Source organism: Alligator mississippiensis, chromosome 1 (genome assembly GCF_030867095.1).
Source record: "Alligator mississippiensis isolate rAllMis1 chromosome 1, rAllMis1, whole genome shotgun sequence".
NCBI lineage: Eukaryota > Metazoa > Chordata > Crocodylia > Alligatoridae > Alligator > Alligator mississippiensis.
The window spans coordinates 473,323,464-473,394,883 of record NC_081824.1 but is presented as its reverse complement, the minus strand read 5'-3'; the positions used below and the strand labels follow the sequence as shown (position 1 = coordinate 473,394,883).

The following is a 71,420-nucleotide window of genomic DNA, read 5'->3' as shown; positions in this document are numbered from 1 at the left end:
AATATTGCCGTGAGAGAAAAAGGTGGGAGCAACTTGTGAGAGTAGGCAAAAGCCCGTAGGGGTTACAGACCCCCCAGAGTGTTTTTTAAAATGGAAATTTGGCTTTGAATCTCCTTCTTTATGGATGGTTGTTTTTTTTAAAAATAAGAATGATCTTTTAAAGAGTTTTCTTTTTAATTGACCGATACATATTTACAGCTGTAACTCTGATACCTGTTTTCTGAGAATAAAACGTCCTATTTTTATAATGCGTGTTTGTGAATCACCTGATAACATTTTTAGTTGCCTTATTCAGTTTGACGTGAAGTCCATTTATCCCAACATTTGTCAAGGATGAATGTGTTGTGAGTCTCCACAAAAAGCGAAGCAATTTCTGTCATTTTATCACTTGAAAACAAAGTGCCAAAGCGCTCCAGACTGGATTCCCTGTCCTGTTCCCATTCGGACCCTGCATGTCTTCGTACCTGAAAGGTGGATCCACACGTCCCAACTTTTTGAGTCGCCTTGCCTGTTTGTGCAAGTTCTGTAAAGGGCAATGTGCATGTACAGAGTTGGGTACATAGACACAAGTGTACTTAAACATCATTCGGATCAACGCTCAAAATCTTTAAGGAATTTCCTTAAAGGAAAAGGAAGTTTGGAGATGCAACTGGTGCCACCTTAGTCAGGGGGAGCACATGCCCCGACAGTGACCAGTCAGTGGCCGATCTCGCTGCCTGGGGGCAGACCCCCCATGGCCGATTGTGCTGACTGGAAAGTGGGCGCAGCACTCTCAGAAGTGGCTGCGGTGCTCCCAGAAGTGCCAGTGGCGCTTCAGCTGGCTCCCCCGCTCCCCGGATGGCCCTCGCAGGGCAGTCACGGGCACTCCCAGCTGCCTCCTCTTGTCCATCACCAAAGCGGGGAGCATCTTTTATTGATCTCGAACTTTCCACCCCGGCTCTCGTAGCACACAAGTCACTGAATCACTCCCAGGGACCATTTCCCACTAATAACATATATTTGCCTCTCAAGTAATAATGATGGCTTGTTCCCATTAACTTGCCTGGGCTTGGATCAGGCTCCAGCCAGTGCAAGGGCACGTCTAAAAGTGACAAGAAATATTGTATCTAGATGTAAAACTGGAAGTGGGACAATGGGAGACAAAATACATTGCTACCTCTGGGATATGCCTGGACTCGTGGGATGAACACCCTTCCTTCACAAGACGAGTTTGATTCCCCTTGGTCAAGCCTTAGTTTCTGTCTCCTCTACCGACATGCACTTCTGATAAGAGAGCTCCCCGCTCCAGCGCTGGGTGGACGTGGGGTTTGGCACCGGTTCAAAGGAGGCCACTGTGGACTCGTGCTGGTTCCTCTGTCCTGGATGTGTGTCTCCCCGCTAGCGCGTCCCAGCGCTGGTCTGGTTGGGAGAGGAGAGATGTGCTTGTCTCTGGGGTGCAGTTAGCTACGGAGATGGGGAGGGAGGATGTCAAGGTAATACTGTCCAATAGGAGAGCCGGTTGTTCACCCTTGGTGCCATCTCTAGACCGGCCATCAAAATAACGACACTTCTGTAATTTGTGCTCTCCGATCATCTGTGTTCTCAAACGGCCAAACTGAATTAGAGTTTCAGAGTGGGGACTCTCCTTGTTTTCTGATTCATGTCAAGCTTTTGGTCTTTTGTTTCACAGGCTGCGGGGGACTGCAGAGCTAGCCTGGAGAAGGACATCTTTCTCATCCTCAGGGATTTGACCCATGCTGGAGCGTTTTTAAAATCCTACCGGGCCTTCCTGCCACCAGGCCAAGTCCTGGACCTTCTCCTCAGCAGGTAAGAGCCAAGAGCTGTGGAGGAAGCTGTAATAGCCTTGAGAGGTGGGGCATTGCGAGCAATGATGTCAGATAGTTTTGAAGAAGGCGTAATTAAGAAGCCAAATGATATGCATGTTTTTCTAACAAGCCTGACAAATTCAGTGTTTCAGTTGAAACTGGGTTGAAAATGCCTCCCCCATCCAAGCACTTTATCAAAGAAGGAGACCGAGAAGTAAAATGGACGGTTTGGTTCTTTAGCGGACAGGTAGGACAGCTGGAGGCAAGCAGTCCTCCGAACAGGTGGACTCACCGCTGGAAAAACCAGGCAGTCACCAATGCAGGCGGTCACTGTCCCTCCGCAGAACTCTTTGCTCCATGAATCGGGCTCTGCTGGATCAGGAGAGGGATTTCACAGGGCTAAAGGCACAAAGCATCGCTGTCCCTTCCTCCCCCTGCGCCACAATGCTCCCCCAGCTCTGCTCTCGTGGAGAGACAGCAGACCGACAGCTTTGGTTTTCAGGGAAAACCCTGGCTGAGCCGGACGAAGGGGATGAAAGACAATGATGTTCTTCATCTTTTTTCTCTAACATAGTTTGACTAGAGAAATCTTCATGTTTCATTGTCTGGGCAAGGTTCTGACGTAGACCGTCTTACTCTTCTGACAGAGACCGTTTTTTAAATAAATGTTGAAAGTATCCATTTTGATATTTAGGCATGGGCACCTGGAGATCCCACGAGCAGCGGGAGATGCCAGCCAGGCCAGAAAAGAACTTGGGAAGTAAGTGTGGCTTTCTGCTGTACAGCAAAACCTCAGTCAGGATGCAGAGGATGTGGTAAACTTAATCAGCTCTATCTATCTATCTATCTATCTATCTATCTATCTATCTATCTATCTACATAGGCTGTCTCTCTCTATCTGGCTCTATCTATCTATCTAGAAATCTATCTATCTAGATAAAGAGAGAGAGAGAGAGAGAGAGAGAGAGACAGCCAGCCTTATTTGTATAAAGAAAGAATTAACTGTATGATGCCTACACGAATTGCCAGAGACTGGGATGCTGCCCCAAAACTGAACAGATGTAGTCTTTTATTTGTGGATCCATCATTTCTGGGAGAGCTAACAAAGCATTCAACACTAATAAACGTGGCCCAAATGTAGCAAGAAAAAAGAAAGCAAGAAAAGTAGGAAGCGAGAATAGCCAGGCGATTTGTGTTGTGTAAAGGTTGGGTTTGGGGCAGGATGTTTGTGTTTTGCCTGTGTCTCCTCTACTTGTTTGCCATAATACTGGACCAAATTGGAGGATGCTGCTATAGCTAAACAAAGTTATAATTGTCCTATATTTTGCGTCTTGAGGATACAATTCAGTATTCATTCCCTAGTTTGGATCAGTAATTAGGAGTGGTAAAACGGGTGTCAGTGAGATCAGACCATGATTAGGTAAAACGGCGCCCAGATCACAATTCCTTGCTGGCTCACAGCAGAAGGGATATATTCATCTACTTGATACAGGTTTGAATGACAAATATCACTGTGATAAAGCCTGACTATGACGGGATTTTGTCAATGTATTTGTTTTCAGCCCACTAGCCCTGCTGTTTTCCATGTGGCTGCACAACTTTGCGGAGGATTTTAGGGAGCCACCAAGTTTTAATACCTTGAACAAAGTTGTGGCATACCTGGAAAGGAACATGCCTGCCTCCGAGCCATTAAAAGAGGCAGAACAACTGCTGGTTACGTTTCAGCGAGAACAAGTTGAAAATGAGAGTAAGTTATATTTTTGCTCAAGCTATCACTACCTAATCTCCCAAACCTCACTAAAGAATTGCATTTTGGGGGGTTAATGTTACCAACATTCAGATGGCCAAGGTTGCTAATAGGTGTCTAATGAGGTTGTGTCCTGGGTTTGGTTTCAGTGGGCCAAGAAAATGTTCAGGTCTACGTTGAGATCCAACTGTTGCTCAAAGTGAGCACAAGTTTCCAGCTGGGTTCTTCTTGCATTTATTTCTTGTAGTCATATTTGAAAAAGGTCCTTAAACTTTGAGCGACAGACACCTCACTTGAATGAGAATGAAATGATCCAAATCTTGAAATAACGGAGAGTAATTACATTAAATTGTCTGTGTGCCAGGGAGTGCGGAGAGGGCAGGTCAGTGTCTCATTTGCGAGTGCGATAGGAACAGTTTGATAGCGATCACTTATTTTATGTGTTCATCAGGTTTGCTTGTGTTTATACAAAGCTGAACAATTTATTCTTTCAAAAGTTCATCATGCTTCTCCGTGAGCACATGTAAAGACTCGGTGCCGAGTCATTGTTGTAAGGGATTTATTTAGTGAGAAACATGTAGACGGAGCTTTCTATATGCAGCCTGAACTCTACAGACCCCCTCGACGACTCTATGCAGCCTCCACCCATGTGGATTAGACTGCAAGGCAGGGACAAGAGATATCCCAAAGGGCTCTGACAGATGTGATTTGACTCCATAAAGTTAAGATAAAGAGAGCGAGAGGAGAGATTCCAGTTGTCGGGGAGAAGATTTTTGTAAACAATTGTTATAAAATTTCATTTCTGTGGCTTCTTTTCATCAAATATCCACACTTAACTAAGGCTGGTCCAGCCATTTTCACTCGCCTCATTTAGCTCCAAATAATTGGTGTATCTAGGCCAGCCCAGGGACCAGCTCGAGGACCAGCCCGGGGAGCAGGCCAAGGCCCAGCCTGGGGAGCAGCCCAAGGACCAGCCCAAGTCCCAACCCAGGGACCAGCCCGGGGACTTGCCAGAGGGCTATCCCAGGGACCTGCCAGAGGGCCAGCCCAGGCACCTGCCCAAGGACCAGCCCAAGTACCAACCCAGGGACCAGCCCAGGGACCTGCCGGAGGGCCAGCCCAGGGACCAGCCTGAGGACCAGCCTGGGGACCTGCCTGAGGACCAGCCCAGAGTCCAGCCTCAGAAAAAGGTATGGTCTGGAAGCTTTTGTTCCAAGTATTCAATATGAAAAGGGTATGCGGAACTGCCGATATTTGTATTCTATGTGAAAATAGACTTTCCACATCCAGTATTCACTCCTGTCCCCGAGAAAGCTGTTCAGAGCTGTGACCAAACACAAGTGCATGGCTGCAAACAGCACAAGTGGCCCACTGGGTGAAAATCTGACCCCTCATTGCATGTGGTGTCAGATAAAGATGTTTCAAAATGAGGCATCTTCTGTAACGTGCGTGTGCTGGGGCTCCCAGCCTGTGGGTGTTTTCAGAGTGGGAGGGGACAAGGGAGCAGAAGGAGCTGAGTCTTGGGGTTTTTCAGCCCCCCTCTGCAGCCTGGGCCCAGTGTATTGCAGGCCTCCCAAGGTGGGGGGCTCCAGTTCCCCCACTCCACCCCTCAGCACCAGCTGAGGAGCCCCAAGAACGAGCTCCCTGCGCTTCCTTTCCCCCCTGCCATGCTGAAACAGCCAACACTGCACAGAGCCTGGCCCTTGCTGTAGGAACCTGCTTGCAGGCTCCCAGAGGGCAGCTAGATCCCCACCCCCCGGACCAACAGTGACTTTCTGTTTGGTCTCGGGTAACGCTGTCACTCAGACCGCTTTGCAAACATTGCTCTGAGTTACAGCTGGGAGCTCCACTTCTCTCTGCACCCTTAGGACACGTCCACACACGCAGGCACTATTCCTAGGGCTGTGTGAAGCTTCGGTAGCTGATTCAATTTGGAGGAGATCCTTCCCGATTCAGCGGCAGAATCTCCGAATCCAAATCGAAACAGGAGACCAATTAAAAGGTCCAGATAAGCGGGGTTGTTACTCAAATTTGATCTTATGGTGACGGAACAGTCAAGATTTTGGAGCGTGCTGGCTGCTACGCCACAGCCAATCTTTGAATGAAGGTCCTCACTCAGCACATCCAGGCAGCGTCGGCTGCCACGACTTTGTGTAAGAAGAAAGAAAAAAGAGGGAGGCTTGCTGTTTTCGATGGTTGTTGACATTTGGCCTGTTTTGGATTTTTTTACCATGCTTAGCTCCACTTTGTGGGCATGGCCCTGTTAACGTGAGGCTACTGGCTTTCTATCTCCATTTTACTCCTGACTTATTATATTATTCTTATCATTAATTTTGGTGGGCTGCAGAAGTATGGCTCCCTGGTTTCTTCCAGGTGCCCTTGTCCTGCACCACAGCCACTCACGGTTGGTTTTGTGCCCCTGCAGGTCTGTGCGCGGCGGAGGCAACCGGCTTTCCGTCGCATCTTCTCAAGAATTTTTTCTTGTTTCCAGGTCCCGGTAAGTACGGAGACTCCTCGGCGCCTCAGAAGGAGAGAGCTTCCTGCTCTCATCCTTTTCCCCTCCGGGGCATCGTCCCTGTTTTCTTTTCTCAACCCACTTCCTTTGAGCTCTCTCCGCGCCTCTCTCTCTCCTCCTCCTTCTTCCTTCCGGTTGTTGCTGGGGGCGGCTTGTCACTGCTCTCCGTCCCGCACCAGCCACCCCGAACTGACGGGAACTGATGAATCTGGGCGTCTTTCATCCTCCCGCATCCCAAGCTCTCACTCCTGGTTCGTCAGGCGAGAAGTGGTTGTGCTTGGAGCGCCTGCTCCGGCACTCCTTCGTGTCTTCGGGGTACTTCTCCTGGGTCCCTGTAATCTCCTCTGAGCAGGCAGCGTGATCTTCGCTGCCAGAGACCAAATCAAATAGGAAGCCTCCAAATCGATTTGGAAAAAATTCGGCCCAATTTGGAGATTCGGCCATAAACTAAAGAGGCAGCAGTCCTCAAGGATGCTGGGCACATCTGCCTCCAGCTGGTGAGTCTGTTGTGGTGGGATGAGTGGTTAGGGAAAGGGCACGGGGGGGGGCAGATCAATGCCCCCACTGTGCGGGAGGGATTGGGGCTGGGGCTTGGACAAGCTGCCCAGCCAGGGCGTGAGGACGTGGGAGTCTGAGATGGGGGTGAAGGGTGATATGGCTTGCTCCGGTCAGACGGGGGCAAGCAGCAGCAGGGCATAACCCCACATCTATTACTACCATGCCCACATCCTGTGCCCGCACCACCCCGGCTGGGCAAGCAGCAGCAGCGCCCATATCCGGTGCTCCCCACACTCTGCCTGGGCAAGAGGCAGCAGTGCCTGCATCCCACGGCCCCCACACCCTGTATGTGCATGGCCCTCTGTCTAGGACCTCTGGAGGTTTCTAGATGCCAGAGACTGGCAGGTGGGGGTGGGAGGTCTATGTTGTGTCAGGGCTGACCGTTTTCTTATGTAGAGCTGAGAGGAGAGTTGCACGGGATGGTTTAGATAGAGCTGCTCATGCTTCAGGCGGGGGGTGGATTAGATGGTCTCTGGAGGTCCCTTCCAGCCCTGCTTCTCTAGGACTCTGTCTGTGACTCTGCGGTACCAGCTCACACCTTCCAATGAAGTGAGCCGCGCTCTGTATGGGCAAGGCTCAGAGTGGAAACTAGAGGAAATTTAAAGGGCAACCAACAGGAAAAATAGCAAAAGACAGAGGAGTCTGCAAACACAAAGGAGTGGAGGAGATGGAAGCAGAGCGTCCAGTGGTTTGGAATATTGGCTTGACTTTTCAGATCACGAGACAGCCCATTTCCTTGGGTGAAGAGCCTTGCCCAATATGTAATAATAGAGGAAGGTCAGCAGGCACATCCGCTCTGCAGGAGCTCCTTCCTGAGCAAAGCACATTGTGGAGCCTGGAAAGCCACTCTTTTGTTCAGCAGACGAGGCTCTTTGGGTACAAGTGGTATCTTTTATGACACCAACTAAATATCCATTGCAAACAGGAAAATTCGGCATCCTCCAAGTTTCAGGGGTGTTAGTTGTAAGTGGATGTCTTGATATGAATACTTCATTGCAAAGACCAAGTTCCTCCTGTAGGTAGGACACCACCACTTACAACATCGCAGAACCAGGTATAGACCCCGAAATGCCTGCTTGTGTTTGTGCTGTTTTGTTCCTACTGCTTGCATCATGTTTCTGACTTTTTCTCTTCATTTATTTTTTATTCTTTACCTCTCTCACTGCTCATCACCGTGTTCATCTGTACCTCCATGGACACACCTTGTGCACCGTGACATCAACTCCATCTGCATTTTACTACCAGCAAAACAAAGACACCCGCATTGTGCGGTGCATTATAAATGACAGCGAAGGCGCTGAAAGCAAAATCATGGTAAGTGATGTGGAAGAGTTGTGTAGATTTATTACTGGATGTATTTTCACTCTGGATGACAATGTAGATGTGAAAGCGCACACCACTGGTAGGAATGGGCGTGTGTGCACAGGTAGGCAGACAGATACACTGCAGACCAGCTTGAAGGCAAGTCACTGAAAGATGCTGTATAGCAATAGATAGTATGTAGTTATACAAGGATCCTCAAGGGCATGAACTTCTAGATATCCTCATGTATTCTCCTTCAGTTTCTCTTCTAGAAAAGGAGAGCTGGAAGGGACCTCAGGGGGTCATCTAGTCTAACCCCCTGCTGAAGGCAGGACCACTTCTGCCTCAACCTTCCCACTCAAGTTATGTCTAAGCTAGTCTTAATCCTGCACAAACCAACCTCCCACACAACCACTATTCCCAGTGCCCCAAACACCAAGGGTAGCTGTAACCTGCTACATAAATGACATACAGGAACAGTTGTAGTTCGCAGTATTTTTTGGCTGCAGTTTTAAAGACCTGAATCCCTGCAAGTGAACTATGGGTCTGACCCAAATCCTGTTGAAGGTGGGAAGAATCTTTCTGCTGATTTCAAAAGGGATTGCATTGAGCCCTGTGCTTTTTCACAACCCATTGCACTTCCACAGGAGCGTGGAAGCAAGAAACAAGGCCAAAAAACTTCACAGGTGTCAAAGAAAGTATTTGCCACCTCAGACTGTAACTCAGTTGATGCCTGTGAGCAACATATAGGACAAGGATTTACGTGGAAGGGGTGGCTAGGAAGACGGGCACGTCACGTCTCCAAATGTTTGGTCGAGGGAATGACTCTGAGTTGCTGGTGCCCCAGCTAGTGCATGCCCTGTCTTTTTGAATGCAAACATACTGCACTGTCAGGTGTAGCGCAGTTTTCTGCTCAGCGGCAGCTAGAAAGTCATTCCAAAAACATGACCTTTTCTCACTACTCTGAAACTTAGGGCCAGATCCAAAGGTCAACTGAAAACAGACTTCCATACACAAAGAAGCAAAATCATTCACTGCAAAATCCCTTTTCCAGCTGACTTGCCAGGACAGGACGGCAGACGTAATTAAAAAAATCTTGGAGGCGAACAACCGAGGAATGGAGGACTTGGCCAACTACGAACTTGTGCAGGTGCTGTCAAAGGACAAAGGTAAGAAAGGAAAACTTTTTACCAGTGAAAATAACCTGCTTGTGCTTGCAGAAGAACATGCATATGACTCCATTTCAGAAAGAGTGGGCTGTTTTCACCTCCAAGCCAGGTGGAGGAGACCTCCCTCTTGATTACCTGGAGGAGTCAGCACACCTCTACTCCCCTTTGGGATGGCATGGGTGCAGGTGGGGAAGACTTGCAATGGGAGATCCAGCGCTGACATGTGTCCAGCTGTCTGAAGTCAGGGCCAAATGACAAAGAAGAGAGAGCTGGGAGCATCACCCGTACACTGACTGGTGCCCAGAAAGCCACAGGGACGACACAGGCCAGATCCACTCCCTGAAATCCATCCTGCTTCGAAACTCGACGCCCTCTGCACCAGGACTTTGGGATGACTTGTGTCATCTCAGCATCGCAGCATTCATTGTGGTGCAGCACAGTACAGCCTCCCTCTCCTCCACTTAGTTTAGTATTGGCAGAAGCCAATTTTGGTCCTGATATGTCCAGTGCCCTTGTGAGTTATTCCGTCCTTGACTTCAACAACTTCCTGGACAAGACTGAAGTTTCCTAGATGTTTGCCATGGGCATGGCTTCTTTCTTGCCCGTGCAGGTGACCTGGGTCACAGGGCTATATCCCACTTCACCTCGTGTGCCTGAACATGCTCATCGGGGCAGGCTCTCCCTCTTGCTAGTACACTGTTTGGCACGCAGAGCTCCCTGGTTGCTTTCCAGCTCATTTTCTCCATGAAGTAACTTCTTAGGGGCTCAGTCTAGAAAGCGCTGGCAGCATCCTTGGCGCTGAAGATGGGGCAGTGCTTGTCATGAGAAACAGTCCTTGTGGCTAGTCAAAGCTACCCAAGAAGAGACCCGTCAGGGTTTCATTTAGGCCTGGATTTTCCAGACAAACATTGACTGATAGAAAACCAGGGCTGGAAGGGACCTCAGGAGGTTATTAGCCCAAATTTCCTGCTCAAGGCAGGATCATCTCTACTAACACATCACAGACAAATGGTTGTCTGATTGGCACTTAAACACTACCTGTCCTTACTGGGGACAAAGGTTGCACAAGCTCTCTCAGTCATCTGTGTCGGGACTTCACCACCTGCGAGTTCGGAAGTATTTCCTCGTTTCCAGCTTCAATGTCCCCTGTTGGAAAGTAAGCCCGTTACTGTACCCGCTACAATCACAGAAGACTAGAGATCCTCTTTACAAGTAACAACCCTTTTGGAAGATTTCTAACACCCGCTCCATTTTCTCAGGATGACATAATCCAGGTCTTCCAACTTTTCCTGTCTAGGAAAATATTAGACCTTTCCTCGTTGTTGTTGCTCTTCTCCGGACTCCTTCTAGGTTGTCGGTTTCTCAGGAAGCATGATGCCTCGAACTGGCCCCAGTTCTCCAGCTAAGGCCTCCCCGATGCTGAACATAATTGAAAACCGGCTCCCCTCCTTTGCATACAACATGCATATTAACACAGCCCCACACGCTCTTGTTCTTGTTTGGGTTTTGTAACAATATTACAGGGATGACTGAGATTTAGCTTGTGCTCGACTCCTGTAACTACTATATTATTCTTTCATTACTGTAAGACCATTTTCCTTAATATTCCCTCGAAGGTACAACCAATTTCCCCGATTCCTTTTTCCTTTAAACTTACGTTCCATGGGACCCTGGCCACCAGTTGTTTGAGGTTGTGCATGCCCCTGCTAATCTTTACTATTTATTTGAACTCTTGTCATGCCAAAAGCCATACTTATGGTCAAAGACCCTACTGGGGAAAGCACTGTATCAATCCAGAGCATTACCCACAGAACAGCTTCACCTTCACAGAGGGCTACTGGATTGTAGGCATTGCACTTGCAGTGTTTGGCAAGCCCTAAGCCTGCTGGGTATCTTGAGTGGCAGGAGGAGAGTCTACCATCAATCCCTGACCATTGCGAGGTCAAACTATCATCACCATCAAATCAGCAGCAGTATCAGGCCCTGCCCTGGGTTTACCGGCCCTCTTTCAGAGCCAGTGAAGAGAGGGAGGATGCAAAGGGAGGGGAGAAAGCCAGGCTGAGCAGGCTTCTTTCTGCTCACCTCTGGCACCCAGCAACCCAGCGCCCCAGTGTGCCCCTCCCCACACACACCCCTCTCCAGAAAACAGCTGTCTCCCATTGCTAGCAGACAGGGACCTGTGAGCTCCGGGAGCAGCAATCTCCTCTGCTGCCAAAAGGCACGGTGCAAGCCCTGCTCTTGGTGCATGAGGAGGTAAAGGTGTTGTCTCAGCTGAATGGAAAAGAATTTGTCTTCCCCTAGTTGTTGAATAAAGAACCCAACACGTGCAAGCTGTAGACAACCACACATGGAAATGATGCTTTAAGGAAGCAAATCAAACGGTTGTCTTTCAACCTACACGTACAGCCCTGTGTGTATACATCGTGCTACTGTCTGTAGTCAGTGATCTCCGAGCCAGAAAACGGTTTCATTTAGTGCACAGGTAAGTTTGGTGTTCTCAGACTTCCAGACGCATGACTTTGGATGGTCCAACATCTTCTCATACTTTTGCTGCTGGTGGGAAAGGAGGTGTTATAACTAGTAAAAACTCAATTAAAGAACCTCATTTAGACTTCCAAGTGGCACGTGCCCAGCCAGAATGCACCTCTGAACGCTCCCCCATTTTTGCTTGTAGTGTTACTATCCAGAGTAAATCACTCGATGCTTCTTTGCTTTTCTCTTTCTGCAGAGCTCGTCTTCCCAGAAAGAGCCAATGTATTTTATGGAATGAGCAGCAAATGCCCTGCAGCCCTTTCACTCAAAAAAAAGGCACGTTTCAGTTTGTACCATGCCCAACAAAAAAGAGGCAGCACCTACAGAGATGATTCAGAGTCAGAATCCGATGAAGAACTGCCATAAATCCTGCTGTCAGGCTGGGGGACCCTGGGAACCTGCGGGGGGTTGGGGTGCAGGCATGGGAGGGATAGGGGGAAATGGGAGGGAGGTTTGTTTGAAGCGGGGGATGGAGGTAGGGTTTGCAATTGCAAAGAAGCAGACACCCGGGTGGGGGAAGGGGTATATTCCCTTCCCTCTGCCCCCCCAGCCCTGCCGGTGCCCCTCACTCCCAACCCACAGCCCCTTTCTCACCCCCACATACCTCCTGGTGCTCCTCCCTTGTCCTGCAGAGAATGAAAGAGGACATCAATCTCTTCTGCCATTGCCCCGATCCCCTGCCGCCTGCTCACCTCTGCCTGGAGCCCCCTCTCCTGCCCCTCTAGGGCCTCAATCCGGGCACGGGTGGGACAGGTAAGGGACCCCCGGCCCCCACGCTACTCCCAGTCCTGAGAGGTCCCTCCAGGCACCTCCCGCAGACAGGGGTCTGGGCACTGTTGACCCACCCAAGGGGCCTATCTGGGTGGACGCCTCCCAGGAGCTGCTGGCTGGAGGCAGCAGCAGGGCAGGGGCCTTGGCTGCGCTCCGTGTCACCCCATAATAGCACCCCTCCTCCTTCACTTACCTGAAGTCTCTGTCATAAGCCCCCACGTGCTCCTGCCCACGACTGGCCTGGGAACTGCCGCAAACTGCTCCCCTGTTGCAGTCCCTGTTCGCTGGCTGCCAGCTTCCATTGGCGTGCTTGTTTTCAAAATGATTTAGGAACGCTTCTGGGGTATCTCCGTGTTGGTTGTGAGAGAAGATTGGGGTGTTCGGGCTGAGGGGAGCAGCTGGGGCTGGCTAAGCTCCTGCGACTCCAGTGTTTGACTGCATGCTGAGTCCGGCGAGACCGTGTTTGCACTTGAACCTGGCCTCTCAGGCATCATGCTCACGTTGGCGCTGGGCCTCGTTGTGCTGGCACTGGGCCTCCTTCTCCACCATCTCCATTCGCTTCAGCTCTAGCTCTTGCTTGGGCTTGCACTCCTCAGCTTCCAGCTGCAGCTGGGATTTGCAGAAGTCCCACTCAGAGGATGGCCCCTCGGGTTCTGCATGGACACGTGGAGGTGAACTTGCGGCCCGATCATCATCACACAGGATCTGAATCAGGTCTTCTCTCATTGGCTCCTTTCCCTCTCTTTCATCACCTCTTTCAAGTTGAGCACAGTCATGTGGTCATACTTGTCAGCCATTCCAGCTATCTACACTGCCCACTTGACCCAATGCCAAATTAGAGATTGTTTGCTCCAGGGTTTCCAGCGACTCTGTTCCCTTCCCCAAATGATGACTTCAAGACATCAGGATGTCAGATCCCACAACTTTCATGACACATGGGCCAGTAGATGCTGCTTCGCATTGAGCCATCCACCTCACTGCGCCCAACCACCTTCCAGGCTGCAAGTGCCTCCGTGGGGGCACCTCACGTCCAGCCGACCCCACTCCTGGAGCACACCTGCAAGCCTGGGGGTCATGAAGCCACCATCCATGATCTAGACTGATCTTGGCCCTGCTCCCCATGGAAAAAACAGGCCTAGTAGTCCTTGACGGTATTTGATCCACTGCAAGAACTCAGGGTGCTTCCCTGTCTGAAGCAGAAATAGTGGGTTCCCTTATTCCCCTGAACCAAGGGGATCCCAAGGCATAAAGTACACCCTCTCCCAACGAGTCTCCCACGCTTGGTACACAGGAGAAATGTATTGGTTACAAGGAGTAGGCTTGGAATAAGGCACAGGATAGCACAGTATCAGAGAAATCCCTTCGAGCATTCGGTGGCATGGTAGCCTTTGATCACACATCTGGGTTAATGCAGGCTATATATTTCGTTAGGGCTGTGCACATTTTTCCCAGGTCTTTCATTTCAAAGCTGTTTCAATGCGTTTTGAGCTCAAAAGAGTGACATTGAAACAAAACAAAAGGATTTGAAACAGCTTCAAAAGGAAACGAGGGAACTCAAAACATTTAGACAGTTTTAAAGTCGTTTGAGTTTCGAAGCTGGGCTTACTTGGCTTCAGCACCGGTCTCAGGTGACAGGGCAGCCTCCTTTCATGTGGCTCACAGATCTGGGGCTGGCATCCCTGGAAGGAGTCCGGCACAGCGTGGCAGCCTTCCCGGGGGTACAGGCTGCACCCAGCATTGGAGATAAATGCTGCTGCCTCCTGTCCCAGGCAGCAGCTGCAGCCTCCCCTCATCCAGCACAGATACAGGAGCTTGCACCCCCAGGAGTAGTGTGGCACAGCCCAGCAGTACTCCCAGGGGTGCAAGCCCCTGGATCTCCACCCTGGACGAGAGGCTCCTTCTTTCATTTGGAATCCTTTTGTCTTGTTTCAATCTCACTCTTTTCAGCTTGAAATACTTTGAAACAGCTTTGAAATGAAACACCCCATGACATTTCTCACAGCCCTATTAACTAAATACGTTGCGTGCAGTGACTCAGATGTGTGATTAAAGGCTACCATGTCACAGTTTGCTTTAAGGGCTTTCTCTGATATTGCTCTATCCTGTTCCCTATCTAAATCCTGCTCCTTGTAACCAATAAAGTTCTCCTCTGCACCTAGCATGGGAGACACATTGGGAGAGGGTGTACTTTATGCCTTGGGATCCCCTTGGTTTGGTTGAGTAAGGGGGACCACAATTTCTGCTTCAGACAGGGAAGCACCCCAAGTTCTTGCAGTGGATCAAATACCATCAAGGACTACTAGGCCTGTGTTTCCCATGGGGCACAGGGCAAACATCAGTCCAGATCGTGGATGGTGGCTTCATGACCCCCAGGCTTGCAGGTGTGCACCAGGAGTGGGGTCGGCTGGACGTGAGGTGCCCCCATTGAGGCACTTGGAGCCTGGAAGGTGGTTGGGCGCAGTGAGGCAGATGGCTCAACACAGGAATACCTGCTACCGGCCCACCACGTGTCATGGTAGCTGTGGGATCTGACAACCTGCTGTCTTGAAGGCATCATTTGGGGAAGGGAACAGAGTCGCTGGAAACCCTGGAGCAAACACTCTCTAATTTGGCATTGGGTCAAGTGGGCAGTGTAGATAGCTGGAATGGCTGACGAGTATGACCACATGACTGGTCAACTTGAAAGAGGTGATGAAAGAGAGGAAGGAGCAGAGGAGAGAAGACCTGATTCAGATCCTGTGTGATGATAACCAGGCCACAAGATCACCTCCGCGCGTCCATGCAGAACCCGAGGGGCCGTCCTCTGAGTGGGACTTGTGCAAATCCCAGCTGCAGCTGGAAGCTGAGGAGCGCAAGCTCAAGCATGAGCTGGAGCTGACGCAGATGGGGATGGTGGACAAGGAGGCCCAGTGCTAGCGCCAGCATGAGTATGATGCCCAAGATGCCAGGCACAAGTGCAAACATAATCTCTTAGGAGTCCAGCAAAGCTCGGTAGCCCTCCCGGTGGTGTGATCCCCTGGATCTGTGCGCTGGACGAGAGGAGGCTGTCCTGTCACCTGGGACCAGCACTGGGCATGGGGCGCAGCGAGCACCAGCGATAATTGCTGCTGCCGCCTGTCCCAGGCAGCACCTGCAGCCTCCCCTCTGCGATCCCTGCCAGGTCATATTGCCCACTAGGAGCTGGCGGGCTAGCTCCTCCTGCTTGTTCCCCATGCTCCTGGCACTGGCGTCCAGGCAGCTGAGGCCCCAGCTGACCCCCTCGATGTCCTGAGACGCTGTGAGAGAACCAGGCCGTTAGCATTTCGCAAAGAAGTTTTGTTCGTGTCCTGCACAAGGGAGCTTTCCTGGGTGCAAGTCCCCGGGCAGACCTCTCGGGCTAAGGGGTCCGGACGGCAGATAGGTCCCTCCGTGCCCCTCAGGAGAGATTTCCCCCCACCCAGCGTGCCCTCCTCTGGGTGGGAATACTTACCCCCTGAGCACTTACCTCCTCCTCCGGTGTCTCTGTTGGAGTCTCCTGCTTGGGGCGGGGAGCTACCTGTAGTGCAGTGCCAGGGAGGAGTGGCCCAGCTCTGCGTGCGCTGGACCTGGAGACGACTGTTTTCCAGGTAGCTCCAGGGGGGTTTTGTGGCCAGTCTTCTTCGTGGCCACCTCCTCCCCCTTCTCCTCCCCATCCTTATTCTCTGTGCCGTTTCCCTGGAGTAGGGCCCGGCGGTAGTTGTCCATGTGGTCTTCATAGGCCCCGATGTGCACAGCTGGCGTCCCTCCTGCTCAGGCTCCCGCACTCGGTCCTCCAGGGACTCCAGCAAGGAGCACATCCCACAAGTGGGGGAGCGCCGCTGCCACCCCAGGCACCCCCGCCGTGCAGGGCCAGGGCTGCACGCTCTGTCTGCCTGGGGTCTGGGTGCGGGGAAGCTGAAGCTGACAGGCACGGTGAGCCACTGCCACGGCTGCGAACTACGTCTTGTACTTACCTGGTCTCAGCAGCTGCTCTTCAGGCCCGTGGGCTCAGGCCGCTTGCTTGGAGCAGCCCTCTGGGCGCCCTGTACGTGCCCTTCTGCACGAGCTCCTGTGCAAACCGCTGCTTCCCAGTTGGGCTGCACCTGTTCGTGCGCTCTGTTCCCGGGGCTCCCGGGGGGGGCTCAGCTAAGTAGGGACTTGCGGGGGGGTTCCCTCCCGGGCTCCACTCAGCTGACATGTCCTGCCCAGCATGGCCCCAAACACACACGTGCACACACTCACTGACGCACACACTCACACTTCCTCATGCTGTACAAGCACCCCTGGGCTCACTTGCCCCCTCTCACGGCCGAGCTCCTACCTCCTGGCTCTTCGCTGGGGCGCCCGCGTGTTCGGCTCCCAGGGACACAACAGGCATGAACCCATGTGTCCCACTGGGGAGCAGACCCAATAGCAATATTGACTAATGGAGGCCACTGGATGTTCCCCACCTCCCGTGTCTGGGACAGCACCGCACCTACTGCCGCGTTGGAGGCATCCGTATGCAATAGAAATGGTTTGGGGAAGTCATGTGTGTACGCCCCTGGCGGGGTGCACAGAGCCTGTTTAACTGAGAAATGCCTGCTCCAGCTCAGGTGTCTCAGGTGTGCAGCCCCCCGCTCTCTCCCAGCCCTACCGGCATCCCTCACTCCTGACCTCCCCCAGCCCTGCTGGTGCTCCTCATTCCCAACCCACGTTTCCCTGCTCCCCCCGGTAACCCTAGATAGGGGGGCATCGGCAGAGGGGCAGGGGGCAGGGGATGTCTGCAGGGGAAGGGGGTGGGGGGGTGCAATGCATGGGGGGGTTGGGTGGGGAATGGGTAGGCACAATCTGGGAGTGTGGAGGGTAAGCACAATCCACGGGAGGGATTATGGGTATGCAGGATCTGCAGGGGATTTCTGGGCTCCGGGAAGGTTTGGCAGGATCAGGTTTTTAGCCCCCAGCCTGGGTCAGTTCTGGTTTTCATCTACATGTGGCAAAAGCACGGACGTGCATCCAGACAGGGTCTGCAGAATGGCTGCGCAACCTCCATTCCTGAGATGGCCAACTGTATATAGTTAAAACATTTCTGTTTCTATTATTTAATGCAATAAAATATTTATCAGTTAAACAGTCTGGTTAAAGGTCATCTTTTTCAACAGTTGCACTCTCATGAACAAGATGTCTTTTCAAAGGTCAGAGTGCTTCTTAACAAGATGTACTTGCAACTCTACTGCTCCTCTTTCTTCCTCCTCCCTTTGATTAAGCATTCATTAATATTGTACTGAAATTATGATAACATTAGGAGTTAGCTGGTGTTTTGTGCGTGGCTGGCCCTGGGATGTTCAGGCAGCCACCAGGTGTTCAGACATCCCTCGGGGAAGTGAAAGTCATTGGAGTGAAAGCAGACACTTGGCTCTTGGACGGCTCCGGCGTCAGGACCCCAGCCTGCTGCTCAGAGCATGGCAGTAGGAAATGAAGAAAACCGAGAACCGTTTTCACAATTTGTTCCTCATCACATTTTTCAGAGATAACACTTGGTATTTGGGAAACAAGTACAGCAGAAAGCAGCATGGAGAAAGAGCAGCCTCCTTCTCAGATTCTTGAGGGAAACCAATACCCAACGATTTCCAATTAGTTCGAGTTTTCTCCATTATTCTTCGGGCCATTATGGACGAGATAGATCTAGATACAGATATAATCAAGGATTGAGAAGGGTACGACTCCCAGCAGGAACACAGCTTTACAAAGTAAGACCTCGTTTTGGATTGTGTACAACCGCCACCTCCCCTTTCTTCTGTCCCCACCACCCCGTGGCCCTTTCTCATCTCTGAAGTGTCTGGAGTGGACATGTTGAACTCTTAAGTCACCTCAAAGTTCAGCTTACCTCTGAAGTGTGGCCTGGTAGCTGCACCCACCCACAATTTCCACATCCATGTACTCTTACCTGCAAAAAGGCTCATCCTTGATGAACTGCGGTGCTTACACGAAGGTCTCTAATGACCAGAACCACAGGTCCAGGCCCCAAAGACTTGCACACCATCTTGATGCATTAAGCAGATGTCTGAACACAGTGCCCTGTGCCTCAGCACAGCTATAGACCCAGGTCCGTTTGAGCTAGTTGCAGCCAGCTCAGGTCTGAGTTATGACCTATGAGTGCAGCCAACAGGAAAGTGCCGTTTTCTCCTCTCACACATGGACACAAAACCAGGGGAGCTAAACTCACTGACCATTTCCAGGAACAGTATTTATTTGTTGGTGAGATGAAGCATGAGCACTTTTAATCTGGAAAGAAAAAGTGTTCCAAAGTTAGGAGGAAGTGAAAAAGGGACGGTGAAAGAAGTGGTTATACCAGATACTGCAGGGCGATATCTTCTATTAGACCAAGTATAGTTGCAAAAAAAGTTATTATTTGCAAGCTTTCGGGCTCCCTCACCCTTCCTCAGGCAAAGGAGAAGGCACCGATTGTCCCACTTCTCCCAGGTAGAAATGTCCCTGTCCTGGATCCTGGCACTTCACCACCACTGGAGATGTCCCTGTTCCCACTCAGCTAGTAGATGAACGGGGGAGAATTGCATGAGGTTTGCTGAGGTTTGCCTGGGCTACGAGGGTTATGTGACAGTCTTAGATGCTGCAAGTGAGGCCCTGATCATCACTTTCTCAGCTACTTTCCTCCTCTCGTGGGTCTGGGGCCTGGGCACTGCGCTGTGCTGAGCAGGGCTTGGGACATGCGTGGCTGCTCTGGCACCAGTGCATGCAGGGTTGGAAGCAGCACAGGGCCAGGACAGTCCAGCTCAGCCATGTGATGCTGGTGCCTGGGGACGTGCACTGCAGACTTGTGCCTGTGGGGGCTGCAGGGAGCCCTGCACAAGCCCATGTAGCCCAGGGTTGGCAGTGCTGGGCTCTGCCCTTTCCTCCTCTGCTGGGAATCGCCCCCTGGACGTAAGGGCATCAGCAGGGCTGTGGTGGGTTAGACCAGTGGTCAGTCTTCCCCAAGCTCCTGCCTCCCACAGTGGCAAGCAGCGTATGCTTTAGAGCGGGGGTGGGCCCACTGACCACCTCGGGGTGGGGCTGCAGGTGGGTGGGAGCTGGCATGGGCACGGGCAGCAGCTTCAGCAGGAGCAGCTCAGCCACGGGGGTCCACCCCCACCAGCCCTGCCTCTGGGCCACTACCCCGAAGAGCGGGTTGGGCAGACGCCCCGATCCCCAGCAGAAACCTGCCAGTTGCATCCACAGGTGATGCCAGCGCCCGCCCAGCGCTGTTTCTGGCACACGGGCTGGGAGCTGGTGGAAGCTGTGGAGACGCGCTGTAGGTGCTTCATGGTTCAGGTGCAGCGGGGAGGGGGAGACAGAGGCAGCCCTGCCCACCCCCTGCCCATGAAGAGCTGGGGCTGTCCTGTGTCTCCTCCCCACCACCACTGCCCCAGGGGCCCAGGGTGGTCTGGAGGTGGTGCTGGCGGCAGCGGTGGGGAGGAGCTGCAGGGCAGCCTCAGTGTGGGCTCTGGGCAGCCACAGTCAAGCATGCCTGATGCCAGGTCCTGCTTTTTCCCAGCACCAGTTGCCACTGTGCCTCGTGGGCAGGGCCGCCTGCCTCTGTCTCTGCCTCCTTCCACCTCCCTCCCCCCAACAAAGTGTCCCGCACCTACAATACGTCCCCACAGCTTACACCAGCACTGGGAGTGTGTTGGCATCAGCTGTTCCCGCTGGGGATCAGGACATCTGCCCAGGTCTGCAGCTTTTACTGCTGCATCAGGGCATCAGCTGCAGCCCCGGGCAGCAGCCCTGATCCGCACCCAGCACCTGCCAGCAGCATCTAAAGCTGATGCTGGTGCAAGCCCAGTGCTGATTCTGGGGCATGGGGCAGGAGCTGGCGTAAGCTGCTGACAGGTCTGGCACATGCCCGCCTGCCTGGCACAATGCAATAACCAGAGCTGCTGGCTTCCTGTGGGTCAAATCCCATGACTTCGCAGCTGCCCACCAGCGGGCCAGATGCAGCCCACGGGCCATATTTTGCCCACCCCTGCATTAGAAAGAGAACACATGGACGGGGCATGTCTCGAGTGACTCACCCCCTGGCAGACCTTCCATGACGCAGGGAGGTCACCCGCCTGACGGGAGCCACGGGCTTGGGCAGTGTGACCCTGGAGCCAAGCACACACTTGAGGAAAGGAGAGTTGCCCCATGAGAAGTTAGGGCTGTCCTGTCAGGGCTGGTCTGTTTAGGAAAACCTTGTCCACTTTCCCCGCAGCCCTGGACCCATTCCTGGACCCAGTGGCAGCCCCGGGGCCTGAAGCAGGGAGCCGAGCAGCCCAGAGCTGGGTCAGAATACAAGGGGGTCGGGGGGAAGGGGTCTAACGGTGGGGGTCTGCTACAGACCACCTAACCCGGGAGAAGAGCTGGACCAGGAATTTGCAGCTCAGCTCACGGAGGAAGTTAAGTCAAGGGATGTGGTCATCATGGGTGACCTAAACTACCCAGACATTTGCTGGGAAGAGCAGTCAGCCAGGTCTGACCGCTCGCATAGGTTCCTAGCCGAATTGGCTGGAGGGCCGCACCCAGAGAGTGGTGGTGGACGGGTCATTTTCGACCTGGAGGGATGTGGGCAGTGGGGTCCCCCAGGGCTCGGTCCTCGAGTCAACACCATTCAATATCTTTATTGGCGATTTGGACGAGGGGGTGCAAAGCACCTTGTTCAAGTTTGCAGATGACACTAAGATGTAGGGAGAAGTGAGCACGCTAGAAGGGAGGAATAGGCTGCAATTGGACCTAGACAGGTTACAGGGGTGGGCGGATGAGAACAGGATGGGTTTCAGCACTGACAAGTGCAAGGTGCTGCACCTGGGGAGGAAGAACCAGCAGCAGACCTACAGGTTGAGGAACTCCCTTCTCGCCAGTGCAGAGGCAGAAAAGGATCTTGGAGTCATTATTGATGCCAAAATGAACATGGGCCGACAGTGTGGGGACACGGTCAGGAAGGCCAGCTACACCTTGTCATGCATCCACAGATGCATCACGAGCAGGTCTGAGGAGGTGATCCTCCCCCTCTACGCGGCACTGGTCAGGCCGCAGTTGGAGTACTGCGTCCAGTTCTGGGCGCCGCACTTCAGGAGGGATGTGGACAACATGGAGAGGGTCCAGAGGAGGGCCACCTGCATGATTAGGGGGCAGCAGGGCAGGCCCTACAAGGAGAGGCTACAAGACCTGAACCTGTTCAGCCTCCACAAGAGAAGGCTGAGAGGGGACCTGGTGATCTTCTATAAACTGGCCAAGGGAGACCAGCAGGCAATGGGAGAGTCCCTGTTGCCCTGAGCACTACCAGGAGTGACAAGGAACAACAGCCATAAGTTGACTGAAAGTAGATTCAGGCTACACAAGAGGAGGCGCTACTTCACTGTCAGGGTGGCTAGGAGCTGGAACCAACTTCCAAGGGAAGTGGTGCTTGGCCCTACCCTGGGGGTCTTCAAAAGGAGGCTAGATAGCCACCTAGCTGGGGTCATTTGACCCCAGCATCCTTTCCTGCCCAGGGCAGGGGGTCAGACTAGATGATCTGCTTAGGTCCGTTCCAACCCGACCAACTATGAAACTATACCCGAGCAGTGCTCTTTTAGTTCTCCCTAGTTTTTGTCCAAACTTCCACTTCTTGTAAGCTTCCTTTTAGTGTTTAAGTTCACTGAAGAGTTCCCTGCTAAGCCCGACTGGTCACCTGCCAGTCTTGCTAGTCTTCCTGCACATCGGGGTGGTTTGTTTCTGTACCTTCAGTAAGGTTTCTTTAAAATACAACCAGATCTCCTGGAGTCCTCTCCCCCTCAGACGGGCCTCCCAGGGGATCCTGCCCATCAGTTCCCAGAGGGAGTCCAAGTCTGCTTTTCTGAAGTCCGGGGTCCTTACTCTGCTGCTCTCCTTCCTTCCTTCCTTTCCTTTCACGATCCTGAACTCAGTCGTCTCATGCTCACTGCTGCCCAACTTGCCATCCACTTCCACCAGTTCTTCCTTGTTTGTGAATAGTATATCAAGAAGAGCTCAACCTCTAGTTGGTCTCTCCAACACTTGCATCAGGTAAGTTGTCTTCAACGCTCTTCAAAAGCTTCCTCTGTGCATTATCTGAAGTGACTAGCTGTCCACCAGTGGATTGAGCTCCTCCTCCTCTGTTGCTAGAGCTCCGTATCTGTTCTCCAGGCAAACCACAGCACACGAGGATGACGACATTTTCTTGCTGCCAGAAGATACAAGCTTCCAGCTTCCACCTTCCTGGGAGTGGATGTCCTCTTCCTTTTCTAGCACCACCTCTGGCAGTCCTTCCTCCACAGTCCTAGAGGTTTCCTCCAACACCGAATCGATGAAGTCCTCATGGCGGAGGATGCTTCATAGCCTTTCTTACCTCCTCCTGTAGCTCTCCTGCCTTCTCCCTGAGGGACACCACCAGAAGGCACTGCTCACATTGCAGGCACTTCCCTACTTGGTTGACACTGGAAGGAGTTTGCAAGCCGCAGTTTGCACAGCACCAAGCCAGGACCCGTGTGGGAGTCTCGACAGCGTGCGGTCCTGTTTGGACAGACACCTTGCAGGTGGAAGTAGAGGAAGAGCTGGACGTGGCGGTGGCTCTGGGAGCGCAACATCCTCCAGCCATGTCTCTGGGTCTTCATTCTGCTGCCTCTACTTTGTGCCTCTCTTTCCAAGCAGAGAAACCAAACCCTACCAAACTCCTCTGTAGCTGGCCTGTTTGCTGTTCCTTGATCTGAAGGGTTCCCTTTTCCCTGTCCTGTTTGCTTCCCTCTGTTTGCTGCTCCCCTGGTCGGTTGGACTGCCTCCTTACATACCTCTCCTGGGTCTGATGGCAAGTATATGGGTGAAATTAGAAAGCAAGTACACACCAGCACGAGCTATCTCAGAAAAAAATACGAAGGACAGGGATACACGGACACAATTAGGAGCACGTTCCTCACTGTCTTCGTGCTCAAGGAAACTCTGCCTAACACCTTTAAAAGGCCAACTTGGGAGCAACAATTCATAAGCTGGCTGGACACTAGGAACCAAGACTTAGCACCTCTATTGGTTTTATGGCACATTATAACCCACCTGCTTCCCTGGGAATTTCTGTTTCCCCTCACCTTTCACAACTCTACAGACAGCTTTTTACTATTGCTGGGCTTGCTTTTCTCCTCAGACCTGAAGAAGGATGTCTTGCATTCAGAAACGTGTCTAACTATCCTAACTATGCAGTTGGTCCAATAAAAAAATATCACCCAAAGAAATGATGTCCTCTGCTACAAGAACTTTAAGTTAGTGTAGCTATCAGTATATATGTGTGTACCTCATTAACACAGCTTCTGGGCAGCAAGTGCTTAAACCAACTTCTCACGCTTAAAATTGTACCTAAAAAGTATTTAAAAATGGTTTCCCCCTCCTCCATGAAAAAACAATATTTTCTTACATCTGTTACAGTATATTTAAATATATGCAAACTATAGGTAACAGTAACATCAAGACTGAGAAGTGAATGGAATGGATGAGATGGAATTCACGGAGGCCGAGAGCAACGTGAATGACCTGGTCTCCGAATACCAGCAATACCAAGATGCCACGGCTGATGAGCAAGGTGAATTTGAAGAGGAAGGCGAGGAGGATGAGGCTTAACTTCAGAGGGTTAGGAGAAAATTTTAGTAAAATCCGGCAAGTGTTCTGAACAAAACCTGTTCACAGTTGTGCTGAAGCATGTTTTCTTTTTTTTATTATACTTTGGTGCTCTCCACTGTTTCTTCTGCCAGCAGTTTTGTAACCTTGACTGTCATTGTAACAGTAGTTGCAAAAATACTTCAGAGTCTGTTTAAATGGTTAACTTCACAAAATATAAAAGGCTTTTGTGTATCTCTTTTTCAGCACTCGGGAACCAGCAGCGGGAAGGAGAGGAGGCAGCACACGTGTGTCCCGCACGCACGTGTGCCCTTCTTACCAACCAACTGACCGGAGGCGGCGGTGGCAGCAGCAGCAGAGGAAGCGGCAGCGGGGACAGCAGCAGCTGATCCCCCGAAGGTAAGTGGGGCGGAGGGACCCGGCGCAGCTGAGCCGGATCCGGAGGGGAAGCCCCCCGGGTCCCATATAGCTGAGCCGGTAGGGAGCCGCGCTCCCGAGCCGCACGGCGCGAACAGAGCGCGCAAACAGGCGCGCTCTGTAAGAGCACTCCGGCGTTTGCGCAGGCGTTCGCGCGGGAGGGTGGGCCAGGAGGGCCAGGAGTGGGACTCCTGTAGGGGTAGGGGGTAGACACCGCGCAGGTCTACAAACAGCAGCTTGTAGAATGGTGTCTACGAGGAGTGCTGCTAGGGCCTCTGCCCAGGGGGACAAGGCTACCAGGGGCTGGTCTGAGGCCTCCACCCAGACCGAGCCCATGGGGGAGCCGGTGTCCCCCTACCTCCTGGCCTTTGGGGTATCCCCAGCAGGGCCGGGGGGGGCAGAGATTGGGGGCCCCCACACCTGTCCAGCAGGTGCCCGTCTTAGGGCTCTGGAGGCGCAGGTGAGGGAGCTCCGGGAGGAGGTTAGCAGGCTGAGGGGGATCGGGGAGGCGGAGGAGGAAATTGCAGTTATTTCCTTTCCCTGCAGGCCCAGGCACCCAAGGAAGAAGCAGCCCGGGGAATGCCCTCCACAGCAGAGTGGCAGATGGTCACAGCCAGGACCGGAGCGGCTCGCAGCGAACCGGTACCAGCTTCTCCAGTCCGACTGGTGAACAGGTACGAGGCCCTGGCGACCCTGCAGGAGATGGAAGGGGAGGAGGACACCCTTGGGCAAGAAGAAACGCCACATTCTTCACACTCCAAACAGATCAAGAGATCCACGAGGACCCAGAGGAGGAGGCGACGAGTGCTCGTCATAGGAGACTCCATCCTGAGAGGTACGGAAGGACCCATCTGTCGCCAGGACCCCTCGGCACGAGAGATATGCTGCCTCCCTGGAGCAAAGATTTGGGATGTGACGGAGGTAATCCAGGCCAGGATCAAGCCCACCGATTATTACCCCATGGTCCTAGTCCATGTAGGTACTAATGATGCGGCCAGGAGAACCCCCGATCACCTGATGGCGGACTACTGTGCTCTGGGCGGCGTGCTGAAGGAGTTCGGTGCCCAGGTGGTTTTCTCTTCCATCCTACCAGTGACTGGACGAGGAAGACGGCAGGAGAACTGCATCAGAGAGACCAACTGGCGGCTTCGGCAGTGGTGTCTCGAGGCAGGCTTCGGCTTCCTGGACCATGACCCGCACATCACGACGAGGGACATGCTCAGCTGGGATGGGCTTCACCTGTCCCCCAAAGGTAAGCGTGTGTTTTCTTCTAGGTTGGCGGATCTCCTCCGGCGGGCTTTAAACTAGGCTCGTCGGGGGGAGGGGAGTACGAGGGCAGGGGAAGCTGTGGACCACCAAACCATGTGGCACCCACAAGGACAGCCGAGCCTGAAGAAGGAGAACATTGGAAACCTGAAAGCCATGGGGAGGCCAGCACAACAGAACAGGTAAGAAACAAGAAGGTAAGAAACAATGGGCCCCATGGGATTGGGAGCGGGGGGGCAGCAAAGGTGCCAGTCGCAGGGCTCAAGTGCCTATATACTAATGCTAGGAGCATGGGGAACAAGCAGGATGAACTAGCGCTCCTGCTTGCACTAAACACCTATGACTTAGTGGGGCTAACAGAGACCTGGTGGGATTCATCCCATGACTGGGCGGTACATATTGAGGGCTATAGATTGTACAGAAAGGACAGGTTGGGGAAGAAAGGGGGGGGGGTTGCACTTTATGTCAGTGAGCAATATACATCAACCCTCATCAAGACAGAATCCGAGGCTGAGGAAGTAGAAGGATTGTGGGTTAGGCTACATGGGGGGCAAGGAGAAAGGGATTTGGTGGTACGGGTCTGTTACAGACCCCCACACCAAGGGGAAGAAATAGATGCGGGGCTCGTGAGGCAACTCTCGGAGACCATAAAAGCTAAAGAGGCGGTAGTCATGGGGGACCTAAACTACCCGGACATCTGCTGGGAGACGCAGACAGCAAGGTCCCATCGCTCACGCAGGTTTCTAACTTGTGTACAGGACCTCCACCTGACACAGGAGGTGCATGGTCCCACTAGGGGGAATGCCATACTGGATCTGGTATTGGCAACGGGAGATGACATGATAGGGGACCTCCAGATCGGTAGCTATCTGGGAGACAGTGATCACCTTATAATAGAATTCAACATAAGACGGCGAGTGGGTAAGGTAACTAGTAGGGTGAAAGTGCTAGACTTCAGGAAAGCTGATCTCATTGCACTCAGGCGATTAGTCAAGGAAGCACTGCAGAGTAGGAGTTTTGATGGGATGGGTGCCCAAGAAGGGTGGCTGTGCCTTAAGGAAACGATCCTTTGGGCACAAAGCAAGACGATCCCCGAGCGAGGCAAAAGAGGGAAAGGGGCCAGGAGGCTTCCATGGCTGACCAGAGAAATCCAGGGCAGCCTAAGGGCCAAAAGGGGAGCACATAAAAAGTGGAAACAGGGTGAGATCACTAAAGATGAATATACCTCCTCTGCTCGTGCTTGTAGGGAGGCAGTTAGGTGGGCCAAAGCTACCATGGAGCTGAGGATGGCAACCCAAGTAAAGGACAACAAGAAATTGTTTTTTAGATATATTGGGAGTAAAAGGAAGGCCCAGGGAGGAATAGGACCGCTGCTAAATGGGCAGAAACAATTGGTGACAGATAGAGGGGACAAGGCTGAACTCCTCAACGAGTTCTTTGCCTCAGTGTTCCTAAGCGAGGGGCACGACAAGTCTCTCACTGGGGTTGTAGAGAGGCAGCAGCAAGGCGCCAGACTGCCATGCATAGACCCTGAGACGGTGCAGAGTCACTTGGAAGAACTGGATGCCTTTAAGTCGGCAGGCCCAGATGGGCTCCATCCGATGGTGCTGAAGGCACTGGCCGACATCATTGCAGAGCCGCTGGCGGGAATATTCGAACGCTCGTGGCACACGGGCCAAGTCCCGGAGGACTGGAAAAGGGCCAATGTGGTCCCCATTTTCAAGAAGGGGAGGAAGGAGGACCCGGGCAACTATAGGCCAGTCAGTCTCACCTCCATCCTTGGTAAAGTCTTTGAAAAAATTATCAAGGCTCACATTTGTGAGAGCCCGGCAGGACAAATTATGCTAAGGGGAAACCAGCACAGGTTTGTGGCGGGCAGATCGTGCCTGACCAATCTAGTCTCTTTTTATGACCAGGTTACGAAACGCCTGGACACAGGAGGAGGGGTGGATGTCATATACTTGGACTTCACGAAGGCCTTCGATACGGTATCCCACCCCATACTGGTGAACAAGTTAAGAGGCTGTGACTTGGATGACTGCATGGTCCGGTGGGTGGCAAATTGGCTGGAGGGTCGCACCCAGAGAGTCATGGTAGATGGGTCGGTTTTGACCTGGAAGGGTGTGGGCAGTGGGGTCCCGCAGGGCTCGGTCCTTGGACCGATACTCTTCAATGTCTTCATCAGTGACTTGGACGAGGGAGTCAAATGTACTGTGTCCAAGTTTGCAGATGACACAAAGCTATGGGGAGAAGTGGACATGCCGGAGGGCAGGGAACAGCTGCAAGCAGACCTGGACAGGTTGCACAAGTGGGCAGAAAACAACAGGATGCAGTTCAACAAGGAGAAATGCAAAGTGCTGCACCTAGGGAGAAAAAATGCCCAGCACACCTACTGCGTAGGGAATGACCTGCTGGGTGGCACAGAAGTGGAAAGGGATCTTGGAGTCCTAGTGGACTCCAAGATGAACATGAGCCGGCAGTGTGACGAAGCCAGCAGAAAAGCCAATGGCACTTTATCGTGCATCAGCAGATGCATGACAAATAGGTCCAAGGAGGTGATACTTCCCCTCTATCGGGCGCTGGTCAGACCGCATTTGGAGTACTGCGTGCAATTCTGGGCACCACACTTCAAGAAGGATGCGGATAACCTGGAGAGGGTCCAAAGAAGGGCCACTCGTATGGTTAAGGGCTTGCAGGCCAAGCCCTACGAGGAGAGACTAGAGAAACCGGATCTTTTCAGCCTCCACAAGAGAAGGTTGAGAGGCGACCTTGTGGCTGCCTATAAGGTCATCACGGGGGCACAGAAGGGAATTGGTGAGGTTTTATTCACCAAGGCGCCCCCGGGGGTTACAAGAAATAATGGCCACAAGCTAGCAGAGAGCAGATTTAGACTGGACATTAGGAAGAACTTCTTCACAGTTCGAGTGGCCAAGGTCTGGAACGGGCTCCCAAGGGAGGTGGTGCTCTCCCCTACCCTGGGGGTCTTCAAGAGGAGGTTAGATGAGCATCTAGCTGGGGTCATCTAGACCCAGCACTCTTTCCTGCTTATGCAGGGGGTCGGACTCGATCATCTATTGAGGTCCCTTCTGACCCTAACATCTATGAATCTATGAATCGTTCATGCTCTATTCTTGAACATATTGTTCAGTCTTAAACAAGCATACAGCACAGCTATCCAGTGAGGTTCATAATTAGGGACATTCGGTTACAACAGGAACTATCCAGGCAAAAAAAGAGACAGGTGGCAATACAACTGTTGTCAAGTCTCAAGAAACCAAGCATGCTCCAACCCATACTGTAAGTGTACAGAAACAGTGTAAAAACAATGTGTACAAGTCTACTCTTATTAACTATCTGAAAACTACAATGAACACTGATTTCTTTAGTGATACCTGGCATTGTTTTTGCTTGCACAAGTTATCAATATCTGCTGGCACACTTGATGTGGCGATGCGGAGTATTCCAGGTAAATGTCCGTCTGTCAAAAGTGATCTTGATTTTGCTTTTATGTTCTTCATTCTTGAGAAAAGCTGCTCACAGCAATACGTGCTGCCAAACAGCGCAATGAACCAAAATGCATGATTCAAGAGATTTGGGAAAGAGTGCCACGTAACATAGTGACTAGAACATGTCAGTAGGTCACGTTCTGCAAAAGCTCTCTTCAAGGCACCGTTATTTGGGATGTCAGTTAGTGCCATGTGGAACGTGTCGGGGCATCGGTGGCATCCGCTCCAAATGGATCTGCAAACAGCTTCAACTCATCGCTGTGTTCCCTGAAATCCTCACATCTTTGTTTGAATTCATCCAGCAGACGCCGACCAATGCAGAATACGTGTCATGGGTCACAGTCTCAGCACATCTTGTTAAAAGTATTGTGAAATGGGTGACATTCTTCTTATTCAACTGTTTCTGAAACAATTCGAGCTTACGAATGAAGGATTGGATGTGTTCATACAGTCTGTTGACAAATTGATCCTTCCCTCGTCATTTTAGATTCAAATCTGCAAGATACTTGGTGTGTCAACTAGGATGCCAAGTCATCATCGTCGTCCATGAAGCCAGCATCTTTTCCTTTGTCTGTCATGAAGGTTTTAATTTCGTCAAGCAGTGACGAGTATCTGGCTAGTGTGGCTGCCCTGCTGAGCCAACAAACTTGGCAGAAGTAAATAACGTCATCATGGTCCGATCCTATCTCAGCAAGAAATGCTTGGGATGTCTATGATTAAGCCCCTTTGACCTGATGGAACTGACTGTAGAAACCACCTTTTCCATCACGTCTCATCCCCAGGGCCTTTGCACACAGCTGTTCCTGGTGAAGGACGCAGGGATGTGTGATGACATCCTGAGGCACGGACTTGACCAGTAAACTGACAGATCCATCGTGCTTGCCTGTCATCGCAGGGGCGCCATCCGTTGTTAGACCACAGAGTTTGTCCTCTGGAAGACTGAACTCCAACAAGACACACTTGACTTCATTGAAAATGTCCTGTCCTGCCGTTTTGCCTTTCATTGGACACAAGTCGAGCAGTTCCTCAACAACATGCAATGGTTTGGTCACTCCTCGTGCAAAGGTTGCCAGTTGAGCTGTATCACTCACCTCTGTGCTTTCGCCAACCCCCAAGCTGTAAAACTGACAGGCACCAGGTCTTTTCATCAGTGAATCTTCAATGTTTCATGCCATGTCGTCTACTCTTCTAGCAACCGTCTGATGGGAAAGGCTGATATTCTCCACCATTGACTGTTTATCAGGGAATACCTCAGATGTGAATATGCCCAAGGAATCTTTCACAAATTCTCCATCAGACAGTGGTTTCCCTCTCTTAGCTATTCCCCCGGATATCAAGAAACGGATCTTGGTCTCTGCCTCAGACTTCTGCCTCGCAGCTCTGAAAAAAGACGGCTGCCCATTCATGCTCTGTGTTAGAGAGTTCACCCGATCAAGTCTGATCTGACCCACCACGCTCTCACGTTTCTTTGCAGGTTTTGCAGAATAATGCTGCTTCACGTACTCCTTGCAGACACCTACTTTCTCTTGGCAAATCAGACACAGGATGTTCCCGTTTTGTTCAATAACAAAAAAATCAGTGGTCCAACTATCTTTGGAAACTTGACATTCAGCAGCAATTTTTCATTTCCTCTCATTCACCATTTTTTGAGCATAGCGTAGGCCCTGTAGCTAATAGAGCCAAAATTAATTTTAGTCATAGAAAAACTAGTTTGGCAGAGACAGGTGAAGTTAAAAACAACTCACCAGTTCAAGATCACCATTTGATTACTATATAATAATATTGTGGTATCAATATGGACCCTCACCCATCATGTATACTCATAACGTGGAAGGTACAGCCTGACATGTGCAGGTGCTGCCATTATATGCCAAGTGCAACCTCAAATGCCGACGGGGAGTCAGGGCAGGACTAGGACCTTTGTCTCCTGGTGCCAGTCCCGGTGTCTCTGTCTCATGGCTGGGGCAGCCCAGCCATTACTGGGTTTGGGTCCCATATGGGCAGCGCTGTCAGCTAGCACCACAGCCAGCCAGTTGTTATAACCCAAGACAAACACCCCTTTACACCCTCTGTCCTGGGCCAGAGAGATCCTGCCTGTGCAGCCCTCCTGCAAGGTTCATGGGAGCTGCTGGTTTATTTCACAGAGTTTATTTCATAGACATTTGGGCTGGAAGGGACCCCGCAGGATCACTTAGTCCAGCCCCCCGCCCCGGGGCAGGAAGTCAGCAGGGATCATAGGATCCCAGCAAGATAAACACCCAAATGTGTCTTGAAGGCGTTCAAAGTGGGTGCTTGAACCGCCTCCGGTGGCAGTCTATTCCAAACCTTGGGGGCTCGGACAGTGAAGAAGTTCTTTCTTATGTCCAGCCTGAATCGGTCGCAGCGGAGATTGTGACCGTTCGATCTTGTCATCCCTTGGGGCGCTCTGGTGAACAGACGTTCCCCCATATCCTGATGAGCACCCCTGATAAATTTACAGGTGGCCACCAGATCACCCCTGACCCTGCGCTTTTCCAGGCTGAAGAGCCCCATGGCTCTCAGCCTCTCAACACAAGGTCTGTTTTCCTGACCTCTGATCATGCGCGTGGCTCTCCTCTGCACCCTCTCAAGCTTCTCCACATCCTTTTTGAATTGTGGCGCCCAAAGCTGGATGTAGTACTCCAGCTGCGGCCTCACCAAGGCCAAGTACAAGCGGAGAATGACGTCCCGGGGTTTGCTTGAGAAGCACCTGTGGATGCAAGCCAGCGTTTTGCTCACTTTACTAGCCGCAGCATCACACTGAAGGCTCATGTTCATCTTGTGGTCAACCATGACCCCCAAGTCCCTTTCATCTGTAGTGCTAACCAGCGTACCATTACCGAGCCTATAAGCATGCTGCAGGTTTTTCTGCATCCCATAAGCATGCCGCGTCCTATAAGCATGCCCCTCACCCACACGGCCCTGCTCACAATGGTGACCACACACACAGCCCCAGCGCTGCGAGCCCAGAGCGCGGGATCTGGCAGCAAGCCAGGACACGCGTCACAGGATCCCGCCTGCTGAGGACCCCCGACCCTGCCCTGCCGACTGCCTGCGCCAGATGCCGCGCCACGTTCCCGCTGAGCCTGGTCCCAGGAGGCGACCCGGATGCCAGGGGCAAAGGAGTGGAGCCAAAGGAGACGTAGCAGGCACTTGATGAGCTGCATGGCGGCCCGTGGGCCGTATGTTGGACAAGCCTGGGTTAGAGGGTCTTGCCCCTCCGCTCACAATCAGACCGACTCCATATTTGGGCTCACAAACAAATTTGACCCCATGGTCAGATTGGTATGGGCTGGGGGGGCGAGGGGGCTGCCTTCCTCTGTGGGGGCATGGAGATCTACCTGAGATCTTTCGAGTGACTATTAACAACATTTTGCAGAAGCAGGATGTTGGCTGCCACGTTCCCCATGTGTTACCTGTAGCAGGTTAGGGCCTTAAGGCTTGTGTGGTGTCAGGGTTGGGGGTAGTTTTACTAAGAGGTTGCATTATGGATCTGCATAGGGTGGCTCAGATAAGGACGATTCGCCGCAGGCAGGGGGTTGGACTAGGTCACCTATGGAGATCCCTCCTAGCCCCAGCTCTGTTCTGCAAAATCCAGGCAGGGTCGCTACGCGTTCAGCCAGACTGGGCCAAACTGGACAGGTTTAAAATGCGACCTGAGGAAGAGCACTTGGGCTAAGAAAAGACTGTCCAAAACCCCAAGGCTGAATCGATTCAACCTTCGCAGATTAGGCTGAACCAATAAGCACGTGAACAGACATTCATTTTGATTCTGGAAATGCAGCCGTATGTCTGCAGTGCTCAGGCAAGAAACCGGGGGAAGCTACAGCATGTTTCCCTGCCTGGCTGGAGCAGACAGCCTGCACAAGGCTAGCCCTCTCACCCTGAGGGGTAGGGGAGTGCAGGGGGGGTTGAGTTTGAATTTGGAGGGGAACTGGGACAGAAGTTCAGTAAACCAATTTCACCTAAATAAATTAAGTCTCATATTACATTCATCCAGGTTTATCTTAAACCAGTTTTGGCCATTTTGAAAGCAGTTTATGTACACTGAACTGCTGTTATGTTACAGATCTGAACTGGTTTCCAATCACTTATACCGGTTTATGTGCAACTTGTTCTTAGCCTTGATGACCAAAGGCTTGTCCAACACCTCTGTCAACTATGCACTGGTCAAACAAAAGACATCACAGAAATCCTTGACTTTTTAAAATTAAACTTTGGGTTTTAAAAATTCGGGAGGAGGTGTACATGTCAGGTAGAGTCTCTAGCATGAGAGCTGCATGGCATGGACTCGAGACAATAGCCTTACAAATGCCAGCTGTGAACACACGAAGCATACAATATGGGATAGGTTTTTACCCCTGTAACAGAATGGGCCTTCAGCTCTAGACAGACAGGGTTCTGGGGGTGGATGTGATATCTTAAGCTATCAATTTAGTTGGTCTAATAAAAGATATGACTTCCACCCAAACAACTGTGTCTGCCTGCGGCCTTAGATCAACATGGTTACAGCCAACAACCCTTCAAATCTAGTTTCTCAACTTGGGCCAACTTATAGCAAGTTTGACTACTTTATTTACCCAGGTAACTGTCTCAGACGGCCGGAACCAACTCGAGGTGATATACAAACTGCTAGGTCGTTTGGGCGGGCTGGTGAATGGAGAGGCAGACAAAGCGTATTGGTTGCAAAAAACTTTACTTACGCCCCTAGTAGCCGCGACGCAGGTGGTCCGGTCGCTTAAACAACTCCACTAGTTGCTCCAGCTGGCAAGGCTCAGGCCAGCGAATCTGTCCACAAATTAAGCCGGCAGGGAAAGGGTACGTCGAAGGATTGCGCTCGGCGACGGGGAGAAGAATCGATAGGTGATCAGGCTATCGATCAGCTCAGCCGCAAGTCAGATATCTTTAGAGGCACTCTGCAGCGTGCTCAAAGTTCTCTGACTTGGGCAGAAGTCGCACAACATTTTACGCGGCTAACAAGCCAATCGCTAGCTGCCACGTAGGAATAATTTAGAACTGGCCAATAGTGGGACACAAATTTGCATGCGAATGGCGGGAACTCTCTTGCACCGGGGTTTTCTGTTGCAGCAGAAAACTTTTGCTGTGGAAGAGACTCTCATGTGGAGGGAAAATTCCATCGTGTCGAGGCACCAAAATCATTGGGTTGTGACATGCCCCCTTGCTGACGGCACAACTGGGATTTTAGACACATGAGCACAGTATAAGGAATTTTTGTTTCAGGATTCCCTGACCTGACGGAGCTTAAGCAACCAACATATATATATATAAACAAACAATTTTACAGACCGGTCTTTTTAACAAACTATAAAATACAATAACTTAAACATATAACAACAAATATTAGTCATCATCTGATTGGAGAACATCTGTTTGGGACTCCCCTCGTTTATTTGTCAGTGGAATATGGTTCATAACGAACTACACGTTGCGAAACGTCCGTCTTCTCCCACAGCAGACAATGCCAATTAAAATACTTCCAAGTATTAGAAGGATAATTCCACCCACTACACTAGCGATGATGGTATCCCACTTGCGTTCCTGTATTATTGTTAGGGTGAATGCTGATGCTAAACCCGGAACGCTATTAGTTAAAGGATACCATGAAACCGTGGGTGATCGTGTGGTAGTGATGGTGGAGAGATCTAATACATGAATAGTTTTTTGATCGCTTCCTTGACCAAGGGAATTTGTCACCCCACAAATGTAAGTCCCGCCATGACTGTAGGTTAGTGAGCTATTGAAATGCAGGGTATTGTTTACAACCAGTAAGCCTTTAGGCCATCGTCCATCTATTCTGGCCCAGGTAAACTTTATAGGCGGCGGGTTAGAATCAGCATTGCACTTAAGTTGAACATTTCTTTGTCCAACAAGCCAATTTCTATTATAGCCAGTTATTGACACTTCAGGAGCATATTGGATGTCTAGTACGTGAGAATACCTTATTTCCCTGCCCAAAGCTGGGTGTTTCACAATACAAGTTATACGCCTTCCCCTCGCAAATTTAGTGGGAATGATCTTATATAAGCTTATAACTGTTACCGTTCTATTTGGAAAGGAAATTGAACTATTCTCTATTTTACCAAAATCTCTTTCCCAACTTATATTTGCAGCGGGTTTCCCAGTGGCTGCTGTACAGATAGCTGCCACTGTCCAATTTTTACCATCTATTAAGGGAGTTGGTTCCTTTGTAAAGCTCACAGTGGGTTCGACAATTACAGTTATAGTTGTTAATGACTCTGCATTTCCTAATGGGAACGTGACTGCTTTGCATTTATATGTTCCTTCATCATAGAAACTCACATTATTTAGGTTGATTGTTATATCATTGAACAAAGAGGTTTTAAATGACACTCTTTCAGGGTACTCTTTTTGAATAGAAAACCCATATTCAGGATGATGCACAACAATAGTTTGCGCACTTTTCTCATGCAATTTTTCCCACAAAATTTGTATTATGGTTTCATTCATGTCAATTATACAACACCATTCACGACCGAATCAAGGACATGTCAGAAGACATACGCGAACAAGTAGTGGAGCAAGTCAAGAAAAATCTGGTAAAATTGGCTTGCAGTTGGATGAATCAACTGATGTCTCAAATTGCGCACAACTTCTCATTTTTTGCTCGATATGTGCATGAGAATCATGTCAAAGAAAAATTTCTCTTTTGTGAACTGCTGAAAGAAACAACGAAGGCAGCAGACATTATGGCTATGATGAATGAATTTTTTCCTTTTTTCCAGCCTTCCCTAGGACCTTGTAGGAGCTATTTGTACTGATGGTGCTCCTGCTATGTGGGGGAAATATTCAGAGTTCACCGCTCTCGTCAAAAAGGTGAATCCAAATGTGATCTTTAGTTATTGCATCCTCCTCCCTCTTATTTGAAAGACGTGTTGGATGTTGTCATCCAGGCTGTCAACTTGATCAGAGCAAGGGCATTGAATCAGTGCATGTTCAAAGCGCTGTGCGAAGGAAGCGGTTGGGTCTGAACATACTGTACTTCTGCTTCACACAGAAGTACGCTGGTTATCCAGACAAAAAGTTCTGACAAGAGTTTTTGAACTTTGAGATTTAATTGAAATGTTTCTGCAAGAAAACGGATCAATTCTGCTTCAGTTTCATAGGTCCGAACTTTGTGGGTTGTTTGCCATCCCTCGCAGATGTGTTCACAATTCTAAACTCATTGAACATTTCAGTCCAAACTCGTTGAACATTTCAGTCCCAGGTGAAGAAGTACTATCTAGGAGGACAAAAAAGTCAAATCCTTTCAAGACATTCCCCAAGAACCAATTATACAAGGCGTGCTGAATGCACAGCAGTTAGGACAAAACATCTTAGAGACATTTGATGCTGATCGACTTGTGCATAAAGCTGTCATCGTACGTGCACCAATCTCAAAGTTAAAAACTCTTGCTTCCAGTACAGTTAGCAGCAGAAAAACACAAAACAACAGACCTCAGTCATCAGAGCTGATCGTGAACTTTTCAGACACCTGCTTGTATCTATGGATGTCGATAACCTCCTGAGGCAAGAACTCTCTACTGTACTGCTATCGCTGGTTACAACGAACGGAAACTTGAGACCAGCAAACAAAGCTCAACTACTCTCCATTTTGGAAGAAAATATTTCATAGCCAAGTTTGAAAGAAGCCCTGACTCCAACATGTGTAGTGATTGGTGGTGTGGCTGTGGCTCAGGCCATGGGAAAACCCAAGGATGCAGTGACTTTTGGAGGCCATGTGGATGCTTTTGTGGTGAATATCGTGCCCAAGTTCAAGGAAACTTGCAGCAGGGTAGATGTTGTGTTCGACAGCTACAAAGACCCATTGATCAAGGATGTTACTAGAAAGCGTTGAATTGGGAAAGGAAGGAAATAAGAATTGGAATTAGCAGCAGGGACGTCATGTTGCCTGTGCAATGGAGAACAGTGATTGAATCCAAGGAAAACAAGGCATGCAAACACTTGTTAGGTTCCTCAAAAGGGAACTCTTACAGCGAACATTACGTGGTGACAAAGAACTAACAGTCAGTGGTGGTAATGCTGGTTATGCTGCCTCCTCAACTGCAAGAAACACGGCCCACCTCCACTCCGCACAAGAGGCGGCAAGCATCCACGTGATCTTGCTTCTTTCTGAAGCAAAGTCAGAAAGATATAACACAGTCATTGTCACAATGTGGTAGCTCTATCCAAATAAAGCTTCTGCTGACCTGACCCAAAAGTTTGCTGCGTGTGTTTTCCATGACAACAAGCAGTGACACAGATGTCCTATTGCTACTGATTGCATTCTGGCCTCGTCTCAGCAGTGAGCTGTGGATGAGAGCAAGCCCATCAAGAACTCAACAACACATTGCTGTGCACAAGGTAGAGTGCTGTGATAAACTAAGGGACGGACTGCTGGGTTTTCATGCCATCGCGGGGTATGATACCACAAGCTAACTTGCAGGAATTTCTAAAAAGTTTGCTTGGAAGATCTGTGAAACTCCTCATCTCCTGTCTCAGTTTGAAGTACCTCACACACCAGATGCCCAAGCACTGGCCATTAGACTCAAGGCCCCCCATGGAGGATGCCTGCGCTTAATTTTCGCTCATTTTTTGTTGTAAGTAAGAATAATTTTTCTGTTGCGAAGAGCTCAGAAAGATCAATCGCCACAGACAGGACAGAGCTGTTTTTAATACTACAGATTCCCATTTGAAACCTCTAGTTTTCTCTTGTGAATTGGGTTTGCTGCAGCCCCCGATCGAGAATCAAGTTCTAGACCAGCGGTTCTGAACCAGGCTCCATGTACCCCCAGGGGGTACATGAAGCCTTATCGGGGGTATGTGAGATATATTTCATACACCGTCTAACACAGGTCGAAGGGCCTAAAAAATGTGAAATTGCTGGGGCTTTAGTGTCGTTAAAATGCACACGCGCATGGAAACCAGATATCCTACTCCTGCTCCATGCCTCAACCTTGCACCAGAAACGTTGCTCCAAACACCTGTCACTCAGTCGTGTAGTCAAGTCTTTGAACATAGTTGTGTGTTGGAAGTTGTTGTGTTTACATTTGAGTTTTTTACATCTTTTTTTTATGCACGTGGCGGTTCCACGCAAGTAACAGTATACATCTGCTTTTTCCTTTCATTTTGGTAAGTACCTATGTTCAATTTTACATTGTTACCAACCTATGATGTATATTTTAAGGGTTTTACTTTGCACTATTTTTCAGGGACTGAATTCTTGCTTCGTCCATTGATTTATCATGTCAAAGAAGTGTTATTACTAGGATTCGCCTGTGCAGTTTGGCTTTACGATCATGCTTGATACAGATGATTTACAAAAGCCACAATGCTTCCTTCGCTCAAAAGGTACTTTGCAATGGATATATGAAGCCATCTAAACTTAAAGAGCACCTTCAGACTGTTCACCCTGAAAATACTACAGACCCAGAAGCTTTATTCAAACACAACCGATCACAACTTGAAACGAGCACACTCTCCGATCATGGATTTACTCCCCAGAAGCCAGCACTAGAGGCAAGTTATCACGTGGCATTAAAGATGGCCACAGAAAAAAAAGCTGCATACCATCGCAGAGACCCTGGTGAAACTGTGCCATGGAAATGGTCGAGCTGATGTGTGGTAAAGATGCACAACTAAAAATAGCACAGATCCCCCATACAACACCATTCACCAATCAAGGACATGTCAGAGGACATACGCAAACAAGTAGTGGAGCAAGTCAAGAAAAGTCTGGTAAAACTGGCTTGCAGTTGGATGAATCAACTGCCTCAAATTGCGCACAGCTTCTCATTTTTGCTCGATATGTGCATGAGAGTCAAGTCAAAGAAGAATTTCTCTTTTGTGAACTCCTAAAAGAAACAACAAAGGTAGCAGACATTATGGCTACGATGAATGATTTTTTTCTTTTTTTCCAGCCTTTCCTGGGACCTTGTAGGAGCTATTTGTACTGACGGTGCTCCTGCTATGCTGGGGAAATATTCAGAGTTTACCGCTCTCGTCAAAAAGGTGAGTCCAAATGTGATCTCTAGTCATTGTATTCTTCATCAACATGCTTTGGCATCAAAAACTCCTCCCTCTTATTTGATAGATCCAGGCCGCCAACTTGTTGAAACACTGCATGTTCAAAGCGCTGTGCGAAGGAAGAGGTTGGGTCTGAACACACTGTACTTCTGCTTCACACAGAAGTACGCTGGTTATCCAGACAAAAAGTTCTGACAAGAGTATTTGAACTTTGAGATTAATTGAAATGTTTCTGCATGAAAATGGATCAATTCTGCTTCAGTGTTTCATAGGTCCGAACTTTGCGGGTTGTTTGGTGTACCTCGCAGATGTGTTCACAATTCTAAACTCATTGAACATTTCAGTCCAAACTCGTTGAACATTTCAGTCCAAGGTGGAGAAGTGACTATCTTGGAGGACAAAAAAGTCAAATGCTTTCAAGAGAAGTTGGCTCTCTGGGGAAGAAGAGGGAATTCCAGTAACTTGGCCAATTTTCCTCTCTTCGATGAAATCACTTTAGATCCAGTGCATCCAGGGGAACCAAGAGTCCGTGAGAGTATTATTAGGTAGACAAGGTTCTTTGGGTGAATCTGATCTTTTGTCAGACCAACTTAAATAGTTGGAAAAAAAATTTTAAGCCAGCTTTTGGGTTCAAAAACCATTTGTCGGGCTGAGGAAGTTTCAGCAATTGGCGTGTGCTCTTCCTGGATGGAACGAAGACCAACACGAGTACAACCTACACCCCGAGAGTATTATTACGCATCTTGAAAATCTGAAAGTCACCACAGAAGGAATTATCACAACTGTTCCGGTAGCTGACATTTGGGTAAGGAGCCTTTTTACCGCTTATCTTGAAGAAATCAGCGATGCCGACCTGGCAAAATATCTGCTACTTGATTTGCGCAATAATCAGAAACTTTGTGTCGATTTTGAATCAATGAAATTGGATCGATTCTGGTGCAGACTTGGGGAGACATATCCCGCTCGGACCAAGCGAGCTTACCAAGTTCTAGCTCCGTTTGTCACAACCCATCTCTGCGAGTCGGGATTTTCAGTGCTTATTGCAAAAACCAAAGCAAGGAACAAACTGAAAGCTGAACATGACGTGCGTGTGGCGCTCTCGAAAATGTCGCCTAGAATTAAAATGTTGGTTGATAGTAAGCAGCAGCACTGTTTGCACTAATAATTTTGGGCATGTTTTGCCATTTGACACCAAGTCGTGTTTTTTTGCACTTTTTATGTGCACTGAATAAATGAACCTTGTTTAAAACGAAGAAGTCTTTGTATGAGTATCTTGCTGTTTTTATAATATCCGAGTACACATAGTTTGACATAAAAATTAATTTCCCATTGAAAGGGGGTACGTGAAGTCTCACTCGGAGACCAAGGGGTACGTCAACTGAAGAAGGTTCAGAACCGCCGTTCTAGACCCTTGTATCAGATCATGGCAAACCCTGCTGCCTTCTTTGGAGTAATCACTAAAACCTTTTTTTTTTCACTTCAATACCCACATTAGTGACTGCTGTCTAGGTCTTCATGGCCCAATACCTACTGCAGCCTCCTCATTTCTGGCATTCAAGCTTTGTTGCTTGGGTAACCCTGACCGTAGTCTCCTCTCTCCCTACAGGCTTCGCACTGCTTCCCCGTTACAAATGATACAAGCTTGCAGTCATTACCTCGAAGGCATTTATCATCTGGGTCCTCTGGTCGTACTAGCCCCTCGCACTACCGAGAACGCCGCTCTCCATCGCCCATCCCCCACAGAGTCACTTTTCTCCTGGCTGCTCTTTATTCCTCTACAGCTCGGCGCGGGGAAACAGGACGTTCTGGCCCGTCTGGTTTAGATACAACTTCCAACCCACGTTTTGAAAAGAAATGCTTAAAAATAGTGAATAAATAAATAAAAATCAACCCTCTCAGAGCGTAAGGTACTATCTGTGATTTGCCTCGTGGTATGGCTTCAAGTCCCTCATTGATAGCAATGCCTCGTGTTAGAGGCCGTACGCTGAAGCCATGGCTCCTTCCCTTAAAAGCAGCTTTCCCCTGAGCAGCGCACGAGCAAAACAGTGCCTGTGCGCGGGGTACACTGGCACGCGCATTTTGGAGCGAGCGGTTCGGAGTCAAGGAGATCTCTTTCAAATCATGGAAGTGGAGAGCAACTCTTGACTATAACAAACTCAGCATAACGGCTGTGGGCAGGGCTGGGGGACCCTCGAGTCACTTGGTCACTCTGCTCCTGGAGGCCTGAGCCCACCCCGAGCCGAGGGCCCCGGAGCCGCCGGGCCGCAGCCCCAACACCCGCCCGCGCCAGCTTCCCCGACCGCGTGGCGCGTTATGGCGGCTACAGTCGTATTTAAAAGCTCTCAGCCCAGACGGGCGTCCACTGCACCCAATCGGCTGCCGGCCGGCGCAGCGCCTCCCAGCCAATGAACGCCGCCATGGAAAGATTAAGCTCCCGCCCCTTCTCTGGCCCCGCCCCTGCCCTGCAGGCCCGGGGGGCGTGGCCTGGGCGAAGGCGCGCCTGCGCCGTGCGCCGGACACGCCGTGCAGGAGCGGCGGGGGAGGCGCAGCTCCGCCCCAGGGGGCGTGGCCTAGGCGAGGCAGCGCGGAGCCGCCCGCCCGCCCACACGGCGCTGCACGTGCCCCGAGCCGGCATGCGGGAGCCCCGGGGCCGCCTGCTCCTTCCCTCCCCACCCCGGCCCCAGAACAGCCGCGGACCCGCCTTCTCCGCGCCTCCTGGATGCTTAGTGCTACCGTTTACACGTGGCTAGTCACTAATTACCGTACATTTACATAGTGCTAATTAACGCTCATGTTGCTTACTGTTCTAATTATATCTCATTCTAGCGGTGCACGATCATCATGACGTTAATAAGATGATTTTTAAATTTATTATCATGACATGAATGAAATGATTTTTAAAATCCGTTGGGCGTGCACAACGCGCTCTGCACATCCAGCTTCTTTTAAACCAGTTGCGTGGGCGCTAGAAACCCTGGGCTGGGCATCAGCTAATCGCTATTACTGCGGTACTGCTATGTCATAATTATTCTTGATATAGTATTGTAATTACTGTGACTGGCTATGTAGTACTCCTGTTTTTGAGAGCTGGTGTGTTTTCTGCACTCGATGGAGGTGAATGACTTTTCTTTTCCCCTCCCCTTCAGTTAACTCTGAGTCTGAGTCACCCGCTGCAATTCGCCCTCCGTGCATTTCGTGGTTGTGTTGGGGGTGAGATTTTGGGGAGGTAAAAATCCTTTTTAAAAATAAATAAATAAATCTCAGGCTGCTTTTTTGGGTGCTGGGGAGAAGCCCAAAGCTGCCTGCGGGGCCCCGGCTCCTCCATCCCGCCCACCAGGCTGAAGGTGGTTGCTTATTCCCAGTTCCTTTTTCAAAGCTAATCTAGACCAAATCAAAGCTTGTTGTTAATGAATTACACAATTTTGAATAGAGAAATTTATTTTTAAATTTTTATCATTGCATATTTGCTAATTAATATGCAAAATAATATTCTTCATCAAGGACAGAGCCCTAAATAAAGGTCAGATTAGGATGGGATTGTGGGGCAAAATACATCTCGGGCCACCCCAAACTGCCTGTTGGCGCCACAGGGGGCTGTCAGAGCACCTTGACCACAGCGTTGCCCGGCCCAAAGTGCGGTTTGGCTGTGCTTGCTGCCAGCTGACACCCCCTGCCCCTGTACTAAATATATGGGCACGAATGGGTGCCAGGATCATGTCACCCCAGCCAAATACCTGCCCAGCCTCCTCTTGAAGACGCCCAAGGTAGGAGAGCACCACCTCCCTTGGGAGCCCATTGCAGAGCCTGGCAGCCCTAAGACTAAAGTAATGTTTCCTGGTGTCCAACAGTTTGAGGGTGTTATTCCTAGTAACCTTGGGGGGTACAGAGCCTCCCCCAATTCTCTGGTCCCCCCTGGGGAGTTTGTAAACTGCCAGCAGATCCCCCCTCAGCCTTCTCTTGTAGAGGCTGAATAGGTTGAGACCTTCTAACTTGTCTCTGTAGGGCCTGCCTTGCTTCCCTATGAAAAGTGGAGATGCTGGGGATTGAACCCAGGACCTCATACATAAAAAGCATGCACTCTACCACTGAGCTACATCCCCCTTCAGCAGTCTAAGCCATCCTCTGGCTGTCCTGCCCGACTGAAGACACGGTTTGGCTGTGCCAGGCCATGAACTGGCAGCCCCCACAAATACTGTCCTAAGTATATGGGCTTGAATAAGGAACTGGGTTTTGGGCTGGGTTGACGACAGGAAATCCTCTTCGGGCCACCCCACACCATGCCTCTGTGGCACTGGATACTATCCCACACCCCCCAACCGGAGTCTCACCTGGCCCAAAGTGCAGTTTTTGCGTGCCAAGCTGCCAACTGCCAGCCCCCCATGCCCACTGTACTCAGTACATGGACCCGAATAAGGACCTGGTTTTGGGCTGGGGTTATGGCTGGAAATACTGTTTGGGCCAGTTCCCCCATCCCCACTGTACTAAGTATACAGGCTCAAGGAAGGAATTCCTTGTGGACTGGGGTTAGGGATGGAAATCCTTCTTGGGCCACCCCACACCATGCCTCTATGGCACCGGGGGACTCTCCCGGACACCACTGACCAGTCTGGCCCGGACCAGAGCGTGGTTTCTTCATGCCAGGCTGCCAACTAACAGCCCCCCATTCCCATGGTACTAAGTATACACACTTGACTAAGGACCTCGCATTTGAGATTACAGACTGCTGGGATTACAGACTGAATTGATGACCAGTGTCTTGCCTGGCCCAGATGGTATGCGGTGGCCCAAAATGGATTTCCAGCCATAATCCCAGCTGTTACCAGATTTGCCTGTCACTTTGATGAGGTGTGTGTGTGGGTGGAGGGGGTGGAAATAGAAAAAGTCCTTTGTAAATCCAGCAAGCTGGGTGCCAGGGCTCCCTCGGGACCACAGAGCTGGCAGGCAACACAGCCCCAAAGCCAATTCCTTATTCAAGCCCAGATACTTAGTACAGTGCCTGGGGGGCTGTCAGATGGATGCCTGGCATGAACAAACTTACTTCAGGATGTGTAATTCATTAATAAGAAGCTTTTATTGGGTCTAGATTAGCTTTGAAAAGGGAACCGAGACTAAGGAATAAGGAACTGGGAATAAGCAGCCAACTTCAGCCTCATTCCCGTGTTGGCATGGCTGGCATGATGGGTCTTCATTTATTTTTAACTTTGGTTGTAAACAAGTCGTAGCAGCACCAAATCCATCTTTAAATTTTAAAAAAAGCATAATCTGGGTAGCTGACTTTGATTTCCTCCAGCCAGTGGTCAGAAAGAATAAAAACCCTCATTTGTCAAAATTTGCCTCTTTATTAGCTGGAGTTCGGGGCTGTTTATTCTGGATTTGATCTTTTATTATTATGATTATTATTGTGATGATTACTGGTATTATTAGTATTCTTCTTTTCTTTCTCCTCCCCACCCCCACCGGTCCTGAGTTATTTCAGCTCTGCCCAGAGAGCACATGATGGGGCAATGGCCCCCTCCCCTCCTTCCCTCGCAACCACATAACCGGCCTTCCTAATGGCTAGAGGCAAGAAGGGGATTGCTGCTGGGTCCTGCTCAGTCATCAGAGACAAGATTGGCTCGTGACTGGTCTGTCCGTCCCCTGTACCTCCCGCGGCCCGAGAGCAGAGGAGGGCTCTTCTCCCTGCCCTCCATGCAGCTACAGCCAGGTAGCTCTTTCCCTCTGTGAACTGGGTGCTGGGAGTGGTGCTCCAGTGGTGCAGAAAATGCCATCCCCTGCCTCTAGCATGACTTGAAACCAAAAGTCCCATGGAAGCCAGTGACGGCGAACCTTTATGGGGTTTTATTTTCTTTTTTCCAATCCTCTTCCTTTTACAACGAGGTGTCTATGAAACGGCATCTTGACATTTTCTCTTAACTTTTTAATCCTGAGCCATTTTGGTTGTGGCCAGCCTCAGGCAGTCATGCTTACAAAATCAAATGGAGACGCGCAGAACTGAGACAGGTTTTCCTGTAGATAGTCTGAAGAGGCTTCATCTTCTGTTAAGTGCACTGACGGCATCTGTCTTGGGGCGGTGGATTGTTCTTGGTGCTGTGTATTGAGCTGGTCCCTGAGGGAATCATGATTAATTGGTAACTGGTAACAGCCGGGCCTGCGGTGATCCCAGGTCCCATGCCTCAAAACAGCCACAGTTGCCCAAGCACCCATGTCACGAGTTTTGCCTGTCAGCAGCCAGAGGTGCAGGCCCCCGAGCCCAGAAGCCCTGCATCGATCTCCTCGCCAGCTGGCAGGCCTCGTGGCCGCAGCAGGGGCCACCATCGCTGCAGCTGTCACCCCTGCTGCTCCTCAACACACACACTGTCAACCATGGCACGAGTTTTGCCTGTCAGCAGCTTGAGGTGCATTTCCCCCCCAAACCCCTGCACCGATCTTGAAACTTGGCATGCTTCATGCTCTCACACAGGCTGACTAGTGACTATAATGGACTACAGATCCCAGATCTACTCTAAGCAGGATTACCTCTATAGTCACATCCACAGCTGCCCCATTCAGGCCATGGAAAGCTGTCTGTGCACCAGGCATGGCAGGATCGGCGCTGGGACAGTTGGCTGTGCCGGCCTCAGAGAATGGGAGAGCTTTGCATCTCCCTGGGTGATTATAGGATCATATTTCTGAACACAGATGTACTTTTGGGGCATCCAGAAGCAAAGACACACATTTTAATGAGATGGAAAGTGGGTCAAACCTGTTTCAAAGGGAGTGTAGAGAGAGTGTCTGATCTTATGGGGAAGGGATGTTGACTGTCACCAGGAAGACTTCTTACATGAGCTCTGTACAAAGGGAAACAGCAACGGAGAAGAGGTGGTGGGAGGTAGCCAGCAAAGTCAGTGACATTTAGGAGGCAGCACTGCAGTACTTGGACATACCAAGTAGTTATTTCATCTCGGTGAGCAATTTTAATTCATTTTCAGCAAAATCTTAAAAACTTGAAGACCTGGACTTCTTCAGCTGTGACATCACAAACCTGAAGGATTGCAGGGAAAGGATTTTTGAGCTGCTTCAGGAGATCACCTACCTAGATTGATTTGATCAGGAAGGTAATGAGGCCCCCAACTCAGAAGATGAACATGATGAGGGTGACGTCTCTAAACATGCAGTCATTAGTTATGCCATTCAGTCAGTATCTAAATACAAAATTGAGACTAAAGTGACTGTGGAAGTGCTGGAGCACAAATCAGCTACGTGTGTCAGGTGAAGGGCAGTATCACATACTGCTCCTATTGGGTAATGCGGGGGGCGGGCAATGCACTTGCAAGGAATGTAGTCGTGGATGCTGTGCATGATTAAAGGAGAGCTGCACTTAGGAAAACATGAGTACACATCTTTACACTGAGATATAACTATATAACAGCAGTTACTGCTGGTACTAAAAGCTGCTTCTTTTTTTTTTTTTGTACCCATCAACTCATATTTGATGCTGTGGCACATTCAGTTCTGTGTTTTCTCTTCCTATAGAAAGAGGAAAAAGAGGGATGTTACTTCTAGTCCTGCCTTTTTCTAAAGATTTCTGGAGAAGGTTTTGTAGCTGAATTGAGTCAGATTTCAGAAGCTCATTTAAGATGAGTTTACAAACAAGCCTTTGAGGTTTAAGCAAAGCTGTAAGGAATTAATTTACCTGCCTTTCAGAAGGGGATGAGGAGGATGAAGCAGATGAAGATGAAGCTGGTCCACCAGGAGAGTACAAAGAAGATGAAGATAAAGACGATGGAGGTTAAGATTTGGGGAGAGTGAAGAGGAGGAAGAAGCTGGCCTTTCATACCTGATGACAGACAAGATCCAGGTAGGACTTACCCTATTCTACTATAAGGCTCAGGATTTTCTTGACACTGTCCAGCTATAAATGTGTAATAAGTTAAACGTGTATAAGCAGAATCATGTAAATCCACTATCATATGTGTGCAATAGAGTACTTTAGAGAGAGACATTTTACTATCAAAGAAGTGCGTTACAGTAGGGGAACCACCGCTGTTTGGTATTCTCCGTTATCTTGCTCAAAATGAAATGCTGCAAGATTCATTACTTCACGGCCTTGTAGAATTAGTGTCATTCTGCACCAGATCACCAAGTCAGATTTTGAGGAAAACATGGCCGAAACAAATCCACCTGCCCTACCAGGATGCTCACAAGTGCCTGGGGCGCTTCAGCCTTGAGAGCCATGCCCTCACCATGCAGATCTGCAGGCTGTCAGGTGTGGGGCTGGGGCTTCCAGGCAGGGGGGAGAGGGTGAGTATGGAGGAGCTAGGGCCTGAGGGTGCAGGGGGCTGATCAGGATGTGAGGGCTGAGGCAAAGGGGAAACAGGCTGGGAATCCAGGAGTGAGGGCTGGCCACTGAGGAAGAAGTCAGGGAGAGGCTGGAGCTGTGGCCCTGGGAGCGCCGTGGGTCTGGCCGTGCAGGGGAGAGCTGGGGCGGGGAGCGGAGACTTGCCCTGGGTGGGAGCGCATTGCCCTTGCCCTGGGTGGGAGCACAGGACGTTGAGCTGCTGTTAGTGGAGGGAGGTGGGTGGGAAGTTGGATCCTGGCATTTTGGGGAAGGAGGAGGGATTGGACGCTCCTTTCACCCCACTTATCTCAGGGCCCTTTTCTTTCCTACCCGGGGGGCAGACAGCCCGTGTGATGTTTGCTGAGCTGACCTGCAGGGAGGCTGATGGACCCAGGGGATGGGAACGGGGCTGTGTCGGGTTCGCTGCTCTGGGAAGGAAGCGCGTTAGAGCAGAGCAGGCGTGAGGACCAGGACTTGCAGGTTGTGCCCTGCTCTGGCTCTTCGAAAGGAGTGCTGTCCAGCATGCCATAGTGAGGGGCATGGTTTGGGGGGACTCCTGGGTCCTGTTTCTAGCTGAGGGAAGGGGGTAGGTGGAAGGGGTGGGAGGAAGGTCTGTGGCTCAGGACTCCTGGCTTCTTTTGGGGATCTGTCACTTCCCCAGAATGAACCCACAAATCATCTGTGCGTTGAGTCAGTTGATCCCTTGGGTGATGCTGTCAGCACGTACATGGAGGTGAGTGGAAGCAGCGCGGTGGGAGGTGTCCACTGCCCTGGTCAGAGGAGGCCGGGGTTGGGGGAATACTGGGCCCATGGATTGGATTGAAGGGTGGATGGCGATACTGGGCTGGGGTGGCCTCATGGGTCCCATCTGTCAGGCAGAGGAAGGTAGTAATAGGTGCGTGGGTCAGATCCAGGCTGGCATGGATGGGGTTCCTGTCTGGGGCTGCAGGGAAGCGGAAGGGTTACTTGGCTGGGGGTGGGCCCGTGGGTCCCACGGGAGGGTTTGTATACTACAAGCAGTGCCCTCCTGCCAGGGTCCCCGTTGGGTCCCAGTCGTGCCCTTCACTGCCCAGCCCTGTCCTGGCAGTGGCTGATGGGGAAAATGTGGGGTCTTTCCAGTCTCCTTAAGTATGGAAATGGCCTCTGCTTTGCCTCCCACTCCGCTCATGCTTTGCCTCCTGTCTCCTCTTCACAGCGGTGATCAACGTGAGCCATGATGCACGACTGATCACGCAGACCAGCTGCCAGCTCTGGGTGGTGGAGGAGCAGTCCATCAGCCACATCAACGGCGACTTCGACTGCAAGCGGGAGGTGCTGGAGGCCTCGGGCCAGGTCAGCATTAACTGGCCCCGGGAGTGACCTTGCTGTGGGGAGGCTCCTCGAGGACCTGCCCATCCCCTCTCAGAGACCTGCCTGCACAGCTTCATGTGCACCCACACCCAAAGGACTCTGTGTAGAGGGGGAGGGCCACAGGCATGGTTGCAGGATGAACTTTGAAGATGTGTTTTGGGGGCTAATGCAAGACATGTTATATTTTTAGAGCTGTTCTTCTACACCTGCTGCTTTCCCAGGAGAGAGAGACTTAATTTATATGAATGGGAGGGAGGGGGTTGTACTGGAATGGTCTGTTTTAGGCAGGAGTGAGGGCTGTCCTTGTCCCATTGCTGGGTTCCCTGCCCCCAGTCTGGAGAATGGCTTGAGCCTTGTTTTGCTTCCACCCAAGAGGATTATATTAAAATATAATAGAGGAAAAGTGGCTCGTGGTGGGTTTTATTCTGAAGGGGTAGGAGTGGGGCTTCACAGTACTGGCAGGAGGGACACCCCTGAGATTGCAGTGGACAGACAGACTGGGCTGAGGCATGGGGATGGAAAGAGCTTCCCTGTAAGACACGTGGCTTGTCCCATCATACACAATGATGGCTGAAAGGGACCTCAAGAGGTCACCTGGCTAGTCCAACCCCCTGCTTACAACAGGTCCACCCACAGCTATATCACCCCAGCCAAAGCTTTCTCTACCGAGGCCTTAACCTCCAAGGATGTAGATCCCACAGCCTCTCTGGTTAACCTACTCTAGTGTTTTACTAGTCTCCATGTGAGGAGGCAAGGCCCTACGGGGGCCTTGCCTGATCCCCAAATCTGATCTGAGAAGTTGGCCAAGTGTCTCTTGGAAGAACAAATGCTAAAAAGGATTGTGGGGGAGAAGCCTCGAGTGTCAAACACAAGCCTGGAGAGCACCTCCTGCAGCTCCCCGCTAAGCCTTGCACCAGGGCAGAAATTGAGGCCCCCATAGTGACAGAGGGAGGGAGCTGGGCAGGGCTGGGGCTGCTGCCCAGCCAGGGCTGTGTGTGGCCCCAGTCGGAGCAGGATGGAGCCCGGGGGCAGGGAGGCTGTAGGGGGACTGGTTCCCTGCTGCTGAATGTGCTCCTGGGGAGGACATGGGGGGGCACGTGCCTTCCAGATTTGTGCGTAGGGTGGGTGTGGATGCAGGCTGGAGCTGACTCCCCACCTTGCTGCCCTCTCTCATGCCTCCTCAAGCATACACACACCCCTTTTCCTCCTCATGCACACGTGCGTACAGCCCTGTGCCTCCCCACACAAGCACACACATACCCCTTTGCCTCCTCAGACATACATGCACACGCGCACGTGCACACATGCACGTACGCATACCTGTGCCTCTCACGCATACACATACATACACGCACCTGTGCCTCCTCACATGTAGACACACACATGCGCACACACATGCCTATTCTCACATGTGCACACTTGCACCCCTGTGCCTTCTATGACATGCACTTACACATACACACACCCCTGTGCTTCCACACATGCACTCACACAGATACTGCCTGTGCCAGCTTGCACACACATGCGCACACACACCCCTGTGCCTCCTCTCACACACACACATGCATCACTGTGCCTCCTCCCACACATGTGCAGGAGCAGCAGCATGGGGCAGTGGGGGGCAGCGGGGATCGCCCCTGCCCAGCAGCACCCAGTCAGCACTGGGGCTTTTCTTTAAAGTACTGAGCCGGGGGCGGGGGAGGAGGCAGCCATGTGGGGGGCAGCCATGGTGGGGCTGGGGGAGCAGGCGTGGGGCGGGGTGGTACTGGGAAAGCGGGAAGGTTGTGGGGGTTGGCAGGGGTCCCCCCATGGTCCCCTCCCCCAGCCCCCGCCGTCCCCTGCCCCTAGTACTTACCAGTTCGGAGTCAGCTGCAGCTCCCTGCTGCAGCCACCGGGGACTGCCCGAATCATCAAAGCTCTCCAAATCTTTTCTGAAGATTCGGAGAGCTTTGGCTTGATTTGGACCTTTCAGTCGGTCCCCTGATTCGATTTGGATTCGGAGATTTGGCCATTGAATTGGGCCAAATCTCCTCTGAATCGAATCACCACCCGAAGCTTCGCACAGCCCTACTGCTCGGCTGGGTGGTCATAACACAGAGGAGAGAGCACGGGGAAGGCAGGATGCTGCTCGGTCTGTTTTAGAGTTGTCTATTCCAGCATTTTCGCTAAGGCCACTTGATTTGCCCCGAGATGATTTCTGGAGAAGTAATATTATGAGAGGAAAGGGCCATGCTGGCTGCCCCAGAGACAGCAATAGAGTTAAAGCTCCCCCAACCCAATATGCCTTAAATGTGCATCTCCTCCCAGGTCCTTTAAGGGACAAGTACTGGTCGGGAAGACCCCCTTGGGCCGAGGACAGGCCAAGCACCAGTGCTGTTGCAGTAGCTCTCTCTGTACCCCTGTGCCCAGGAGATCCATCTGGGCCCTTGCAGTTGAGCCATCTCGGACAAGGATGGTGCCTGGGATCCACAGGTGCAAGGTGATTAATGGCATCTAATGACCGGGGAGGGATTAGCATCCCCCGGGCCCTGCAGAGCACACCCCTGCAGAGGGAAGGCATTTCCGATACAGGCTGGGCCTGGCACACACGTATTCATTAGAGCTGTCACGGCAGGGGGCTGATGGTCTCTGACTTCCCCCAGCAGGTCCCCAGGCAGCCCTTGCCCTGGTAACATCTGAATTCCTCTGTGCTTGCACTTCCTGACTTCTTGAATACTCTCGCTCCTCCTGCCAAGCTCAGCCGGGAGCCGCTGGCCCCTGTGGGCAGGGAGCAGGGGCAGAGTTGCGTGAAGGGGCTGATCTCAGCTCTGGGGGGCTCAGAGAGACTGCGCGGGTCTGAGCCAGAGACCTGTTTGCCTGGGGAAGCCGCGCTGGTCTGGATCCCACCGTGGCCTGGGCGCCGCTCCTCCTCGTGCTGCTCACACACTGCTTGGGTACCCCAAAGGGGAGGGTCAGCCACGTCCTGGGCTTTATGAATCCCTGGTTCTCTTCCCACAGGTGTTTTTTCCAGTTCCTTGCCTTTTGGTCCTGCCCTGCCTGCCACAAAACCAGAGGCTCAGTGCGGATACGGGATTAATTCCTGTCATTCTTCCAGGTTCCCTCTCGCATCCCCACTGACTCAAGTGCCCGCAAAGTCTGTGACTCTGGGCAGCACTGCCAGTCTCTCTCGGACACTGAGCGGTGAGCACAGGCACTACTGTGTCCACTGGGACCAACAAAACCAGGGCCAGGCCCCACAATTTCTCTGGCACATCTAGGGGATCGAAGGGAATGGAGTCCCAGACCGATTCACCGTTTCCAACTCCAGCGCCATACGCTGTTTAACCACCACCAATGTCCCTGGGGAAGATGAGGCCATTTCCAGGTGTGGTGCAGATTACAAGATTGGAGGTAGTTATGGGTATGTCAGCGTGACACAGTCAGAAGAGGAACTGAGACAAAAACCTCCCTTGGGCTCGACGGGGCTCTGTGTGGCTTGGATCTGTGCTCCATGACGAGTTTGCATGTCAGCAAGCTCTGCCAGCCCCTCGAGTAGCTACTCACAGTCTAACAGGCCCTTCCTTCCTTGTCCTGCTCTGTCCTCGTACTCTTGGACAAGCACAGCAGCTTTTCACTGTTTCCCGCCTAGCAGCTCTCTGCCCTTGACTGTCAACATATATTCCTCCTCTTCTCTTTGTGTAGAAAGGACTAGAGGTTCAGAGACACCTTTCCATACCCACTATTAGCAAACGAAGGATGGGAATGCGTGATACACAAACCCAGCACAGATTCAGGAAACATCTCCAAAATGTGTGGTTGCAGCCTTCTCCCCTCTGATTCCTTGACAGATGTGTGGTGCCCCCTTCAGAGGAAATCCCTTTCTTTAAGCAAAGAGCTACCCACACACCCATTGATGAGGAAGGACAATCCCAGCTCCGGATTAAAGACTGCAGAGTGTCATCCCTAATCACACATAATCCCATTTGTATCCAGCCTTCGTCCCACATCCCTGCTCAGAGGTTAAGACAAGGGAAAGGAATTCTCGTTTGGGAAGAAACGAATGACCTCTCCTCTTTTACTGTCCTCCTCGTGCTGCCTGCTGGGTCCCATCTTGTCCTGCTCTGTCATTGCATCCTTTGCCCAGGGGCAAAACAACTTGTCAGTGCTTCCCCTTAGCAGTTCTCTGCTGTACATGGTGGACGCTCATTCATCCCCTCCTCTGGTGCTTGCCGAGCTCTGTATGCTTGGGAGCCCCTCTGCTCACCCAGCGTTCAGAAGCTCAGGGTGGCATCTCGGGTCGAGGCAGCAGCAGCCAGGCAGCAGGGAGCAGATTTGCGTGAAGGAACAGATCTCAGGTCCGGGAGTCAGAGAGAGACTTGGAGGGTCCCAGCGAGAAACTTCCTTGGCTCAGGAAGCTGTCCCAGTCTGGATTCCCACCATAACCCCTCTCCTCCTTGTGCTGCTCACATGCTGCTCGGGTAACTCATCAAAGGCCGTGCGCTGCAGATTACTTTTGCAGACCTGCCTGGGATGAACAGAGAAATGGGGAGCCCGCTGTACGAGAGGAGAGTAAAGGAACTGCCTTGTCCTGCCTTGTGAGAAGCAGACCGAGAGCGGAGGTGACTGCTCTCTGCGATTACATCCGAGAGAGCCAAGAGCCATGCAGAAGAAAAGGAGAGTGCCAGCTCCAGAAAAAGTGAGTAAATAGGAGTCCCACATAGACACAGGCTGACGCTGAGAAGAAGGACTGTAACCATCAGAGCAGGAGGCTCTGGAGCAGGTCAGGTAGGACTCCTTCCCTGGAGGTGTCAGATGGCAAACGGGGAAGTAACAAAAACTTCCTTCTTGTTCTGCAATGAAGTTTAAACCCCCAAAAAGAAAGCTACATACGCATTTCAATTGACCTAGCAGCTACAGGGAACAAAAGGCTAAATATGCATCTCAAGAGAAACTTGTAAAAGATACAGAAACATGTCCTGTATGTGACAAACACTTCTCCCAACTAACATCCTAAGGGGTAGGGCGTTCAAAATGTCTGAACCATTCAATGTGTGTCTGGAGTTTGAACAACAAACCCTCACCTGTACAAGCTACTGCAAATGTGCCCAGTTGATATACAGATACCCCACGACAGGTTTGGTGACACCTCTAAGTATCCTGTCCAACTGCTCAGACCTACAATTAAAGGGTCTGCAGGGATGCACAAGTTTTACACCTAGACAAAGCAAGAACAGGAGCCAGCAATTACTAGTTATGATATGATGATCAACACCCTTTTCTCCCTGTTTGTCTGGACTCTAAGTGGCCAACTATCAAGAAAAAATGCTTTGAAGTTATACAATGAAACAATATAAGAACTAACAGAATTTGCCAGCGAAGTGTGCGCTGCAGGAGAAGCAGAGAGAGATCACTGCTACATCGCACCCAGCGTAACCAGCACCGGATCCTGCGTGGGGAAAGCTGCACAACTGGACCAGCTTCCTTGGCCGGCATTGGTGAGAGAACGCTGTTGCTGCTGAATATGTACTAGGACTTTGTGGAGTAGCTCCTTTTATTTTGGGAAGGAGTCTTTTTCTGTCATTTGGTTTGATAAGCTTGATTGCGGTATTGTTATTAAAGCCTTTCTGCTATTGAACAACTGGGTGTTGTGGCAATTCTTGGGGCACTAGGTTTAAAACCCTGCTTTCTAAATGCAACAGTAGTCATTCTCTCTTCACCCGTGGTGCTCAGGTACCCATCTGGTTCCCAGAGATCAAGCCATCTGGGACACGTATGGTGCCTGGGATCCCACAGGGCGCCTCTCTCTACGTGCAAGGGGATCGATGGCTTCTGAAATGGAGCCTGCTGCCGCGTTCGAAGGAGAGCAGCCCAGCAGCCTTGGCATCGCATGTCTGTAGTGTCCCCATGTTTCAACATGGTTGTGCGAGCCCTTTCACTAAAACTCCTTCAACAAGGTTTAGTTACAGAGCCCCTGTTGCCATTTCAAAGCCCAGGATGCTGAATACATGAGACATTGCTGGTGTTTTATTTAGAGTGGCTCTTGAGAGCCTCTCTAATTCAAATCCTTCCTCCCCCACCACTGTATCATCCCAGGGCACATATAAAGATGCCCAGGAGTCATCACATATGCACTCAGGTCTGAGAGAACTGGTAGACTCCAGGGCCATGAAGTCTGAAATGGAAAACCAAAGCCAGGTCATCCCAAAGACCAGAGCAAATAACGCTCCTGTTGGCCCCATTTGAATGAGCCGTCTCAAGTCCTCTTCCTTCAAAGATGGCATTTCCTAAATTCCTTCTTGCACCAGCATGTCTCCCTTGCTCTCAGCACTGCGAAGGGCTGGGGCACATCCCCTTTCTGGGATCATGTTGGGGTCCATGCTGGAGCTTTGCCTCTGGGATTTTTTCCTACCAGGAATAGGTGTGAGTTTGGCCACTTGTTTCTTATTTTGTATTTATTAATGTATTAGATTTAAATGGTGCCTCTCCCAAAAAGGACTTCAGGCAACTTACATAAGGAGGAAAAATCCTTCCGTGCTCCACAGGACAGCGCAGGGCTGGGACCAGCGCTCTATGCAATGCAGTTTTGCGAGTCAACAAAGCAATGGGTCTTGTCTCGTCTTGCTCTGCCATTACATCCTTTGCTGAGAGGCAACGCAGCTGTTTCCCTTTATCAGTTCTCTGCTCTCCATCGTGGACACTTGTTCTTTCCCTCCTCGCTTGCTTGCCAAGGGCTGTAGGTCGGGAGCCCCTCAGCTCTCCCAGCATTCACACCCCCAGGATGGCTTGGAGTCATACACAAGTGTCTCCCAGGTGAAGGAATCATCTCCATTAGACGCTGTGCCAAACCAAGCCTTGCTTCCATTCAGGTCCCCACAGATGCATGTACCCTTCTCCGCAGAGCGAGAGAGCTTTCTATAAGCAAATCCCTGGAGCCCATTAATGGGGACATAACATCAGAGCAACAGCTCCATGGGGAGGCATGAAGTTTCATGTCAGATCGGACATGCTTCTGTTCTGACTCCCTCTCTGAACCACTTCTCTGCCCACAGTTGGTTTAAAGGGAGGTAAAATGGGTGGGCATGGGGTGCTGCATGGCCCTGGAATGGCAAATTGTTTCTAAGCCAAGAAAAAACCAGTTAAAACACACAGTGGTGCCCTGAGCTGTACACCTGTGCAACACACCTCTGTGAGAGCTCATCCTGATGGAGAATGGGCTGTGGTTGGCCAAGGTTTTGGGAGTCTGGGCTTGAATTCAGTGCAAAGATGCAGGAAAGAAGCAGGTAGATCTTACTCTGTGGGTAGTCTTTGGGGAGTGGATAGCCTCTGGATAATGCATGCATCTGGCTAACCAGCTCTTGCATTGTGTGTCCTAATACCAGAGTTTGTTCCTATTTTCACAGTAACATGGAGGCATTGGTGGTAGTTTTAGGAGTAAGAGGGGGGAAGGACTGGCAGCGGCAGCCAGTGACTGGGGGCAGATTTGCACGAAGGGGCTGATCTCAGCGGTGGGGATTGAACAGGTGAGAAGAGGGTCCCAGCCACAAACCCGCTTGGCTGGGGAAGCCGAGCTAGTCTGGATTCCTGCCATGGCCTGGGCCCCGCTCCTCCTCGTGCTGCTCATGTACTGCTCGGGTAACCCATAAAACACTGCTGCAAATGTCTGCATTGCTTTGCTTAATTAAGTTTAATTGTTTCATGCCTTTATTCTCTTGCAATGTGCTGCATAATAGAGGTGTAATTATGATAATAGATTAATGGCTGTCATCCTTCCAGGTTCCTTCTCGCAGCCCACCCTGACACAGGCACCCTCAGAGTCTGTCCCTGGGAAACACCATTAAACTCCCCTGCCCACTGAGCAGTCAGTACAGGAGTTACAGTGTTGGTTGTACCAACAGAGACCTGACCAGGCCCTGCGATTTCTACGGTACGGTTCAGACAGCAAAGGAGATGGAGCCTCAGATCAATTCGCTGGCTACAGCTCCGGTGCCATTCGCTATCTAACCATCACCAACGCCCAAGCAGACGATGAGGCCACTTACTGGTGTGGTGTAGATGATAGCATTAGTGGCAATTTCGGGTTTCACAGTGCCACTGTGACAAAACCCTCCCCTGCCCTCCCTGCAGCTGTGCTCACATCAGAGCTGGGCTCCAGGCAGAGCTTCAAGTGCCCACAAAGGAGCTGTATCTGGATCCTGGCATGCAGCTTCTCACTCCTCCCAGGGCCCATCATGACCTAGTCTGGGACTAGGGACTGGTAATTCAGACAGAGATGTCCTGTGCTGCCAAAGCCAATGCTGACTGTCATTCATGAAGAGTTTCTTGCCGCCCTGGCTTTGTCTCATAGACACTGCTTTCTAGCCATCACGGTGTGGGTGCAGACAGATGTAGCATTTGAAGCATTTCCCCGTACACGTGTACACTTCAAAACCAGGGTGTTTCTGAAGTGAACAGAGGTATGACCCCTGTTGTGCCTCCCAGATGGAGAGTTTGAAGTTGCTCGGTCTCCCTGCAGTGACTTGCTCTCTGGACCAGGATGCAATTGTGGGATGCAGTGACCTCCAGCTCTGCCCGATGCAGGGACTGGTGGGAGAGGCAGAGCGGGCAGTCAGCGTGGCTCTGCCACCCTGGTCTTCTGGGGGCTGTGGCTCCACGCAACCTCCTCCGTAGCTGAGGGAGAGATCAGAGCTGGTGTCTGTGAGCGGTCTCCTATCTGCTTTGCCTCCAGTCTCTTGGAAACCCCCATTGCCAGATCCAGGACACCCTGGAACCAGGGGAGAAGAGGTATTGCTATATGTGTTGCAAGTGATGTGATAGCTAGATGTACCTGCCATGTGTACATGCTATATATACATGCAAGTGATGTGCTAGCTAGATGTACCTGCTGTGTGTACATGCTACATATACATGCAAGTGATGTGATAGCTATATGTACCTGCTGTGTGTACATGCTACATATACATGCAAGTGATATGATAGCTCCCCTTCACACACAGCATAGGCCTGGGTCCCCAGCATTGGGAATGTACAGCTGAAAAGCAGGCGCACAGAAGCAGAGGCAGCAGTGCAGGCAGATGTGAGACATCCGTTTGTGGAAGGAAGTCGGCCGTGTGCGATCGGAGCCCCCACGTGCCAGAAGTGGAACAAGAGCAGCAGAGACTTCCTGGGATGAAGCGGCTTGTTCATCCTAGGGAGAGGCAGGCTGAGAAGGGAGCTGACCGCTCTCTGGAAATACTGCTGAGAGGGAGAAGAGCCACACAAGAGACAAGACAACGCCAGCCCCAGGAGAAGTGGGGAAATAGGGGTCACACATACAAATAGGCTGAAGCTCAGAAGAAGGATTGTAACCATCAGAGCAGGAGGCTCTGGAGCAGGTTCCCCGTGGGAGGGAACAACTAGTTTTAAAATACCGATTGATGGATTTGAGCATGGGATCATATAGTGGGATTGCCTGCACTGGCAAGGATGTAGCCATGACTGAAGAGGTCCCTTCCAGTCCCATGTTTCCTTGTCCTCCCCAGTCCATGGTCTGAGAGAGCCACGGGGTCAACACACCATTTACACCCAACAGAGCCCAGTAGATATCATTGGCGTCATACAGATTTCTTCTCTGCCCAGAGTGCAGCTGCTCTCTGTTAAATAAAGAAACCCCTGGGCATTGCTGCAGGCATGGGGGTGCTGCGCTGCTCAGCTGGGTGGTCCTCATGGGGGGAGAGCACAGAGAAGGGAGGATGCTACTCGGTCTGTTTTGGGGGTGTCTGTTCCAGGATTGTGGCTGAAGTCACTCGATCTGCCACGAGAAGATTTCGGGAGGCAGTAAAGTGACTCTTATGATGAGAAAGGGCCCTGCTGGCTGCTCCAGAGACAGCCATGGAGTTAAACATGCCCCTCCACAGGCCTTAAATGTGGAGCTCTTGCCAGGTGCCCTGAGGGAAAGGGGCTGGGGCTGGAAGTCCTCTTTGTGCTGAGGACAGGGCAGCCGCCAGGTTTCTTATAATCATTCTTGCTGCAGCCTTGGGGCCTGAAGATCCCTCTGATTCCTGGACATCACGTCATGTGGGACAGGGATGGTGCCTGGGATCCTGCAGGGACCATCCTCTCTTATGTGCCCATGGTAAATGGCTTCTACAAACCACGCCAGGCCCTTACTGAGGATTTTATTGCCAAGGGAAGACCTTTCAGGTATGGGCTGAGCCTGCAATACACTGGAGCAGACGAAATCATGTCACAGGAGTGGAGGGATCCCCAGGGCCTTGCAGAGGATGTCACTGCACATATCCAGTCTGGTCCTGTCTCCGCTTGAAGCCCCCCAGGGTGGGGGAGAGCATCACCTCCCTTGGGAGCCCTTTCCAGATGCAGGCAACCCTCACCATGAAGAAGCTCTTTCTAACGTCCAACCTAAACCTGCTCTCCATCCATTTGTGGCCATTGTTCCTAGTTACTGGAGGGGGTGCCCTAGTGAATAACATCTCCTAGTCCCTGCTGCGCTTCCCTGATGAAATGATAAGCGGCCACAAGATCACCTCTCAGCCTGCTCTGGTGCCGGCCGATGAGATTCGGTCTCTCCGTCTCTCCTCGTAGGGCCTTGCCTCCAAGTGGGACACTTGTGTTACAGGTTGGCTTAGGGCTGTGCGAGGCTTCGGACCGTGCTTCAGATCTGGAGACGCTTTGGACGCTTCGGCATCCGAAGCAGCATGTCCGGATCGAAGTGCTGGCTTCGTTAGGCTTTCCAAAGCGCTTCGGAAAAGCTTCGGAGATCTGGCCATAGGGTATCATGGGGAATCAATGAAATATCTATAATGCTGTTGTTTTTCATCTGATTTGGATGTAATGTGCAGGGACAGTAGCCTCTGCTAGGAGCATAAAGCCTGCTACGTTTCAAGGAGGTATGTGCAGGGGTTTGGGGGGAACTGCACCCCAAATTCATGAAAGCAAACTCCTGTCACGTGTATGTGTTGCACCACAGGGCAGTGAAAAGTGCAGGGGTGGTGGCCCCTGGGGAGGCCACAAAGCCTGCCAAGTTTCAAGAAGATCGGTGCAGGGGTTTGGGGGAACTGCCCCTCGAGCTGCAGAGAAGCCAAACTCATGCCGTGGTGACACTGTGTGTGTGAAGGAGCAGCAGGGCGATAGCTGCAGGCCTGCGAGCCCCTGCTGCGGCCACATCTGCCAGCTGTGGAGGAGGTGGGGGCAGGGGCTTTTGGCTTCTGGGGCCCTAGTTAACCCCTCGCTGCGGACAGGCAAATCTCATGCAGAGGGTGCTTGTGGGACTGACTGTCTCAGTCTAGGGGCAGTTGATTGTATTGGTTACTCCCTCTCCTTAGTCTGCGGGTTTGTAGGTGTTAATGGTTGCTAACTGACTAATTATCTAGTAGCTAATAGTAGCTAGGTCCTGTGTATTGAGCTGGTCCCTGAGTGAATCATGATTGATTGATAACTGGTAAGGCAGTAGGTTAGCAGCCAAGACTGCAGTGGTCCCCCCACCCCGTGCCACAAGACAGACACGATTGCACAAGCACCCATGTCACGAGTTGTGCCTGAGACACGGGAGGACACTCTCTTATAAAGACTTGCTCCAAATAGTGGAACTGAACAGTTCATCTATTGATTTGTATTTATCTTATTAAAACAAGGAATGATCACACAAAATAAGGAGAAGATCACAATCCTGAGAAAATGATCTTTATTTAATGAGACTAAAAGGCTCTGGGGACATCGGTCAGAAAGGACCAGGAGCTGCTGGCAGGATCAGACAGGGAACACATTTGCAAGAAGGAGCTGATCTTCTCTTTGGAGGTCTAGGAGACTCTGAGTTTCCACCAAAGACCACTTTGCCTCCGGAAACACAGCCCAGGTGTGCTGCTTTGGTCTTGGGCCATTCTCCTTCTGGCTGCTTGGTAGCAGGAAGAGGGTTTCCGCCCAAGCAGGAGCTCGGTTGTGTCCACAGGCCCCCTCATCTATGTCCCAAACACGGTGGTCCGGCCTCTCTTCCACCACCTCCTCCCCTAGGAGTGCCTGCCTTGGCCTCTTCTCCAGCCAGATCCTTCTTCACCATTTCTTCTCTCCAAGCCTATGCTCTGCCCTCCACAGCTGTGGCGGCCCCTCTCTGCACTGGTCCTTCTGCCTCGTTTCCCCCGAGCCCTTCGCATGTGGTTTCTCTTGTGACAACACTACTGTCGAGGAGCTTCTCGCTTTGATGGGAAGTGCTTGGCTTCAGAGAGGGGCTCAGCGCTTGGGCCCTTTTATAAGGTTAGCTGCTGGCCAGCCCGGTCCCATGTCATCACTCACCGGGGGCCAACCAGACTCGGCTTGTCCATATATGGCCATCGGATGGGTCCCCATCCAGTCCAAGCGCCCATATAGGGAAACACACGGCTATTATGACTGTGGGCATTGCCCTTACATGGGCACGGGACTTCTGAGTGGTTTTTATGGCCATGTTTGGCCATGTATGTTTGTTTTCTTATACAGCCAAAGATGGCCAAAAGCCATGTGGATGCCTGGGACTAGGACATGGGAGCAGTGGAGACAGTGGTCTGGTGCTCTGGAGAAGTATCAGATCCCCTCCTTTCACTGGAGGAGTACTTCATTCAGCATCCTGATTTGGAGATGGGGGGAGTCAGTGGATCCCCTGAGATGTCCTCTTCTGTTCAGTCATCGCTCCTCTCCGTTCTGATCTCAGCAAATCCAGACGCTTTCTGTGGCCGTGGTCAGTGCTGACTTCTCACGTGCAAGAAGCCTGCTGCCACTTGAATGATCCCTGTCACAAAAGAACCGAAATGACGTTCCCTGTTGTCACCAAGTGTGGTTCACCTACGCGCTCATCTCTTGCTTGCAGCTGAGCTCTCCCTTTACCCCTATCTCACACCGAGGTCTGTCCTTACCGGAAGCACAGGACGTCCCCCTCCCACAACGTGGCAGCCGCCAACCCCACCTTAGCAAATCCACACTACTACCCTCTGCTTGTCCCTGTCTCCCTAGACATGCCATGTTGTGTTGTTCCCGGGCTCAGCCTGATCCCCAAATCTGACTTGAGAAGTTGGCCAAGTGTCTCTTGGAAGAACAAACGCTAAGAGGGGTTGTGAGGGGAAACCCTCGAGGGAGGTCACTGCAGAGGGCTGCGTGAGGTTGCGTTACTGAGCTGGGATGCTTTGTGACGTACATAAGTGAGCTCCTCTGTGGTACACAGCTGGCCCGAGGACCCAAGTGTCTATGAAGTCACTGGCCCTGTGTCTTGACTTAGGGGTCTGATGTCAGAGCCTAGCCTAGGCCTTTGTGAGGAAACCGCCAGGGTGATCTCATAACAGACGAACTTGTGAGGTGTCTCACTAAGGACTGACGGACGGACTGATTTCCTCAGGACTCTCGTAACTACATTCAAGTATAAGTCTCAGTAAAACAGCTCACATACCACTGACATACAGGGGCAGCCAGAGGAGGGAGGCAGTGACGGCTCAATGCCAGCTCTCCCCTTGACTTGAGAGAGACCAAAGAGTTGGAGCTTTGTGCTCAGTCCCAAGTCGGTTTGTGCCCAGAGAGGAGGGGGTTTAGGGAAAGAAGAGCTCGTGGGCCCAGGCACGATCCCGGAGGGAAGGGATGTCCCCACAAGCTGAGGGGGAGGATGAAATGAATATGGCCAAGTGGGATTTTAGCGTGATTCTCCTGGGAGTGGGTGTTTCCTTTCAAGCCCCAGCTCCTGGAGGCCTGTGATTGTGGCAGAACCGCGCTGCCAATGAGGAGTGGGGGCTGTGCCCCACGTGTCTGGAGCACAGCAGGAAACCCCAAAGAGGGGAAAGCCAAAGACAAGGACATTTATGATTGCAAGTGTTGGTTGCAACCAGAGTCCTGATTTTGCAAGGGTGAAAGTCGGGTGTGGGATGCACCTGGGCTTTCCCCATTTTCTCACCGGGATTAACTGGGGAGGAGCTGTCCAAATGTGAACAATCCATGGTCACCACACCTGATGGCCATATATGGACGTTTGGATGGTTATAGGACAGTTTGATGGCCATATATGGATAGAGCCTATGTGATTGGTCAGCTGCAGTCAGCAGCTCCTCTATAAATAGGGCCAGCTGAAGCTCTGGCTAGTGACCCGAGTGGGACGCTGCTCCCAGACATGGGGTGCTCCCACTGCTGGGGCTTGGTGGCCGTCAGGAGCTTGTCCGCTCATGGCAAGAGGCTGTTGGAGGCAAAACAGAAGTGGAAGCTGTTGCAAATGGTGGCAGGCAGAATGCATCGTGGGAGGCCATCACTGCGGCTGTCCCAGAAGGCTTCTTCCATCTTGAGTCTGCAGCAACCGAACAGAGGTGTTGGCAGCATAGGGGAGGAGGACAAGTCCGGGGATCCCGTGTCGTCTCCTCCTCTTCCTCCTCCAGGAGATCAGTGACTCCACGGCACCGCTGCTTGTCCTCAGGAGCAGGGAGATCCAGTGTCTGCACAGCGCTGCTGCTCCTTCCCTGAAACGGGGGGATCCAGTGTGTCTCCAGCACTGCTGCGGCTGTCTCTGAAATGAGGCGATCCTGTGTTTGTGGTGAGACACCGGGACATTCGCTGTCTCTGCTGCGTCTCTGAAGTGGGGCAATGCAGTATTCCCACAGCACTGCTGCTTGTGGCAAGAAACCAGGACATTCGCCGTCTCCTGCTCGTCCTCCAGGAATGGCTCGTGTAGCCACGTTGCTGGCCAGTGCATTGACTTCTCCTGCTGCTGCGGGTCTGCCCTCCGCCTCCAAGCCCTGGGCCATCCTCCATAATGCTGTAGTTCTGTAATTAAGAGAATTAAGTTTAATTAATAAATAATAAATATTTATTTAAGCGCATATCCAGGTGTGTCTTTGACTCGTCGTGTTGGTGTCCACTTGGGCTCATGGGTGGTGCTTGGACATGCTGTGATTTCACACTTCCCCGGCACTTTGAGTTTGGACCTGATGGAGTACAGTTTTTTCTGTCCATAAAAAGGAGTGAGGCACATCAGTCCCTTTTAGGACCCACATGCTGTGCCCTAGGCTCAGGCCCTGTTTCTCTAGAAGAACCCTAATTCTCTTATTCCAGGACCAGAGCCAGATCCTTCAGTAAAAATTATCCCATTGCCCATTGGATTAAAGGATTGCAGGCCTTGTGTGGCTAAGGTCCAAGAAGCTGCTGCCCGCACAGTGCTGTGTGAGGTTGCTTGTTAGAAAGCTTTAGTGTGCTGTAACAACCCCACGGGGACAGAGCTTTGCCATGATCACACCTAAGCTCTTCTCCCTTGTGCTGCAGATGTGATGACACTGCTGTCTGTGAGGTTTCTGGTTCAGCCCCTGGAGTTAGCTGGTGCAATGTCCAAGTCCAGGCTTTGTGACCCGCCTGCCTGGGCTGATCTCATCCTAGCAGATGAGTCGGAGAGGCAATTGAGTGCAGAAAGGAAACTTTCTGGTTCTCAGCTAACAGGCAAGGTGATGCTGTTGCTCTTCACAGCAATGTCTCTAGTGGGTTATGGAATAGAGAAAATCTCACACAATTTACTGATTCGTTTTGATGCACTGGCTGGGGGAGTAGTTAGCTGATTGCACGATTTCACAATGATTACAGACTTAATTTATACAACACAATTTTATTTTTAATTTCTTTGCTATGCATATAACTTAGCTTTAAGAAACACCACAAACATTAAGAACACAATAATTACATATATCAGAAACAATGCTCCGAATGCACTTCCTTCCCAAACAATGCTATAAGAATTAGTATTACAAAAACAACTACAATTACAACTAAAAGTTAAATTTGAATGAATACTATTATTTTTCATATTATACTTACAGTCCTAGAATTCCGAGAAGCCAAACACCTAAATATGGTTTCATTTCTCAGTAGTACAATTTAATGGGCTGGCCTCAGTAGTACGGTTCAATGGGCTGGCCTCAGCAGTGATAGGACTAAGTCCCCTTCCTTCAGTCCCTTTCAGGTGCTCCGCGGCTTCAGCGTGAACTAAGAGATTCGTGTTCACGGAGAGGGTGGTTCAGGTGATCGGTCTGATCCGGCCTACACCTGCGATTCTTCCTTCGTTGTTCTGCAAGTATAGTCACCTCCAACTTGGGAGAGTAAGTTACAGTTTTTATTGTGAGCTGCCGTCTTGGGCCACCCCTACTCAAACCTGTCATTACCCCCAAATTTGGGCTCGGATCTTTCTCAACAGATTCTTTTGCTTAGTAATTAGTTTCTTTTGTTGATCATTTTAATTACTTTGGGGAACTTCCATACCACTGCAAGTGACCTTTTCTTACTGCGATGCTGGGGCGCACGAAGCGTCCCACAGGAGCATGGGGGCGCCCCCCAGCACACTCGGCTGCAGACCCAGAAGTGGACCAGAAGCACTTCCGGTCCACTTCTGGGTCCGCTGGGTAGTGCACCGGGGCCCTCCTGCATCCCCCCAGCTTGGTGACCGGTGCCTCCTGGGTCTGGGGTGACACCCAGGGTCCCCCCTGAGGCCGATTGCAGAGCCTGGGGGATGGGGGGGCCCTGATGCGCTCCCCGGCAGACCCAGAAGTAGACTGAAAGTGCTTCTGGTCCGCTTCCGGGTTCACCGCCGAGCATGTGGGGGGCGGGGGGGGGTACGCACTCCTATGGGACGCTCCATCACAGCGATCATGAGCCATGCTGGTACCTCGAGGTATGTATAAAAATGTTTAAAGCTGTGTCTATAGCCGAATCACTGATTCCCTGAATCAGCATTGAATCTTCAGATTCGGATTCGCCCAAACCAAATCAGGGACAGTGATCTGAATCAATTAATCAAATCCCTGTCCCCAACTTGGGCCAAATCCAAATCCGAATCATGTTCAGAGGCCTGTTTTGCACACCCCTACTGAGAAGGCCCCTGAAGGCCCCGTGGGCTGTCCTAGTGTGGAGAAGAGGGAAGAGACGCTGGATCTCTGGAGCCGGCCTTTTCAGGGCAGGTGTCAACTCCCCGTTCGGTTACTTCTGCAAATCCAGAGCCCTTGTGTGACAAGCTGCAGTGATGACCTCCCCTGTGCAAAGAGGCTGCTGCCATTTGGACAATGGTTCCTTTCACTCAGGACTTGAAATGTCATTTCTTGGTGTCGCTGACTCTTTTACCTAAGCTTCTGTTTCTTGGCTGCATTTGGGCAGGTTGCTCTTCCTTCATTACCAATCCAGTAAAATTGGTCCTTACTGGAAACACCGAACTTCCCCCTGCACACAACGGATCATCTGACCCCTCCAGAGCAAAATACAGTATTAACTAACCTCTTGCTTATCGCTGGGTCTCCTTAGAGATGCCATGCTGTGCTGTTTCCGGTGCATCCTGGTCCCCAAATCACATCTCTCACGTAAGCATCCCATCCGTGCACGCTTCCATAGCACTCTGACAGCCTGGACTGGTAGCGGGCCTTGAACCCCACTGAAATCACCAGACGAGTGTCCTGATATGATTTGAGGACTTGGGCATCCTGAATGTCCCTTGTGTATCTAGGCCATGTGGCAAAAGCCAGCCCTGGGCCTGGCACAAGTCCTGGCTGACTCGTTATGGCTCCCCACGCAGAGCACTGTTTCCCAGAACTGCTTGCACCTGGATTTCTATTTTAAACCCAGCCACAGTGAATGTGTAATCCCTCTCCCAACAATGGGCCTGCCCTCCCCAGAGTGCCCACACAGGGTAATAGGGGGCGTGTGGGTGTGTAAGTAAGATTAGGGTGCGTGTGGGTGTGTAAGTAAGATTAGACACACATGCACCTAATAAATAAATAATATTTATGTGCAATATGTTGACACACAATGAAATAGCCCCGCTTGTTAAAATGTAGTGCGCAACCATTTTACTAGCTGACCCTCACAGCACCACTGTAAGAAAGGCATGCAGGTGTACAGCCTGAAGACCAGGCTGAGGGGTGACCTCCACTTACGAGGCCATGACAGATCACTTCTGTATTTAGCCAGTACAGCCTAATTCAGGGCAGTGTGTGTGTGGGTGTGTGCTGCATCAGGAGATGCTGCACTAACAGGTAGTAGAGCAAGTCCCAGGGGTACAGAAGTAAGTGTTGTAATGTTTGGGCTTACTATATACTTTCAGTGCCTGAATAAAATATCTTCTAACGGGCTTAATATATACTTTCAGTGCCTGAGTCTCTTTTAATGTCCTGCAATATTCCCTTTGCTCTGTGGGCAAGTATGGTGGCAGCTGTAGCAACAGCTCAACGACTGCCTCTTCCTTCCAACCATCTTTAGGACAGACTGCTGCAGGAAGGTCTATTCACAGTATATTTCTAGGCCCCAGCTTTAGTGAATCTCCCCAGAAACGCTCCCCTAGTATCTCCAGGTCACCACTCCTTCAATGGACTCTACATGAAAGGAGCACGTGTCTGTCTAGTGACACATCTTAACCACTGGAGAGTGAAATGATGTTGTCAAGATGGGAATGTATGGCTGACAGGCACGGCGAGTCACTGCCGCGGCTGTGAGCTACGTCTCGTACTTACCTGGTCTCAGCAGCTGCTCTTCAGCCCCAGGTTGAATGGTTTATGGTGAAGGCTTTAACAAATTATATGCCGTAGTACAGTGCACATACAGATACTGCTTTGCAACCAGTGGAGACTAAGCTATGTGCACTTATTTCCCAATGTTTGGAAGGACCACTGTCAACCTTCAGTATTTTCAGTTCACCTTTCCCTTTTCTCATTCTGCACTGGGGCTGGCGGAGCTTCCTGCGGTTTGATCCACTCTCTGGTGGGCTTGAGAGACAGGCAGGCAGGGCTGGGGCATCCGCAGGGGCTGCGCAGGCAAGAGATGAAGCATGTCTCAGTGACACAGGAAGATCGCTGTGTGGGCTGTGCTAAATACACTCAAGTGACCAGAGAAAACTGCCTGATCATTTCTTGGCCGTGATGTAAGTGCCTGCCTTACACACTCACATGCACAGCACACACAATAACCTCTGGAGCACGACTGAGCTCCCTGCTGTGTGTCAAGGCAGAGCTTTCCCACCATGGTCTGCTCCACGTGCTGGACAATGGGAGGCCCCTGGGTCGGCAACTCACATTTTACAACTCAGGCTACGCGGTGCACCTGCCTTTGCACGTAAAACACTTCATGTGGAGAAGGGGACCGAGGTGGGATAACGTGTGATAGATGAAGACCAAGCTGTTAGATGGGTGAGGAGGAATCTGAGTTAAGCATAAAATGATAGCGGGTTGTCGTGTCTCAGCTCTTGCAGCAGTCGTGCCTTCCTAAAAACAGACTTTTAATGACCCTTGAGAAATGTCTGCTCCCTCTTCACATTACAGGGAAGTGAAGGACACGGCACTGTTTAATGCCAGAAAAGGAAAGAGCTAACCCTGTATAATGTCACACATAACAGCACTTATTCTGTGCACATTTGATTAGGGAAATCCTGCAGTCGTCTCCACCTCTCCCTGCAGAACGGCACCGATTCTTCCTACAATTCTCCCCCGGTCGTCTACTAGCTGAGTGGGAACAGGGACATCTCCAGTGGTGGTGAAGTGCCAGGATCCAGGACAGGGACATTTCTACCGGGGAGAAGTGGGACAATCGGTGCCTTCTACTTTGCTTGAGGAAGGGTGAGGGAGCCCAAAAGCTTGCAAATAATAACTTTTTTTGCAACTATACTTGGTCTAATAGAAGATATCGCCCTGCAGTATCTGGGATAACCACTTCTTTCACTGTCCCTTTTTCACTTCCTCTTAAGTTTGGAACACTTTTTCTTTCCAGATTAAAAGTGCTCACGCTTCATCTCACCAACAAATAAATACTGTTCCTGGAAATGGTCAGTGAGTTTAGCTCCCCTGGTCTTGTGTCCATGCGTGAGAGGGGAAAACGGCACTTTCCTGTCGGCTGCACTCAGGTCATAACTCAGACCTGAGCTGGCTGCAACTAGCCCAAACGGACCTGGGTCTGCAGCTGTGTTGAGGCACGGGGCACTGTGTTCAAACATCTGCTTAATGCATCAAGATGGTGTGCAAGTCTTTGGGGCCTGGACCTGTGGTTCTGGTCATTAGAGACCTTCGTGTAAGCACCGCAGTTCATCAAGGATGAGCCTTTTTGCAGGTAAGAGTACATGGATGTGGAAATTGTGGGTGGGTGCAGCTACCAGGCCACACTTCAGAGGTAAGCTGAACTTTGAGGTGACTTAAGAGTTCAACATGTCCACTCCAGACACTTCAGAGATGAGAAAGGGCCACGGGGTGGTGGGGACAGAAGAAAGGGGAGGTGGCGGTTGTACACAATCCAAAACGAGGTCTTACTTTGTAAAGCTGTGTTCCTGCTGGGAGTCCTACCCTTCTCAATCCTTGATTATATCTGTATCTAGATCTATCTCGTCCATAATGGCCTGAAGAATAATGGAGAAAACTCAAACTAATTGGAAATTGTTGGGTATTGGTTTCCCTCAAGAGTCTGAGAAGGAGGCTGCTCTTTCTCCATGCCGCTTTCTGCTGTACTTGTTTCCCAAATACCAAGTGTTATCTCTGAAAAATGTGATGAGGAACAAATTGTGAAAACGGTTCTCGGTTTTCTTCATTTCCTACTGCCATGCTCTGAGCAGCAGGCTGGGGTCCTGACGCCGGAGCCATCCAAGAGCCAAGTGTCTGCTTTCACTCCAATGACTTTCACTTCCCCGAGGGATGTCTGAACACCTGGCGGCTGCCTGAACATCCCAGGGCCAGCCACGCACAAAACACCAGCTAACTCCTAATGTTATCATAATTTCAGTACAATATTAATGAATGCTGAATCAAAGGGAGGAGGAAGAAAGAGGAGCAGTAGGGTTGCAAGTACATCTTGTTAAGAAGCATTTTGACTTTTGAAAAGACATCTTGTTCATGAGAGTGCAACTGTTGAAAAAGATGACCTTCAACAGGACTGTTTAACTGATAAATATTTTATTGCATTAAATAATAGAAACAGAAATGTTTTAACTATATACAGTTGGCCATCTCAGGAATGGAGGTTGCGCAGCCATTCTGCAGACCCTGTCTGGATGCACGTCCGTGCTTTTGCCACATGTAGATGAAAACCAGAACTGACCCAGGCTGGGGGCTAAAAACCTGATCCTGCCAAACCTTCCCGGAGCCCAGAAATCCCCTGCAGATCCTGCATACCCATAATCCCTCCCGTGGATTGTGCTTACCCTCCACCCTCCCAGATTGTGCCTACCCATTCCCCACCCAACCCCCATGCATTGCACCCCCCCACCCCCTTCCCCTGCAGACATCCCCTGCCCCCTGCCCCTCTGCCGATGCCCCCCTATTTAGGATTACCAGGGGGAGCAGGGAAACGTGGGTTGGGAATGAGGAGCACCAGCAGGGCTGGGGGAGGTCAGGAGTGAGGGATGCCGGTAGGGCTGGGAGGGAGCGGGGGGCTGCACACCTGAGACACCTGAGCTGGAGCAGGCATTTCTCAGTTAAACAGGCTCTGTGCACCCCGCCAGGGGCGTACACACACGACTTCACCAAACCATTTCTATTGCATACGGATGCCTCCAACGCGGCAGTAGGTGCGGTGCTGTCCCAGACACGGGAGGTGGGGAACATCCAGTGGCCTCCATTAGTCAATATTGCTATTGGGTCTGCTCCCCAGGGGGACACATGGGTTCATGCCTGTTGTGTCCCTGGGAGCCGAAGACCCGGGCACCCCAGCGAAGAGCCAGGAGGTAGGAGCTCGGCCGTGAGAGGGGGCGAGTGAGCCCAGGGGTGCTTGTACAGCGTGAGGAAGTGTGAGTGTGCGTGAGTGAGTGTGTGCATGTGTGTGTTTGGGGCCAAGCTGGGCAGGATATGTCAGCTGAGTGGAGCCCGGAAGGGAACCCCCCCCCCCGCAAGTCCCTACTTAGCTGAGCCCCCCCGGGAGCCCCGGGAACAGAGCGCACGAACAGGTGCAGCCCAACTGGGGAGCAGCGGTTTGCACAGGAGCTCGTGCAGAGGGGCACGTACAGGGCGCCCAGAGGGCTGCTCCAAGCAAGCGGCCTGAGCCCACGGGCCTGAAGAGCAGCTGCTGAGACCAGGTAAGTACGAGACGTAGTTCGCAGCCGTGGCGGTGGCTCACTGTGCCTGTCAGCTTCAGCTTCCCCGCACCCAGACCCCAGGCAGACAGAGCGTGCAGCCCTGGCCCTGGACGGCGGGGGTGCCTGGGGTGGCAGCCGTGCTGGCCCCGAGCACAGGCGCTCCCCCACTTCTGGGATGTGCTCCTTGCTGGAGTCCCTGGAGGGCCGAGTGCGGGAGACTGAGCAGGAGGGACGCCAGCTATGCACATCGGGGCCTATGAAGACCACATGGACAACTACCGCCGGGCCCTACTCCAGGGAAACGGCACAGAGAAGAAGGATGGGGAGGACAAGGGGGAGGAGGTGGCCACGAAGAAGACTGGCCACAAAAACCCCCTGGAGCTACCTGGAAAACAGTCGTCTCCAGGTCCAGCGCACGCAGAGCTGGGCCACTCCTCCCTGGCACTGCACTACAGGTAGCTCCCCGCCCCACGCAGGAGACTCTGACAGAGACACAGGAGGAGGAGGTAAG

The 71,420-nt window shown here is 51.2% G+C and overlaps 1 long non-coding RNA gene and 1 other non-coding gene across 2 annotated transcripts; one reads left to right on the top strand and one right to left on the bottom strand.

The window, feature by feature from the left end:
- Positions 1-43,285: 43,285 nt before the first annotated feature.
- On the bottom strand, positions 43,286-43,357 carry TRNAK-UUU (transfer RNA lysine (anticodon UUU)). Its single transcript has one exon. It is a non-coding gene; the product is annotated as a tRNA-Lys (tRNA).
- Positions 43,358-46,000: 2,643 nt separating this feature from the next.
- Positions 46,001-49,316, top strand: LOC132250306 (uncharacterized). The gene is made up of 3 exons (XR_009461985.1): positions 46,001-46,351; positions 46,941-47,094; positions 48,770-49,316. It is a non-coding gene; the product is annotated as an uncharacterized LOC132250306 (long non-coding RNA).
- The last annotated feature ends 22,104 nt before the right edge of the window (positions 49,317-71,420 follow it).